Here is a 72,089-nt window from a genome sequence, read left to right on the forward strand (position 1 = left end):
GATATGCTGAATCTGTTCGTCTTCGTGTACCTGGACGATATCCTCATCTTCTCGAGGTCACTGAAGGAGCATGAGGGGCATGTTAGCAGGGTTCTCCAGAGGCTCCTTGACAATCACCTCTACGTTAAGCCTGAGAAGTGGTGAATTTCATGTTTCTCAGACTCAGTTTCTCGGGTTTATTGTCACTCCCGGGCACCTAGAGATGGATCCCAAGAAGGTCAAGGCGGTCCACGATTGGCCCACACCTGCCACGGTCAAGGAGGTTCAACGGTTCATTGGCTTTTCTAACTTCTATCGGAAGTTCATTAAAAATTTCAGCTCGGTGGTAGCCCCTTGACGACGCTTACCAAGGGAGGAGGGACCAAATTCACTGGGGTCGGGCAGCAGGGGCCTTCGAGGATCTCAAGCGCCGCTTCACTTCTGCTCCGATTCTGGTGACCCCTGACCCAGAAAGACCTTTCGTGGTGGAGGTGGACGCCTCAGAGGTGGGGGTGGGAGCCGTCCTGTCACAGAGGGGTGCGGATGGGAGATTACACCCTTGTGCCTTCATGTCTCGCCGCCTGTCTGAGGCCGAGCGCAACTACCACGTGGGGGATCTAGAGTTGCTTGCGGTAAAACTGGCCTTGGAAGAGTGGCGCCATTGGCTTGAGGGGGCTCAGCACCCTTTCCAGGTTCTCACAGACCACAAGAACCTGGAATATCTCCAACAGGCTAAGCGGATGAACCCCCCGGCAAGCACGGTGATCCCTTTTCTTTAATCGATTCCAGTTCCTCCTGACTTACCGGCCTGGCACCAAGAACGTCCAAGCCGGATGCTCTGTCTCGAGTCTATTCTCCCGAGGTACAAGAGAAGCCCTTGGCACGATTATTCCGAGGTCTAGGATCGTCGCACCTCTTCAGTGGGAACTAGAAAGAGGGGTACGAGAAGCTCTTGTCCATGAGCCCGATCCAGGCGGTGGTCCTGCCGGTCGCCTGTCGTTCCTCTCTCTGTTCGGGGCCGCGTCTTTGCAGTGGGGTCATGAGTCGCCCTTGACATGCCATCCAGGCAGTGCTCGCACACTGGAGTTCCTCCGACCGGCGGTTTTGGTGGCCGTCCATCAAGAAGACGTGCAGGTCTATGTTGAGGCCTGCCCTGTGTGCAACCAGGGAAAGTCGACACGCCAGCGACCCCAGGAACTGCTCCATCCCTTACCTGTTCCTCGAAGGCCATGGTCACACCTTTCTCTGGACTTTGTTACGGGACTTCCTCTATCCCAGGGCAACACCGTCATCCTAGTGGTGGTAGACCGGTTCTCTAAGGCTGCCCGGGGTTTATTCCCCTGCCCAAGCTGCCCTCGGCTAAGGAGACTGCTGAGCTCCTCATGAACCATGTCTTCCCGGATATTTGGTATTCCCCTGGACGTGGTCTCTGACCGAGGTCCCCAATTCTCGTCCCGGTTTTGGGGGGCCTTCTGCAGGCTTGTTGGGGCCACAGCCAGCCTATCGTCAGGGTTCCATCCAGAGTCTAATGGCCAAACGGAACGGATTAATCAGGATCTGGAGACCACCCTGCGGTGTATGGCGGCCAGTAATCCCAATGCTTGGGCCACCTATATCATTTGGGCTGAATATGCCCACAACACCCTCCAGTCCTCAGCCACCGGATTGTCCCCCTTCGAATGCCAGTTCGGTTACAACCCTCCATTATTTCCAGAGGAGGAGGCGCAAGTTGGTGTTCCCTCGGCCAGCGCTTTGTCCAACGCTGTAGGCGGACCTGAAGAAGGCCAGGCGTGCCCTCCTTCGGACCTCCCAGAGATACCAAAAGTCAGGCTAAGCTCGCCACCCGCGGACGGCCCTAGTTTCCGAGCTGGTCAGAGAGTTTGGTTGGCCACTAAGAACCTGCCCCTCCGGTCGAATCCAAGAAGCTTTCCCAGAGATACATCGGCCCTTTCCGCATTGCTAGAAAGGTTAACCCTGTGTCTTATCGTTTGGTTCTCCCTCGCTCCCTTCGTATTAACCCCACTTTCCATGTTTCACTTATTAAACCTGTCTTGTCTTCTCCCTTTGCCCCCCACGCAGACCCCCCGCCACCTCCCAGGATTATTGACGGCCAGCCAGCCTACACAGTCCGCCGGATACTGGACTCCCGGAGGGTCCAGAACTCTCTGCAGTATCTGGTGGACTGGGAGGGCTACGAGGCCAGAGGAGCGCTCCTGGGTTCCAGCCAGGGACATCCTGGACCCAGGGTTGATCCGAGATTTTCGCACCCTGAGGCCAGGGTGGTCTGGAAGGAACGTCAGGAGTCGATTCCTAGAGGAGGGGGTCCTGTCAGCTTCCTGCTTCTCCTGTTTGTCTCCGGGCCTCTAGAGGTCAGCTGTGTTCCCCCTCTGCCTTAGTTCTTCCTCGTGTGTCCTCATTAGTTTGATCCAGGTCACCTGTGCCTTGTTTTCCCTTTAGTATTTTAGCTGTGTGTTTTCCCCTTGTTTCTCACTTTGGTTATTGCGTCCTGACTATGTGTCTCCTGCTTTGTCCCACCGTGTCTGTCCTAGTAAGTTGTTCGAAGTTATCTTTAGTTTGTTTTTCTCCTCGTGGAGTTGTTTTGTTTTGCCTCCTGTTTTGGAACATTAAATCTACTTGCCTGGAGTATTGCCTTGGGTGTTTCATTTGGGTCCTACAACACCTCCTCTGTGGCTAAGGGGTAGTACCCCCAGCTCTCCACATCTGAGACCGGAGTTCTAGCCCGGCGTGTGACAAGCTGGTATTTGAACAGGGACTGGCTTGAGTACTCGGTGGAAAAGGACTCCGCATTTTGTTATGCATGCAGGAAATTCAAATCTGTATCATCGGACGCGACCTTCTCCATTAAGGGATTTAATGATTGGAAACATGCAATTGGAACAGGCAAGGGCTTAAATAAGCATGCAGCTTCAAAAGAACATTTAGCCTGTGAAGCAATGTGGAGAGATTCAGAAAAACGTAGAGAGACAGGAAAAGAGATTTCCACTCTTTTAAATTCAGAGCAACTGGCTCGCAACAGATACTACATGTCAGCTGTAATTGATATGCTGGAGTTTTTAGTGGTGAATCAATTGCCGTTACGTGGAGATAATACTGGTTTTGCCAGTGTGCTAGATGATAATAGCTCAATGGGGCTGTTTTTGTCTCTCTTTGAGTACACCATGTGCACGTGTTGGTTGTAATCCGTGTTTTATGGATATTCATAACATTGCTTCTATGTAATGTGGTGTAGGCTATAGGCTACCTGGTCATATTGCTGTTGGTTATGTTTAATGTGATGATTACGTGCTGCGCAAATAGAGTATACGATTATTATAAATATACGTACTGTAGGCTAATAATAATTGTGCCCTGCCCTCCCATGCATTTCATATGCCCCCCTTAAGACTGAGGTCTGGCGACGGGTCAGGTTAGGCATACCAATTGAATGTTTGCACTCACCTGTGTGCTTGACAACATAACTCACAAAGGTTGACACAGCACACCTCACAACGTTTCTCTGCGTCCCCGTTGCTGCACAGGTCGCATACCACAGAGTGGTACTGATAGGCTAATTGACATCATTTGAGTCAATTGGAGGTGTACCTGTGGATGTATTTCAAGGCCTACCTTCAAACTCAGTGCCTCTTTGCTTGACATCATGGGAAAATCAAAAGAAATCAGCCAAGACCTCAGAAAATAAATTGTAGACCTCCACAAGTCTGGTTCATCCTTGGGAGCAATTTCCAAAAGCCTGAAGGTACCACGTTCACCTGTACAAACAATAGTATGCAAGTATAAACACCATGGGACCACGCAGCCGTCATACCGCTCAGGAAGGAGACGCGTTCTGTTTCCTACAGATGAACATACTTTGGTGCGAAAAGTGCAAATCAATCCCAGAAAAACAGCAAAGGACCTTGTGAAGATCCTGGAGGAAACAGGTACAAAAGTATCTATATCCACAGTAGTTGTTGGAAAGGTGGCATCCGTTGGAAAGGTGGCATCCGAAGACGGTGCCACGTTGAAAGTAAGGCCATTCTACTGCCAATGTTTGTCTATGGAGATTGCATGGCGGTGTGCTCGATTTTATACACCTGTCAGCAACAGGTGTGGCTGAAATAGCCGAATCCACTAATTTGAAGGGGTGTCCACATACTTTTGTATATGTATGTCGGTATATACAGTGGGGAGAACAAGTATTTGATACGCTGCCGATTTTGCAGGTTTTCCTACTTACAAAGTATGTAGAGGTCTGTAATTTTTATCATAGGTACACTTCAAATGTGAGAAACGGAATCTAAAACAAAAATCCAGAAAATCACATTGTATGATTTTTAAGTAATTCATTTGCATTTTATTGCATGACATAAGTATTTGATCACCTACCAACCAGTAAGAATTCCGGCTCTCACAGACCTGTTAGTTTTTCTTTAAGAAGCCCTCCTGTTCTCCACTCATTACCTGTATTAACTGCACCTGTTTGAACTCTTTACCTGTATAAAAGACACCTGTCCACACACTCAATCAAACAGACTCCATCCTCTCCACAATGGCCAAGACCAGAGAGCTGTGTAAGGACATCAGGGATAAAATTGTAGACCTGCACAAGGCTGGGATGGGCTACAGGACAATAGGCAAGCAGCTTGGTGAGAAGGCAACAACTGTTGGCGCAATTATTAGAAAATGGAAGTTCAAGATGACGGTCAATCACCCTCGGTCTGGGGCTCCATGCAAGATCTCACCTCGTAGGACATCAATGATCATGAGGAAGGTGAGGGATCAGCCCAGAACTACACGGCAGGACCTGGTCAATGACCTGAAGAGAGCTGGGACCACAGTCTCAAAGAAAACCATTAGTAACACACTACGCCGTCAAGGTCCCCCTGCTCAAGCCAGCGCATGTCCAGGCCCGTCTGAAGTTTGCCAATGACCATCTGGATGATCCAGAGGAGGAATGGGAGAAGGTCATGTGGTCTGATGAGACAAAAATAGAGCTTTTTGGTCTAAACTCCACTCGCCATGTTTGGAGGAAGAAGAAGGATGAGTACAACCCCAAGAACACCATCCCAACCGTGAAGCATGGAGGTGGAAACATCATTCTTTGGGGTTGCTTTTCTGCAAAGGGGACAGGACGACTGCACCGTATTGAGGGGAGGATGGATGGGGCCATGTATCGCGAGATCTTGGCCAACAACCTCCCTTCCCTCAGTAAGAGCATTGAAGATGGGTCGTGGCTGGGTCTTCCAGCATGACAACGACCCGAAACACACAGCCAGGGCAACTAAGGAATGGCTCCGTAGAAGCATCTCAAGGTCCTGGAGTGGCCTAGCCAGTCTCCAGACCTGAACCCAATAGAACATCTTTGGAGGGAGCTGAAAGTCCGTATTGCCCAGCGACAGCCCCGAAACCTGAAGGATCTGGAGAAGGTCTGTATGGAGGAGTGGGCAAAAATCCCTGCTGCAGTGTGTGCAAACCTGGTCAAGACCTACAGGAAACGTATGATCTCTGTAATTGCAAAAAAAAGGTTTCTGTACCAAATATTAAGTTCTGCTTTTCTGATGTATCAAATACTTATGTCATGCAATAAAATGCAAATTAATTACTTAAAAATCATACAATGTGATTTTCTGGATTTTTGTTTTAGATTCCGTCTCTCACAGTTGAAGTGTACCAATGATAAAAATTACAGACCTCTACATGCTTTGTAAGTAGGAAACACTGCCGATTCTGCAGGTTATCAAATACTTGTTCTCCCCACTGTATATATATTTGCACTACCAGTCAAAAGTTTGGACACCTACTCATTCAAGGGTTTGTCTTTATTTTTACTATTTTTTACATTGTAGAATAATAGTGAAGACATCAAAACTATGAAATAACACGTATGGAATCATGCAGTAACCAAAAAAGTGTTAAACAAATCAAAATATATTTTATATCGCCACCCTTTGCCTTGATGACAGCTTTGCACACTCTTGGAATTTTCTCAACCAGCTTCATGAGTTAGTCACCTGGAATGTATTTCAATTAACAGGTGTGCCTTCTTAAAAGTGAATGCGTTTGAGCCAATCAGTTGTGTTGTGACAAGATAGTGGGGGTATACAGAAGATAACCCTATTTGGTAAAAGACCAAGTCCATATTATGGCAAGAACAGCTAAAATAAGCAAAAAGAAACAACAGTCCATCATTACTTTAAGACATGAAGGTCAGTCAATACATCAAGCACTATGATGAAACTGGCTCTCATGAGGACCGCCACAGGAATGGAAGACCCAGAGTTACCTCTGCTGCAGAGAATAAGTTCATTAGAGTTAACTGCACCTCAGAAATTGCAGCCCAAAAAAATGCTTCACAGAGTTTAAGTAACAGACACATCTCAACATCAACTGTTCAGAGGAGACTACGTGAATCAGGCCTTCATGGTCGAATTGCTGCAAAGAAACCACTACTAAAGGACACCAATAATAAGAAGAGACTTGCTTGGGCCAAGAAACACGAGCAATGGACATTAGACTGGTGGAAATGTGTCCTTTGGTCTGGAGTCCAAATTTGAGATTTTTGGTTCCAACACCCGTGTCTTTGTGAGACGCGGTGTGAGTGAACGGATGATCTCCACATGTGTATTTCCCACCATAAAGCATGGAGGAGGAGGTGTTATGGTGTGGGGGTGCTTTGCTGGTGACACTGTCTGTGATTTATTTAGAATTCAAGGCATAGTTAACCAGCATGGCTACCACAGCATTCTGCAGTGATACAACATCCCATCATTTGTTTTTCAACAGGACAATGACCCAACACACCTCCAGGCTGTGTAAGGGCTATTCTACCAAAAAGGAGAGTGATGGAGTGCTGCATCAGATGACCTGGCCTCCACAATCCCCTGACCTCAACCCAATTGAGATGGTTTGGGATGAGTCGGACCGCAGAGTGAAGGAAAAGCAGCCAACAAGTGCTCAGCATACGTGGGAACTCTTTCAAGACTGTTGGAAAAGCATTCAAGGCATAGCAGTCATCAAGGCAAAGGGTTGCTATTTGAAGAATCTCAAATATAAAATATATTTTGATTTGTTTAACACTTTTTTGGTTACTAGATGATTCCATATAAGTTATTTCATAGTTTTGATGTCTTCACTATTATTCTACAATGTAGAAAATAGTAAAAATAAAGAAAAACCCTGGAATGAGTAGGTGTGTCCAAACTTTTGACTGGTACTGTGTATATATATAAAGCCATGGTATACCACGGGTATGACAAAACAATTACGTTGGTAACCAGTTTATAATAGCAATAAGGTACCTTGGGGGTTTGTGGTATACAGTGAGCTCCATAATTCATTGGACAGTGACCATTTTGTTGTTATTTTGGTTCTGTACTCTAGCACTTTGAGTTTGAAAGGATACAATGACAATGAGGGTGAAGTGCAGACTGTCAGCTTTAATTTGAGGGTATTTTCATACATATCGGACGAACCGTTTAGAAATTATTGAAGCTTTTGTACATGGTCCCCCCCATTTTCGGGCATCAAAATACATTGGACTGTTTAACATAATGTAGAATAAAGTAATCATTGTTAATATTTGGTCGCATATCCTTTGCATGCAATGACTGCTTGAAGTCTGCGATGCATCGACATCACCAGACGCTGGGTATCTTCCCTGGTGATGCACTGCCAGGCCTGTACTGCAGCCATCTCCAGTTCCTGCTTGTTTCGGGGACGTATTGCCTTCAGTCTCCTCTTCAGCATGTAAAATGCATATTCAATTGGATTCAGATCCGGTGATTGACTCGGCCAGTCAAGGATCTTCCACTTTTTGGCCATCAAAAACCCCTTCGTTGCTCTAGCAGTATGTTTAGGGTCATTGTCTTGTTGCATGATGAAGTGCCATCCAATGAGTTTGGAGGCATTTGGTTTTATCTGAGCAGATAAAACATTTCTGTAGACTTCAGAATTCATTGTTCTACTTCTGTCTGCAGTCACATCATCGATGAAGACAAGTGAGCCTGTTCCACTGGCAGCCATACAGGCCCAAGCCATAACACCCCCTCCACCATGTTTCACGGATGAGGTGGTATACTTTGGATCATGGGCATTTCATTTTTTTCTCCACAATTTCCTCTTTCCATCACTCTGGTACATGTTAATCTTTGTCTCATCTGTCCACAATACTTTTTCCCAGAACTCTTGGGGCTCTTTTAGGTGCTTTTTAGCAAACTGTAATCTCGCCTTTCTGTTCTTCAGGCTTATCAGTGGTTTGCATCTTGTAGTGTACCCTCTGTAGTCCTGCTGGTGTAGTCTTCTACGTATGGTAGACTTTGACACATCTACACCTGCATCCAGGAGAGTGTTTTTGATCTGTTGGGCTGTTGTCAGGGGGGTTTTCTTCACCATAGAGAGTATTCTCCAGTCATCCTACTACAGTGGTCTTCCTCAGTCTACCGGGTCTTTTGACATAATTGAGTTCACCGGTTGTTTTTTTCTTGTTAATGATTAACCAAATTGTTGACTTGGGCATGGCCAGGGTTTTTGCAATGTTCCTGATTGATTGATTTTCATTTCTGAGCCTTATGACGGCCAGCTTCATTTGCATCGACACTGCTGTCTTCCTCATGTTGTCACACCCCAACAACAACCTCCAAAGGCAATAGAAAAGTCTAGAATCAATACTATTCATCAACAGCTCTCCTGCATTCACTAACGACACAAATGAATACACATGCCTAACGACACACATCTGTGAAGCCAATTTAACAAATACTTGTAGTACCTTAAAATGGGGGGACCATGTACAAAAGGTGCTGTCATTTCTAAACGGTTCATCCGATAGGTATGAAAATACCCTCAAATTAAAGCTGACAGTCTGCACTTCACCCTCATTGTCATTCCTTTCAAACTCAAAGTGCTAGAGTACAGAACCAAAATAACAAAAAAATGGTCACTGTCCAATTGTCACGAATTCTGCCGAGACTGCTCCTCCTCCTTGCTCGGGCAGGCTTCGGCGTTCGTCGTCCCCGGAGTACTAGCTGCCACCGTTGAATGTTTCGATGTGCGTTTGGTTTGGTCTGTCTGTCACACCTGTGTCCGTTTGAGTCTGATTATGTGCCCTTTAAGTTTCCTGTGTTGTTTTCGTTAGTGTGTGTGTTATTGTCCGCCTGTCCGTTGGTGTCACCTGTGCAGTACTCTGGACTTTGTTTATTTGTGACGCACTGTGTTGCGTTGTCGCTCGCCTCCTTGTTTGAGGTCCTTTATTTTTTGTACTGGTTATACAGTTAGTAAAGTCTTGTTTGACTCAGCCTATGCGTCCTGCGTCTGACTCATCAACCGCATCCACATCAACACTGACAGAATAACACACCACCATGGAGTCAGCAGGAGCAGCGGCAACACCCAAGTCGCTGGAGGAACGGATCAGCGATCAGGACACCATGATCCGGCAACTTGGGGCCGCCATGAACGAGGTGTCCAACACTCTGCGCCGTTTGGTCACCGGAGAGGTGCCCACACCTTCGCACACCTTACCATCACCATCGGCCAGTCCTCCTCTCCCAGCACCGGAACCCAGTGGCATTCGGCTCTCGCTCCCGAGGGCATATGATGGTACCGCGGCCGGGTGTCAGGGGTTCCCCCTGCAGGTGGAACTCTACCTGGCCACCATCCACCCGGCGCCCTCGGGATACGAGAGCGTCTCCGCCCTCATCTCCTGTCTCTCCGGCAAGGCGTTGGAGTGGGCCAACGCCGAATGGAGGGGAATAGACGCCGCCACCATCACCTACGCGGAGTTCTCCCGCCGCTTCAGGGCAGTGTTCGATCATCCACCTGAGGGGAAGGCGGCGGGGGAGCGTCTGTTCCACCTCCGACAGGGGAAGAGGAGTGCACAGGAGTTCGCCCTGGAGTTCCGGACTCTAGCGGCGGATGCGGGGTGGAATGAGAGGGCCCTCATCGACCACTATCGATGCAGCCTACGAGAGGACGTTCGTCGTGAGCTGGCCTGCAGGGACACCAACCTATCCTTCGACCAGTTGGTGAACATTTCCATCCGTCTCGACACCCTGCTGGCTACCCGCGGACGTCCCGAATGGGGGTCGTCCATTCCATCCTCCAGCACCTCCGAGCCGATTCCCATGGAGCTCGGGGGTGCTGGCGCTAGGGAGAGGAGGAGAGAGAACCCGAGGGGGGCCGTCCCCTGCACCAACTGTGGCCGTGGAGGGCACACTGCGGCTGGGAGAGGGGACAACAGGTCACGCACTGGGGAGTCATTTCAGGTGAGTAGGCGCCCCACTTACCCAGAGCTCTCTGTTGGTCACTTGTGTATACCTGTGAGATTTCCACAGGTGGCACCTCATTCCCAGCATAAGGCGCTAGTAGATTCAGGCGCAGCTGGGAATTTTGTTGATCGTGAATTTTGTTCTAGGTTAGGAATTCCCCTTCGGCCGGTGGAAGCCCCCTTCCCTGTTCATGCCCTAGACAGCCGGCCGCTGGAGTCGGTTGATTAGGGAGGTCACAGCACCACTTAAGATGACTACGCAGGGGGGTCATGAGGAGATCATTCCGTTTTATCTGATCGACTCTCCTGCGTATCCCGTGGTGCTGGGGCTTCCCTGGTTAAGCGCCCATGATCCTACCATTGCGTGGCAACAGAGGGCTCTTATGGAGTGGTCTGCCCAGTGTGTAGGGAGATGTCTAGGTGTTTCCGTAGGGGCGACCTCGGTGGAGAGTCCGAACCAAGTGCCCGCAATGCGCATTCCCCCTGAATATGAGGATTTAGCACTTGTGTTCAGCAAGACTAGGGCAACACGGTTGCCACCTCATAGACAGGGGGACTGTGCGATAGATCTCCAAACAGGAGCGGCACTTCCGCGGAGCCGTGTGTATCCCCTGTCTCAGGAGGAGACAGCGGCTATGGAGACTTACATAGCCGAGTCCTTGGAACAGGGAAACATATGGTCCTCCACTTCCCCGGTTTCCTCAAGTTTCTTCTTTGTGAAGAAGAAGGACGGGGGTTTGCGCCCGTGTATTGATTACCGTAGTCTCAATCAGATCACGGTTAAGTACAGTTATCCTCTTCCTCTGATTGCGACTATGACTGAATCATTACGCGGAGCGCGGTTCTTCACAAAGTTGGATCTCAGGAGCGCGTACAATCTGGTTCGCAGTAGGGAGGGAGATGAATGGAAAACAGCATTTAGCACCACCTCGGGTCATTACGAGTATCTCGTCATGCCATACGGGTTAATGAATGCTCCTTCAGTCTTCCAATCCTTTGTGGACGAGATTTTCCGGGACATGCATGGGCAGGGTGTGGTAGTGTACATCGACGACATCCTAGTGTACTCTTCTACACGAGCCGAGCATGTAGCCCTGGTGCGCCGAGTGTTGAGGAGGCTGTTGGAGCATGACTTGTATGTCAAGGCAGAGAAATGCTTGTTTTTCCAGGAGTCCATCTCCTTTTTGGGTTATCGATTGTCCGCATCTGGTGTGAAGATAGAGGTTGACCGTGTGTCTGCCGTGCGTAATTGGCAAACTCCAACCACTGTAAAAGAGGTGCAGCAGTTTTGGGGTTTTGCTAATTACTACCGGAGGTTTATCCGGGGCTTTGGACAGGTGGCAGCTCCCATTACGTCCCTACTGAAGGGGGGCCCGGTGCGTTTGCAGTGGTCAGCTGAAGCGGACAGGGCATTTGTTAAACTGAAGAACCTGTTCACTTCGGCTCCGGTGCTGGCGCATCCGGACCCCGCTTTACCATTCCAAGTTGAGGTAGACGCGTCAGAGGCCGGTATTGGGGCAGTTCTGTCGCAACGGTCCGGCACGCCACCTAAACTCCGCCCCTGTGCGTTCTATTCTAAGAAGCTCAGCCCGGCAGAGCGTAATTATGACGTATGGGACAGGGAGCTGTTAGCCGTGGTTCAGGCCCTAAAGGTGTGGAGGCATTGGCTTGAGGGGGCTCAATAACCTTTCCTCATTCTGACTGACCACCGTAACCTGGAGTACATCCGGGCAGCTAGGAGATTAAACCCTCGTCAGGCTAGGTGGAACATGTTCCTGACCCGGTTTGTTTTTAAGATCACGTACATCCCAGGGTCCCAGAACGGTAAGGCAGACGCCCTGTCCCGGCGGTATGACACAGAGGAGAGGTCCATTGAGCCTACTCCCATACTGCCAGAGTCTTGTCTGGTGGCTCCGGTGGTGTGGGAGGTCGATGCGGAGATCGAGCGGGCGTTACGTACCGACCCTACTCCCCCCGAGTGTCCTGTGGGGCGGACGTACGTTCCGCTCGAGGTTCGTGATCGCCTTATTTTTTGGGCTCATACATCACCCTCCTCTGGACATCCAGGTATTGGCCGGACAGTGCACTGCCTTAGCGTGAATTACTGGTGGCCAACGTTAGCTAGGGATGTGAGGGTTTACGTCTCCTCCTGCTCGGTGTGCGCCCAGTATAAGGCGCCTAGACACCTGCCCAGGGGGAAGTTACATCCCCTGCCCGTTCCACAACGACCATGGTCCCACCTCTCTGTGGATTTTGTGACCGACCTTCCCCCCTCCCAGGGGAATACCACCATTTTGGTCGTTGTGGATCGGTTTTCCAAGGCCTGTCGTCTCCTCCCAATGCCGGGTCTCCCTACTGCCCTACAGACTGCTGAGGCCCTATTTACCCACGTCTTCCGGCACCATGGGGTTCCCGAGGATATAGTGTCTGACCGAGGTCCCCAGTTCACCTCCAGAGTCTGGGGGGCGTTCAGGGAACGCTTGGGGGTCTCGGTGAGCCTTACCTCGGGTTACCACCCAGAGAGCAATGGGCAGGTAGAACGAGTCAACCGGGATGTGGGTAGGTTTTTGAGGTCCTATTGCCAGGGCCGGCCGGAGGAGTCGTCAAGGTATATCCCCTGGGCAGAGATGGCACAGAACTCTCTCCGCCACTCCTCCACCAATCTAACCCCTTTCCAGTGTGTGTTAGGGTATCAGCCGGTTCTGGCACCATGGCACCAGAGCCAGATCGAGGCTCCTGCGGTGGATGAGTGGATTCGGCGCTCGGAGGAGACGTGGAACGCTGCACATGTCCATCTGCAGCGGGCCATCCGTCGACAGAAGGCGAGCGCCGATCGCCACCGCAGTGAGGGACCGGTGTACGCACCGGAAGATCGAGTCTGGCTCTCGACTCGAAACCTGCCCCTCCGCCTGCCCTGCCGGAAGCTGGGTCGGCGGTTTGTGGGGCCTTTTAAAGTCCTGAGAAGATTGAACGAGGAGTGTTACAGGTTACAACTGCCTATTGATTATAAGAATATTAACCCCTCGTTCCATATGTCTCTTCTCAGGCCGGTGGTAGCTGGTCCACTCCAGGAAGGTGAGATAGAAGAGACCCCTCCGCCCCCACTGGACATCGAGGGAGCTCCGGCGTACACGTTCAGGACCATCTTGGACTCGAGACGCCGGATGGGGGGTCTCCAGTATCTCGTGGAGTGGGAGGGGTACGGCCCGGAGGAACGGTGCTGGGTACCTAGGAGGGATATCCTAGATCCATCCCTCCTGACTGAGTTCCACCGTGGTCATCCCACGCGCCCGGCTCCGCGTCCTCCTGGTCGTCCCCGAGGCCGGGGTCGGCGCACGGCTGGGGCCGCGCGTCAAGGGGGGGGTACTGTCACGAATTCTGCCGAGACTGCTCCTCCTCCTTGCTCGGGCAGGCTTCGGCGTTCGTCGTCCCCGGAGTACTAGCTGCCACCGTTGAATGTTTCGATGTGCATTTGGTTTGGTCTGTCTGTCACACCTGTGTCCGTTTGAGTCTGATTATGTGCCCTATAAGTTTCCTGTGTTGTTTTCGTTAGTGTGTGTGTGTTATTGTCCGCCTGTCCGTTGGTGTCACCTGTGCAGTACTCTGGACTTTGTTTATTTGTGACGCACTGTGTTGCGTTGTCGCTCGCCTCCTTGTTTGAGGTCCTTTATTTTTTGTACTGGTTATACAGTTAGTAAAGTCTTGTTTGACTCAGCCTATGCGTCCTGCGTCTGACTCATCAACCGCATCCACATCAACACTGACACCAATGAATTATGGTGCTCACTGTTTGGCCAATATACAGTGGGGGAAAAAAAAGTATTTAGTCAGCCACCAATTGTGCAAGTTCTCCCACTTAAAAAGATGAGAGAGGCCTGTAATTTTCATCATAGGTACACGTCAACTATGACAGACAAAATGAGGAAAAAAAATCCAGAAAATCACATTGTAGGATTTTAATGAATTTATTTGCAAATTATGGTGGAAAATAAGTATTTGGTATTAATGGCACCTGTTTGAACCATCAGCAAGGGCATTGAAGATGAAACGTGGCTGGGTCTTTCAGCATAACAATGATCCCAAACACACTGCCCGGGCAACAAAGGAGTGGCTTCGTAAGAAGCATTTCAAGGTCCTGGAGTGGCCTAGCCAGTCTCCAGATCTCAACCCCATAGAAAATCTTTGGAGGGAGTTGAAAGTCCGTGTTGCCCAGCGACAGCCCCAAAACATCACTGCTCTAGAGGAGATCTGCATTGAGGAATGGGCCAAAATACCAGCAACAGTGTGTGAAAACCTTGTGAAGACTTACAGAAAACGTTTGACCTGTGTCATTGCCAACAAAGGGTATATAACAAAGTATTGAGAAACTTTTGTTATTGACCAAATACTTATTTTCCACCATAATTTGCAAATAAATTCATTAAAAATCCTACAATGTGATTTTCTGGATTTTTTTTCTCATTTTGTCTGTCATAGTTGACGTGTACCTATGATGAAAATTACAGGCCTCTCTCATCTTTTTAAGTGGGAGAACTTGCACAATTGGTGGCTGACTAAATACTTTTTTCCCCCACTGTACCACGGCTAAGGGCTGTATCCAGGCACTCCACATTGCGTCGTGTATAAGAACTGCCCTTAGCCGTGGTACATTGGCCATATACCACACCCCTCGGGCCTTATTGCTTAAATGAACTGACCTGAAGCAGAGGATGTCCCAGGACCCTCAACTCAGCAGACAGAATACCTTCAGTCCCCATCTACTGGTTTGAAAGATTGCATGGCCCATGTAGGCTTTCACAGAATGAACTTCAACAAGCACCAGCCTTAAACTATTTCAAATAATTGATACATTTTATTGAAAAAAAAAAAAGAACATATAGTCCTATGGATTCACATTTTACACTGATAGCCCAGTAGACTGATTGCCACAGTGAATCCCATAGAAACAAAACATAGTTTATTACGTAGGCTTATTATAGTATTACCTTATGTAACTATAATTTCACCACTTCACCACTGGATAACCTATAGCCACACACACACACATACACAGTTTGTCACCACTTGTTAATCCAACACAAAGTCCATCAAACTCCAGGCAGCCCAATGCTAGTGGATAGTCAACAGACCAGTTCACTTCACCACAGACAGTACTTTTAGTAATCTTGCCTGTAGGCTATGAAGAGTAGTTATTGTGCATGTGTTCATCAGGTTAGTTGGTAGATCCAGAGAAAGACACTGGCTGTAGCTGCTTGGAAGTGCCATTGGGGTTGTAGTATGGGCGGTGCAGCTGCAGTAGGGAAGGAGAAGAAAGTCATCGCTGATATCTCTGTATCTGTAATAAAAAGGAAAGATGCTGACTATACAGTATGCACACTGCCACAAGCAGCGTTGGGGAGTACATGTAATCTGATTACAAAAGAACTGTAACTGTAATCAATTACGTTACCAGCAAAAATATTGTAATCAGATTACAGATCCTTTTGAAAAACTAGATGATTACTTCATGGATTACTTTTCAATCTAGATGATTACTTCTTGGATTACTTTAACATTTGGGAAGGATGTTTGTGAAAAAAATAAACTTTCTGTTTTCTCAATGACATTCAATTCAGCATTGAAAAAAGGTGTATGTTTACATTTTTTCCACTTGAGTGAGTTTGACCACAAGTCAGAGACCACTATTATGACACACCAAATGCGTTTGTTGGATCCTTTTTGTTTTCTTCTAATGCCTCTTAAGGGGAAAGAAATCCAAAAGTAATTGAAAGTAATCGATTACGTTTGGGTAATCCAAACGTTATGTTACTGATTACAATTCGACAGGTAACTAGTAACTGGCCGTGACCGAATACCCATACTAGCGACAAAATAATGTTTTATAGTTTGTGAAATTTAGAAAATAGTGCTCCGAATGCATAATCTGATGCACGATTGTGTTGACCCCCGCCATTTCTTCATTTTGGTACAGTGCGTCAATTTATCTGACGCACTGTTGTCAAACACGTGAGTCGGAAAAGATGAGTGAATTTCACTAAATCAAATTCGGACACGTCCCCTGTAACGGATTACATTTAGAAAGTAACCTACCCAACCCTGGCCACCAGTTACTTTATTTGTCACTTTATTTTTTGTTTAGCTGTCCTGGTTGGCCAGGTTGTCATGGTGATATAGACTGAAGAGACTGTAGGGTTAAATGCCACATCAATTGTCACTTTATTTTTTGTTTAGCTGTCATGGTTGGCCAGGTTGTCATGGTGACACAGACTGAAGAGGATGTAGGTGTCCTCACCTGAGGGAGTGACTTCACTTGTGTAAATGTTTTTAAACTGGGAGAGAGTCGTCTAGCATGCACTTCTCATCCAGGTATTTGTTCAGTATAAAATACTATTTTCTTTGCCCTGAAAGGTGTTTACTGGACCTTTGACTGTTGCCTGGGAGACAGCCTTCACCAGATGGTTTTGGATGATGCAGGTGTAGCTGTCGTACAATGTAATTTGCTGAAGGGAGCTGATGAATCGTGTTATCCCGGCAGAGTTGTTGAAAAAGCTAGTTTCACTCTCGTTTAGGACGTTGTCATTGACATCCAACCAGATGACATTTGGTTTTGGGAACCATCTCTCTGCCTCTGCCGTCAGGGTAGTGTTTACCGACTTCAATTTGGGGGCTGAGAAAGCTGAAATGAAGCATATTTTCAGAGTAAGCTACCTTGTGTGTAGTTCTACAAATATTAATTGTGAAATATTGACAATGCCTAAGAGTTTGCTTCTTACCTGCAGCTCTGAGGTTAACACTGGCAGTCCCCGAGCCACTAGGGGCGTTCACACTGCAGTAGTACACCCCCTCATCTTTCACTTTCACGTTCCTCAGCAACAGAGAGGCATTGCCTCCACCTATGGCGTCTGAGAACAGCTGGGTTCTATCTTTAAACTGGGGGTTCTGATCCGTCAGCTGGACTGCTCCTTTATCGTAATTGTACACCACCTCGCTTAGTCCCTTCTTCCATGTGATTGACACCTGACTGGTCAATTCCCCGCTCTTAGTTGAAGTCTTGAACTTGCAGCTCAGGATAACATCCTCCCCCAGGTTCCCGATGGGCCACTTGTTATTGCTATCCACGGTGCCCTGGGAACCCCTGAAACTCTGACCTAGAGGACAGCACACAGCAAAACAGAACACAACATACAGGAGGTTTGATTAACACAGAGATACTGTGTGCAGTACATAGAGACTATTGTTACCCACATACACTGGTACACATACACACACACAGAGACAGGTACGCACGCACTCTCACATATGCTCAAATACACGTTACATGTTAATAGAGACATGACATGGATATTGACAATGATGATGACACAAGTGAGTACACAGTATATGGGTTTTTCTATAAACTAGCGTACCAGTGAGCATTTCTTGTAGTAGACAACTGTTTGGAGCTGTTACAAAGTCATTAAAAATAATTTCCTTTTTTTTTCTTCATGTGAATACATTAAGATATAAAGGGGGAACATAGATACATTCAATATAATTCACGAGTTGAATCAAATCCTGTTTAAACCCTTTCTCATGCTTGTAGGCTTCACAGATTTGGCAAAAGTCGTGTGACAAAACTACCTTTCTTTCCTTACATTTATGATACTGTTGTTTGTTGTTATATCATATAGTAAGCATTTAACAATTGAAATACACATTGACCTTGATCCTGTGAAATTCCTGGATATTGCTGTCTGGCTCTTTTTTTGTATGGACATCTCGGGAAGTGTACTGTAACCTCGTAACATTTCGTACCTCCCTAATTTATGGTGTGAAGACAGTTTTCATGGGCACACATATCCAATATAATGTACAGTGGGGAGAACAATTATTTGATACACTGCCGATTTTGCAGGTTTTCCTACTTACAAAGCATGTAGAGGTCTGTAATTTTTATCATAGGTACACTCGAACTGTGAGAGACGGAATCTAAAACAAAAATCCAGAAAATCACATTGTATGATTTTTAAGTAATTAATATGCATTTTATTGCATGACATAAGTATTTGATACATCAGAAAAGCAGGACTTAATATTTGGTACAGAAACCTTTGTTTGCAATTACAGAGATCATACGTTTCCTGTAGGTCTTGACCAGGTTTGCACACACTGCAGCAGGAATTTTGGCCCACTCCTCCATACAGACCTTCTCCAGATCCTTCAGGTTTCGGGGCTGTCGCTGGGCAATACGGACTTTCAGCTCCCTCCAAAGATTTTCTATTGGGTTCAGGTCTGGAGACTGGCTAGGCCACTCCAGGACCTTGAGATGCTTCTTACGGAGCCACTCCTTAGTTGCCCTGGCTGTGTGTTTCAGGTCGTTGTCATGCTGGAAGACCCAGCCACGACCCATCTTCAAAGCTCTTACTGAGGGAAGGAGGTTGTTGGCCAATATCTCGCGATACATGGCCCCATCCATCCTCCCCTCAATACGGTGCAGTCGTCCTGTCCCCTTTGCAGAAAAGCATCCCCAAAGAATGATGTTTCCACCTCCATGCTTCACGGTTGGGATGGTGTTCTTGGGGTTGTACTCATCCTTCTTCTTCCTCCAAACACGGCGAGTGGAGTTTAGACCAAAAAGCTATCTTTTTGTCTCATCAGACCACATTACCTTCTCCCATTCCTCCTCTGGATCATCCAGATGGTCATTGGCAAACTTCAGACGGGCCTGGACATGCGCTGGCTTGAGCAGGGGGACCTTGCGTGCGCTGCAGGATTTTAATCCATGACGGCGTAGTGTGTTCCTAATGGTTTTCTTTGAGACTGTGGTCCCAGTTCTCTTCAGGTCATTGACCAGGTCCTGCCGTGTAGTTCTGGGCTGATCCCTCACCTTCCTCATGATCATTGATGCCCCACGAGGTGAGATCTTGCATGGAGCCCCAGACCGAGGATGATTGACCGTCATCTTGAACTTCTTCCATTTTCTAATAATTGCGCCAACAGTTGTTGCCTTCTCACCAAGCTGCTTGCCTATTGTCTTGTAGCCCATCCCAGCCTTGTGCAGATCTACAATTTTATCCCTGATGTCTTTACACAGCTCTCTGGTCTTGGCCATTGTGGAGAGGTTGGAGTCTGTTTGATTGAGTGTGTGGACAGGTGTCTTTTATACAGGTAACAAGTTCAAACAGGTGCAGTTAATACAGGTAATGAGTGGAGAACAGGAGGGCTTCTTAAAGAAAAACTAACAGGTCTGTGAGAGCCGGAATTCTTACTGGTTGGTAGGTGATCAAATACTTATGTCATGCAATAAAATGCAAATTAATTACTTAAAAATCATACAATGTGATTTTCTGGATTTTTGTTTTAGATTCCGTCTCTCACAGTTGAAGTGTACCTATGATAAAAATTACAGACCTCTACATGCTTTGTAAGTAGGAAAACCTGCAAAATCGGCAGTGTATCAAATACTTGTTCTCCCCACTGTATGTGATTGCAAAATCCAATGTTTCAAACAGAGAGTAACTTTAATATGATTAATAAAACAAAAATGTATACTGTTATTAAGAGGGTTCTTCAATAATTATACATAATAGTTATTTGATACACGTTTGATGCCTAGCTGTTTAGTTATGTGGGGACATTATCAAACAACATCAGCTGATGCAGGAAATAATTTTGCTTCCATCTGTCAATTTTCAGATTTTGGGATATTTTGCAACTATAACTTCCATACTTTAATAAAATGTACAAATAAATCGGCAATAATGTATATAAATACTTGATTTGTATCATTTTATCCCAACTCCGTCAACTACACCTACCAAAAATATCGTTCTTGTTAGCACGTTTCATGTAGAACTTCAACCGCTATTTTTAAAACTCTCCATGTTGAATCATATATCATTCAAAAGCTTGTTATCCAGAGCATATTGTTAGCTAGTCCATACATGGCTATATCCTTTGTAGGCGTAGCGCTTCGTGCTAAAAGATTAGTAATTCCCTGACATCCGATTGGGTACTGGCATTTAAAGGCCCTTTCCGGCAACCTGATTGGTTATAATACCTCACGTGCCTCGCAGCACTTCCTTGTTTGAAAATATCTCCCGCGAAGAATCCATGTAAAAAGACAAAATTAGAAAATCTCGAAGAATGTACCTACAGTATGTGAATAAAAATAGGCGATTTCAGTTAGCCAATGCGAGAAAAGCAGTGAATGAAAGAAAAAATTAGCCAGATCAGCCGATCGAGGCAGTGGCAGTACAGGTAGAGGAGGAAAAGGAGGTAGCCGGCAGCAACTCAAATTAGTTGAGATGAAGATGACAGCATGCAGCGATCAACCAGACAGCCAACAGTGGCTTTTAATCCACATGTCACAAATAAACCAACGTGTACATGATTTGATTTGCCCTAAGTGTCTAAACACTGGACTGAAAATCACCATAGACCCCACCAACCAGGGATTCTGTAATTTTGTCATGATAGAATGTGCACACTGTGAAGGTGATCGTGACGCATTTAGGAGGCGTGTTTACACTTCTTCCAGGATGCAGGAGTGATCCAGGGGAGATGTGGCATTTTATATAAATGTGAGGATGGTTCTTCTAGCCCACGAACTTAGACTTGGTTATGCAGCTCTAAAGAAATTAAGCAAAGTCCTAGGGATTCCTTCCTTGCGTCTCATCTCATATCATATCAGAGACATGACAGGAGAGTGACAGGTAAATAAAAAGGGAGAGTAGCCCATTATTGTCAGGTGACTTGCTGTGTATAAATAATATTTATTTCCTTGCTCCAGCAAATGTATTCAAAGTGAATAAAACAGAGTGATAGGAAAACATAACTGTACAATGAGACTGTCACATAGGCCTACAGTGTCATAGGGCTGTAGCCTACTGTGATTACTGAGACATTTGCTTTACATAAAGTAAATACATGCTGATATGCTAATATTTGCATAGGGTAACATGCAGATATTTAGTCCTGCAGTTATGACTGTAATGTCGACAGACATAATAAGTACTTTAGTTGCAGAGATTCAGAGAGGGCTACAGTCAATGGAGAGTGCTGCAAAACTAATTAGAAGAGCATACGCAGATATAGACCCAGACATAGCAGAGTTGCTGAAGGAGTATGAGGATGCCATCATAGACATTCATGTATCCTTTAACGGCACTTGGCACAAAAGAGGATTCACTTCCAACTATGGGATAGGTGTGTGCATTGGTGCTGGTACCAGCGTGCCTTAGAAAATGGTGAAAATCCAACCAGTCACAAAAACCATGGACGCCATACATTTTTTAATGGAGAGGTTGCACAGAAAATGCTACCTGTATATCATAGGATGTCAAATGAATGTCTGAACACTGTACTATGGTCGCGATGCTCCAAAACTGTATTCGTGGGCAAAAACCGCATTGACGCAGCAGCCAGTATGGCAGTAGCCACGTTCAATGAGGGAGCCACTGCTATATCAAATGTGATGGACAAATTGTGGCTTGACAGCACTTTGGTGACACTGGAAGCAATCAGAGAGGAGTTGTGAGAGCTGATGCTGTTTCAACGTAGTGTGCCAAGCGTAGGCGCAGGTCCCATGACCCGTCAAGAAAGTAAAGCGGCACCAGCAACAACTCAAAGAGGGCGGTACATATTTGGCAGGCATAGCTGATTAATGTTCTGCACATTTCAACAGCCGTACAAAATCCTTGTATGTGTCAAACTGAGCAAAGTGATATGAGAATTTTCCCAAAACTGCATATTTGCACAACAGACCAGTATTCAAAGCATATGCTCTATTGCTTGAAACAAATGTATTAGACGTGCTATCTTTATCGGCCATTTTCTCAAAATGACATGTTCCCCGTGCGCCAATTCATTTTTCTCAGTCTTCAACTGACGTACATTCACATTATTCCACACACAGGTTTTTACCGAGGCTTTTTCGATATCTTGTGTCGTTTTGATTTTAAGTGTAATTTTATCTGTACATATATGCAAAATATGCATCCGTCATACATGTGAAGTGTTTTTTTAATAATTCCATGAAATGACAATATTTTTATAAACTGATCTGTAAAAGTCTGACCATTGAGTGTCTTAACACAATAAAATAAAAAATAAAAATTCTGCCTTGAAGCAATGTGTTGAAAAACGGATTCACGTGATATGCAAATTAGCACATATTTAAGGAGGTTTTGCCTCATTTGCATATTTTAATTGTAAATTAAATAAAACTTGTAATACAATAATATCTTGTATTTATGTATACTTTCAACTGGTAAAGTGTCAGTCTGATGCGAGTAAAGGGAGAAAAAATCCCTTTTAGCCTGTGTTATTTAAAACCGAACCGACCTCAAAAAGCACTAATTGCTCAGCAGTATTGAGGTAAGATTACGGTCCGTTTGTTTTCTGAATTAAAACGGAGCAATCGGGAACTTGAAAATTGCATATTTATTTGTTTTTGAATAGAAATTGAAAAATAAAAAAGTTGCTTGTTTTTTCGTTTATGCATATAAAACCCCCAAACAACTTGATATTTCGATGTTCAAATGTGGGTGGGGTTAAATGTGGAATGCCTGGCCAAGTGCACAGCCAACACTTCCTGTCCTTTCAAAGTAGGAGGTCACCCTTCTAACTCCATTCTATGAATCTATGAACATATTATCTATTAATTAATTTATTAATAGCTGCCCATACCGTGCCACAGTGCCAAGACAAGGTAAGATTTCTAAATTTCTGCATTAGATTTAGTGTGCATTGACTTATTAATGAACTGCTGTTACTGTAAATAGTTAGCTGACTGATATATCCTAGCTACCTAGCTAACCATTGGTAATCTTATTAAATGATGCTATACAGCCAAAACAACAGTATCCATTGCTAGACTAGAGATCTACCCGAGCTATAGTTAGTCAGTGGTTGCACATCTAACTAACTGTAATGAAACAAATAGTAGACATGTAAATATATCATTTCACTGTTTACAGCAGGTCTCCAGCTACCCAGTGGAACTAAACATCCAACCAATGCCTCAAGTGTCGTGTTGTAGGTCCACCACAGACCCGAAGGGTTCTGGGGTCCTGTCCAGAAACAACCCCTAGCTCCTACCCCTAGACATTTGTGGAGATCTGAGAGAATTGGACAGGTGTAAGCAATACTGCCAAAATTCCACCAAGCCTATCAGAGGGTAAGGTGGAGGTCTCACCATGTCACCACCCATCAATCCCACTCAGATCTCCACAAGTGTCTAGACTCTGGGCAGTAGGGACTAGGGGTGGTTTCTGGACAGGCCATGGGTATTATGGTAGCTCAGTCAGTCAGTCTGGCACTGTCAAAAAAACATTTAATAGCTGTCAAATACTTGCTTCCTCTGTCCTTGGGAGAATCTCAATTGCATTTACCTGATTCGTTGCATCCTCTCTCCTCGTCTCCTTCTCAAAACCCATTGGATGAGAAGGTCAGAGGTCCTTCCCCTCTCACCTTATCCAATGGGTATTGAGAAAGAGGCAAGGAGAGAGGACGTGAGGAATGAAGTAAATGCAATTGAGGTTCTCCCCTTGTTTCATCCATTCCTCACCTCCAACTCAAAGCACATTGGGAGAGAGGAGGGAAGGGTCCTCCCCTCGGGCTCCAATGCACTTTCAAGGAGAGGCAAGGAATGGTGGAAGCAAGAAAGTGATGTCTAGTTTTCACACAAACACACACACACACACAGCTAGAAGAGTTGACTGATTATGATGATTTCATTATTAGTTATTGTCTATGATTTTGTTGACAGAACCCATCGTATTATATTATTGAATTCAATTATTATATAAACTAAAAAAAGATATAGAAATGCTGTTATTTATCTTTTTAATTATTCTGGAATGTTTAGCATGGCTGTAAATTAGAGAGAAGTTGACTAAAGCACCAACAGACCTACTAGGCATGACAAAGAAACATGCAATCTCCATGTTTCATGTGACATTTTGAATGACATGTAGATGTTTTGTTGTTGCTAGGAGTTATGGTCTCATTTTCCCTATATAGACTCTTATTCCTGTAACTACACATGTGAAGCTGCTAGAAATCATTTAAATGTATATCAAACCATTTAGAAATGTTGACCCTGATGTCACACATTGGGCCTTTAATTTATAGAAAGACCCATATGCTCACGACTTACCTGCAAATGACACAGACAAGATGAGGATGATGAGTCCAGCGGCTACGAAGATCATGACTATCATCCTGGAAATGTAGATGAAAACAATCTAGCAAGAACCTTCAAAGTCAATTGAACATCACAATATCCAATATCCAAAGTTCAACTGACTATGCACTTGTTGGTGATAAGAAGGAAAGCTGTTGCTGGCCTTGAATAACAATCACCATATTTTTAGAAAGACACATTGAATAGAGGCCTCACCCCCAGAAGATGATCTGTCCAAGGGAGGCCATGGCTCCTTGGTAGCTGTGTCTTTATTTGCAGGGTTATGATAGTTCCAGCTGCTCCCTTGACCAGAGTCCACATACAGTACCGTATGATGTGTCGTCTACAGCAGCTACATATGAGATTGACAGAAGCTCCACACCCACTGTATGTCATTCTGCAATATCAAACATTGAACTCTTCTTGAGTCAATATTGTCACTGTTAGTTACTAGTTACTTGTCCAAAATTGTAATCAGTAACATAACTTTTGGATTACCCAAACTCAGTAATGTAATCTGATTACTTTCCCCTTAAGAGGCATTAGAAGACAAAATGGATCCATCAAATGCATTTGGTGTGTCATCATAGTGGTGTCTGACTTGTGTTCAGACTTGCTCAGGTGGAACAAACTTAAACTTGCGCATTTTTTCAATGCTGAATTGAATGTCATTGAGAAAACAGAAAGGTGTCATAATGTATTTATTTTTTCTAACATTAATCCAATAAGTAATCATCTAGTTTTTCAAAAGTATCTGTAATCTGATTACCGTATTTTTGCTGGTAACGTAACTGATTACAGTTCGTTTTTTTGTTATCAGATTACATGTAACTGATTACATGCAATCAGTTATTCCCAAACCCTGGATATATGAATACAATTAGACTTACTCTTGAATTCATAGAAGCGTATGCCTTTGACGAATGTCCTTCATCTCCCTTGGTTTGGGCCGGGCAAGTTTTTCCAGGTTGCACTAGTTTAGGCAGCTCTCTCTCATTTCTGCCTGGACATCTCTCCTCCAAGTGTTTCTGGGTCGACCCCTTTTTCTTTCCCCCTGGATGTTCCATTTCAGGGACTTGTAAGGGTGTTGCAGGCCGATCTTCGTACACTCTAAGAAATTAGGGGTTCAACAAGGGTTCTTCTAAGATCCTCAAATCCTCAATTCAATGGCTCAGACACGAGACGTATGTGGCAGGGTCTACAGACAATCACGGACTACAAAAGGAAAACCAGCCACGTCGCCGACACCGACATCTCGCTTCCAGACAAGCTAAACATCTTCTTCGCCCGCTTTGAGGATAACGCAGTGCCACTGACGAGGCCCACTACCAAGGACTGTGGCCTCTCCTTCTCCGTGGCCGACGTGATTAAGACGTTTAAGCATGTTAACCCCCGCAAGGCTGCCGGCCCAGACGGCATCCCTAGCCACGTCCTCAGAGCATGCGCATACCAGCTGGCTGGTGTGTTTATGGACATATTCAGTCTCTCCCTTTCCCAGTCTGCTGTTCCCACATGCTTCAAGATGGCCACCATTGTTCCTGTACCCAAGAAAGCAAAGGTAACTGAACTAAATGACTATCGCCCTGTAGCACTCACCTCTGTCATCATGAAGTGCTTTGAGAGACTAGTCAAGGATCATATCACCTCTACCTTACCTGTCACCCTAGACCCACTTCAATTTGCGTACCGCCCCAATAGATCCACAGACGATGCAATCGCCATCACACTGCACACTGCCCTATCCCATCTGGACAAGAGGAATACCTATGTAAGAATGTTGTTCATTGACTATAGCTCAGCATTCAACACCATAGTACCCTCCAAGCTCATCATCAAGCTCGAGGCCCTGGGTCTGAACCCCGCCCTGTGCAACTGGGTCCTGAACTTCCTGACGGGCCTCTCCCAGGTGGTGAAGGTAGGAAACAACATCTCCACTTCGCTGATCCTCAACACAGGGGCCCCAAAAGGGTGCGTGCTCAGCCCCATCCTGTACTCCCTGTTCACCCATGACTGCATGGCCAAGCATGCCTCCAACTCAATCATCAAGTTTGCAGACGACACAACAGTAGTAGCCTTGATTACCAACAATGACGAGACCGCCTAAAGGGAGGAGGTGAGCGCTCTGGGAGTGTTGTGCCAGGAAAATAGCCTCTCACTCAACATCAACAAAACAAAGGAGATGATCGTGGACTTCAGGAAACAGCAGAGGGTGCACCCCCCCTATCCACATCGACGGGACCGCAGCGGAGAAGGTGGAAAGCTTCAAGTTCCTTGGCGTACACATCACCAACAAACTGAAATGGTCCACCCACGCTGACAGTGTGTTGAAGAAGGCGCAACAGAGCCTCTTCAACCTCAGGAGGCTGAAGAAATTCAGCTTGGCACCTAAAACCCACACAAACTTTTACAGATGCACAATTGAGAGCATCCTGTCGGGCTGTATCACCACCTGGTACGGCAACTGCACCGCCCACAACCGCAGGGCTCTCCAGAGGGTGGTGCGGTCTGCCGAACGCATTATCGGGGGCAAACTACCCGCCCTCCAAGACACATACAGCACCCGATGTCACAGGAAGGCCAAAAAGATCATCAAGGACATCAACCACCCGAGCCACTGCCTGTTCACCCCGCTATCATCCAGAAGGCGAGGTCAGTACAGGTGCATCAAAGCTGGGACCGAGAGAATGAAAAACAGCTTCTATCTCAAGGCCATCAGACTGTTAAATAGCCATCACTAGCACATTAGAGGCTGCTGCTGCCTATTGAAATCACTAGCCACTTTAAGAAATGGAACACTAGTCACTTTAATAATGTTTACATATCTTGCACTACTCATCTCATATGTATATATCTCTACCAAGATGGCGTAGCAGTGCGGTCGTGTATTCTGTAGTGTGCTCGTGTAAATAACCCGTTTTTTAGTTTTTTGTCTTTTTCGTATATATTTCTCAATCTCACTTTTCATCCTTCAACTAAATATACTTTCCTGCAACCCGCCTCACCCAATGTGGAACGGATTCTATTATTTCTTATACCTTTTTATCTCGAACCAGCTGAAACTAGCCAGCTAACTAGCTACCTACTAGCTACTTGCTATTAGCCCCCGTTAGCGGTTTTCACCATTGTCCGTGGCCTGCACTACCTACCAGCCAGCTCTAGCCTGGACAATTATTGGCCAGTCTGCACAGCGCGCTATCGACCCAGAACATATCGGATTTCTGCTGGAATCACTGAATCACTGGACCTTTAACACCGGATCATCGCAACTAGCTAGCTGCAACCGAATGGATGTTGTTGTTGGCTAATCACCACTGTCCCGAAGCTAGCACCAGTTAGCCTTGAGCTAACCTTGAGCCAGGCCCATCTCCCGGCTATCTACCTCTCTGTCAACCGGACGGGACCTCCAAGTGTCGACACGGAGCCCCGCCGATCCATCACGACTGGTCTGCCGACGTAATCGCCTGATGTGGTTTCAACAGGCTTCCCGTTGCGACGACCACGAAGATCCATCTGCTAGCCCCGGCCCGCTAGCACACGCAATCAACAGCCGTGCCTCCTGCTCGCCTGTGCCGTAGCAGCCATCGAACTGCTCCCGGACTCACCTATTGCTGTTCACTGGACCTTATGATCACTCAGCTACACAGCTGATTCCTGCTGGACTGTTCCTTTACACAGTACCCCATCCTGTTTATCTGTCCTGTTTATCTGTTTAGCCTCAGCCCAAACTTTCTTCGCCATTACCAGTTGTTGTCTTAGCTCTCTCGAATAACACCTGTGATTGCTTTATGCCTCTCTCCCATGTCAATATGCCTTGCCTATTGCTGTTTCGGTTAGTTCTTATTATTCAATTTCACTGTAGAGCCCCCAGTCCCGCTCAACCTGCCTCAGATAGCTCCTTTGTCCCACCCCCCACACACGCGGAGACCGGCTCAATCGGTGCCTCCTGTGATGCTATCTCTTTCATTGTTACCCAACGCTTAGGTTTACCTCCACTGTACTCATATCCTTCCATATCCTTGTCTGTACATAATGCCCTGAATCTATCCTACAACGCCCGGAAATCTGCCCCTTTTATTCTCTGTACTCAACGCACTAGAAGACTAGTTCTTAAAGCCTTTAGCCGTATCCTTATTCTACTCTTCCTCTGTTCCTCTGGTGATGTAGAGGTTAACCCAGGCCCTGTAGCCCCCAGTATCACTCCTACTCCCCAGGCGCTATCATTTGTTGACTTCTGTAACCGTAAAAGCCTTGTTTTCTTGCATGCTAACATCAGAAGCCTCCTCCCTAAGTTTGAGTTATTCACTGCGTTAGCACACTCCACCAACCCTGATGTTCTAGCAGTGTCTGAATCCTGGCTTAGGAAGGCCACCAAAAACTCTGAAATGTCCATCCCCAACTACAACATTTTCCATCTAGACAGAACTGCCAAAGGGGGCGGAGTTGCAATCTACTGTAGAGATAGCCTGCAGAGCTCTATCATACTATCCAGGTCTGGACAGTTTGAGCTTCTACTTCTAAAATTCCACCTTTCCAGAAATAAGTCTCTCACTGTTGCCGCTTGCTACAGACCCCCCTCAGCCCCCAGCTGTGCCCTGGACACCATATGTGAATTGATTGCCCCCATCTATCCTCAGAGTTCGTACTGCTTGGTGACCTAAACTGGGATATGCTTAACACCCCGGCCGTCCTACAATCTAAACTAGATGCCCTCAATCTCACACAAATTATCAAGGAACCTACCAGGTACAACCCTAAATCTGTAAACATGGGCACCCTCATAGATATCATCCTGACTAATTTACCCTCTAAATACACCTCTGCTGTCTTCAACCAGGATCTCAGTGATCACTGCCTCATTGCCTGCGTCCGTAATGGGTCCGCGGTCAAACGACCACCCCTCATCACTGTCAAACACTCCCTAAAACACTTCAGCGAGCAGGTCTTTCTAATTGACCTGGCCCGGGTATCCTGGATGGATATTGACCTCATTCCCTCAGTAGAGGATGCCTGGTTGTTCTTTAAAAGTTCTTTCCTCTCATCTTAAATAAGCATGCCCCATTCAAAAAATGGTTCACCCCAGACTTGACTGCCCTTGACCAGCACAAAAACATCCTGTGGCGTACTGCATTAGCATCGAACAGCCCCCGTGATATGCAACTTTGAGATAAGCCAGTTGAGAACAAGTTCTCATTTACAACTGCGACCTGGCCAAGATAAAGCAAAGCAGTGCGATAAAAACAACAACAACACAGAGTTACATATGGAATAAACAAAACGTACAGTCAATAGCACAATAGAAAATCTATATACAGTGTGTGCAAATGTAGTAAGTTATGGAGGTAAGGTAATAAATAGGCCATAGTGCAAAATAATTACAATTTAGTATTAACACTGGAGTGATAGATGTGCAGAAGATGACGTGCAAATAGAGATACTGGGGTGCAAATGAGCAAAATAAATAACAATGTAAATAACAATATAGGGATGAGGTAGTTGGGTGGGCTAATTACAGATGGGCTGTGTACAGGTGCAGTGATCGGTAAACTGCTCTGACAACTGATGCTTAAAGTTAGTGAGGGAGATAAGTGTCTCCAGCTTCAGAGATTTTTGCAGTTCGTTCCAGTCATTTGCAGCAGAGAACTGGAAGGAATGGCGGCCAAAGGTGTTGGCTTTGGGGATGACCAGTGAGATATACCTGCTGAAACGCATACTACGGGTGGGTGTTGTTATGGTGACCAATGAGCTAAAATAAGGCGGAGACTTGCCTAGAAGTGATGTATAGATGACCTGGAGCCAGTGGGTTTGGCACAAACAAATTCCAATGGAAAACACTGTCTGATTTTTGGTTTAGTTGTCATCTAAATGTGTTATTACTGCGCTTTCAACCATTTAAAAGCACAACAAAGTTCAAATGGGAACAAATGTCAGATATTTTGTATTTATACAATTGAATGTGATATCACTGTGCTTCATCTAATAGCACAACCAAATGACCTGGATTGCAATTGAGATTACATTAAAAGTACATAGTGGCAGGTAGCGTAGCGGTTAAGAGCATTGGGCCAGTAACCAAAAGGTAGCTGGTTTGCATCCCCGAGCTGACTAGGTGAAATATCTGTCTGTGCCATTGAGCAAGGCTCTGGATAAGAGCGTCTAAAATGTAAATGTGGTGCAAGTGATCAATGCTGTTCGAGATTCTGCACAGATTATTATAGCAATTGTGAAGATCTCCACAGACCTGCTATCTCTTTCTATGATTACATAAGAACACATTTATAATTACAGTAGGTTAACCTCAGAATGTGGCCATGGATGTGTTACTCATTTTAAAGGTTAATTAAATACTGTTACATTATTCTGAAAGAGAGCCTTAACTTCAGGCTATTTACTGTATTACTAAAGCAATGTTGAATTGTGTTTGGTTGTCAACGCAACTAAATATCAACATTTAAAGGACCGCATCTGCTTGGATAGTTCATCTGAGCCACTGGCTTAATCCTATTCTTTCGCTTGTATTTTTGGTTTAGTTGAAGTAAATCCAACATAACATTTGTTAACTTGTCAACAAGTTAATAGGCTATTTACTGTATTGCAAAAGTGATATTGAATTGTGTTTGGTTGTCAACGAAACCAGATATTAACATTTGAAGGAGATGTATATTTTGTGCAACTGCCTTCCAGTTAATTCCAGTTTGTCTAAAAATTCATAATTGATATGTTGGATTCACATCTCCATCTCAACGAAGAATCAAAGTTAAAGAACAGGACTACATCAAATCAAGATGTCGAATTGCTGTTCTATGTGGGATTAGCGTATCACGTGGACAGAAAAAGAAAAGGTTCCTGGAGTATCCTTTAGGGGTTTTTCAAATTGAAACTGTGGGGGAACCCCTATACGTTTTTTGAAGAACTCCTTTTATTGGATCCCCTTTGAAGATCCTTTTGGGGTAAAATTTTTAACTACCCCCCCCTCTCCTATTATTATTATTAATAATAATAATAATATGCATAACAATAACACAATATTTTAGTTTTAAATAAAAAAAATAAATAAAAAAAATGAGGTAAACTCCCAGCTGAGCCCCAAGCCCAATGGGTATATCCTCTGGCCTGTTGATGTTAATGTGTTGATGTTCTCCGTATCCATAGCCAGAATGATTTTGCAGTGCATGGTGATTGAACAGGTTTCCTGTTATATTCATCAGAGGTGTAGGGAGGGTGAAGTCTGTGAATCCATACCTTGGATTTTGTGGTAAATGTGAAGGAAAAAAACTGTTTTGATAATGGGTTTCATAAACATACCTTGTCCATAATGTAGAGGCCTGTAGGATATTCATTGAAGAGTTAAGGGAGGAGGATGGTAAATGTGATCTGCAAAACATACCAATACCAATACCTTTGTATGCCTCATCCTCTGGGCCAATTGTGCGCCGCCCTAGGGGACTCCCAATCATGGCCGGTTGTGATACAGCCTGAAATCGAACCAGGGGGTCTGTAGTGACGCCTCGAGCACTGAGATGCAGTGCCTTAGACCGCTGCGTCACTCGGGAGCCTCAGACCTTCATAGAATCAAAAACTGCTATTTTGAATAATTCCTTGTAGAATTGTGACTTTTTTCAGCCACCATGGCAAATTTTCAGTTTTGACTTTCCTCAGAGACTTCTCTCCCTGCTGACCAAAGCTGCAAGTGTTTTAGTTTTCCTGGCTGTCTTCATTCTGCAGTACATATTGAACATTCCGTGCTTCTTCAAGCCTGCATGGGACAGCGTATAACCCATAGGCCCTCATGGCATACTGTAGATGCTGTGTCCACCCATTATAATAACTTGTGTTATCATGCTAATTGTTAAGATCTAGCAGAAGACGTTTTGCCGCAAGAGATGCAGAGTGTGTTTCAGGAATTACAGCTGCTGCAATTGCTTCTGTTCATCTACCAAACTTGTGATCACATTTCTAACTTTAGTACTCAACTGGATAGGTGCTCTCATAAACTGAGACTGGTATGTGTGCTATAAGACCAACAACCACACGTGGGACTTCCCTGTAGAACAAACCTGACCTATGAGGAGAGACTTGTCATCACTGAAAACAAGACTGACTCAGTTGTAAGTAACAGTTTGTAAGTTTTTTTTATTTTTATATATATAATGCAAAAAGACTCAATGCTTGTCAAATGTTCAATGGTAACTGACAAATGTATCACACATTAGATACATATTTAAAGGCCATGTTGCAAGTAAGTAACATTTTCCAATAAAAATGTGCCCCCCCAAAAAAGATCATTTTTCCCCCCCCTGGGCTGCTAGACAAAAACATGTGTGAAGCATGTATGCTAATAAACAATGCCCCCTCAAGTGTGTGACACAGCCTATGATTTTGCCTGTGATGTTCGTTCAGGTGAAGACTCTGGAACATCTGAAGAAGAAGCCATTTCTACAAACAAGTAGCTATTACTTCTCTGCCTTAATACTAATATATCCAACATGTGAATATGTCTAACACCTATTTAAAATATAATGATTATGTAAATATTTAGACTGCCCAGGGATGGATGAATAGTGGCTTTATAGCCAACTGTCACTTTAAAAACTTTTTGATTTGGATCAGATCTTTTCACTGACAAATATATGACAATCTACTTTCTTTCCCAGGTCATTGGCTTGCCTCTGATTGGTGGGGGCTTTATTATCTGGCACAAATTCTGTCAAAAGAAGTGAACAATCATTTGAAGACAGAACTGGAGAAAATAGCTGAAGAGTAGGCCAAGAGGATCTTCCTCCGACACCTTCAGGTCATCAGGGGTCAGAAGTGACAGAAGGACAACAGGAAGGGGGACTGACAGTGATGTGGATGTCGTGGAATCATGGCAAGCTATTTCAGATTCTGATTGGTTTTTTTTGTCAGAAGAATATGAGAGTTATGGAGAGTTTCAGCAGCTAGTGGATCCAGAACACCCAGAGGGCTTATTCAACCAGCTGTTCTGTAGTATGTAGTAAATGAAGACATTACTCAGTAATAGAGTCCAGGCTGAAAGGTAAGACGAACGTGGCTTTACTGTATGGTGTAGGCATCCATTGTATTCTTCACCCAGTGTGCATCGCTTTACATCTTTATTAATACAGTCATTAACCTTTGCCTTTCTTATAGCGACACCTTGTGGTGAACCTGGTAAGTGAACACAACACTAGCAAGTCAGGTTCTTTTGGATTTGACTTTCATGCTGTAACACACACTGATTCAAGCTGACTATGTTTATATAGCATGAAACAGAGACACTTTAATCAATACATTCTTTAAGAAAGGCTTCAAGGTTTGTGTGAAAAGGATTGAATAGTGACCAATAGCATGACCACATTATCCCTGCTGCTCTGCTTATCCACCACAGATGATTATTTCAGTCAGACACAGAAAACGGGAAGAAAGTTAGAGGAAGGTCTTATTAGTATGACTGAATCACACAATGACAGCTGTATGGATATAGAAAATGACCATAGATTGAGGAGTATCAATACATTTTAGAAATGATCGTTCTTGTATTTTGAGCAAACATAAAATCACACCTTTAAATGCAAAGATTTGGAATTACCCCACAAAGCACATATTTCAATTACAAAACTGATTTGAATAAAAGTGCATCAGTGAAAAGGTTGTCAGTATAGTATAACACCTTAACTGCGTAATAAGCGAAAGAGTAAAAGCAAAAGCTGCAGATATACTGGTCATACACCTTTCTTCTTCTGGAAGTCATTGGGCCCTCACTCCCCCTCTGGTCCTGAGGAGGATAAGGGGAGAGAGGGGGTGTGGGGGGTCGATGCCCAGGAGCTGGCGAGTGGACGACTCCCAGTCCCAGCCAAACTCCAGCCTGCTGCACACACACGGGTACTCCCTGTCTGCCCAACACACCCAGTCCACCGCCCTCCTCACCGCCTCCCAGCGCTCACACCTGGGAGAACACACACAGTAACCATATTTAGTGCATGCAGGCATCGAGAAATGCACCAAACAAAAAAAAAACAGACATGAATTTCCCCTCACACTTTCTAGATTGAACAAAGCTTGGGGTGTTATATGGTGGAGCAGAGAGAGGAGACCTACTGTACCTGGGCTGAGGAGGAGAGTGGTCCAGGTCCAGACGGAACAGGCTGAGCAGCAGCTTCCCCTCCTCCAGCCTCCTCACCCTCATCAGCTGCAGCACCAGCAGACTGGCCACCAGCCTCAGGATGTCAGCATGGGCCCTCACACCTGACACACACATCAAATCAAATTGTATTTGTCACATGCGCCGAATACAACACGTGTAGACCTTACCATGAAATGCTTACTTACAAGCCCTTAACCAACAATGCAGTTAAGAAAATAGAGTTAAACAAATATTTACTAAATAAACTAAAGTAAAAAATGTAATATTAAAATTAATAGTTTAAAAAAGTAACAATAAAATAACAATAGAGGCTATATACAGGTGGTACCGGTAACAAGTCAATGTGCAGGGGTACAGGTTAGTCGAGGTAATTTGTACAGGGGTAAAGTGACTATGCATAGAAAATAAACAGCGAGTAGCAGCAGTGTAAGAACAAAGGGGGTGGGGGTGTCAATGCAAATAGTCCGGGTGGCCATTTGATTAATTGTTCAGCAGTCTTATGGCTTGGGGGTGGAAGCTGTTAAGGAGCCTTTTGGACCTAGACTTGGCGCTTCGGTGCTGCTTGCCGTGCGGTAGCAGAGAGAACAGTCTATGACTTGGGTGACTTGAGGTCTGACAATTTTTTGGCCCTTCCTCTGACACTACCTAGTATATACAGTACCAGTCAAATGTTGGGACACAACTACTCATTCAAGGGTTTTTCTTTATTTTTACATTGTAAAATAATAGTGAAGACATCAAAACTATGAAATAACACATATGGAATCATGTAGTAACCAAAAATGATTTAAACAAATCAAAATATATTTTATATTTGAGATTCTTCAAATAGCCACCCTTTGCCTTGATGACAGCTTTGCACACTCTTTGCATTCTCTCAACCAGCTTCACCTGGAATGCTTTTCCAACAGTCTTGAAGGAGTTCCCGCATATGCTTAGCACTTGTTGGCTGCTTATCCTTCACTCTGCCGTCCGACTCATCCCAAACCATCTCAATTGGGTTGAGGTCGGGGGATTGTGGAGGCCAGGTAATCTGATGCAGCACTCCATCACTCACACAGAATGCTGTGGTAGCCATGCTGGTTAAGTGTGCCTTGAATTCTAAATAAATCAACGACAGTGTCACCAGCAAAGCACCCCCACACCATAACACCTCCATGCTTTATGGTGGGAACTACACATTTGGAAATAATCCGTTCACCCACACCGCGTCTCACAAAGACACAGCGGTTTGAACCAAAAATCTCCAATTTGGACTCCAGACCAAAGGACACATTTCGACAGATCTAATGTCCATTGCTTGTGTTCTTGGCCCAAGCAGGTCTCTTATTATTATTGGCCTGATTCACACAGTCCCCTCTGAACAGTTGATGTTGAGATGTGTCTGTGACTTGAACTCTGAAGCATTTATTTGGGCTGCAATTTCTGAGGCTGGTAACGCTAATGAATGAACTTATCCTCTGCAGCAGAGAACTCTGGGTCTTCCATTCCTGTGGCGGTCCTCATGAGAGCCAGTTTCATCATAGCGCTTGATGGTTTTTGCGAACTGCATTTGAAGAAACTTTAAAAGTTCTTGACATTTTCAGTATTTTCTCTTTGCTTATTTGAGCTGTTCTTGCCATAATATGGACTTGGTATTTTACCAAATAGGGCTATCTTCTGTATACCCCCCTACCTTGTCACAACACAACTGATTGTCTCAAACGCATTAAGAAGGAAAGAAATTCCACAAATTAACTTTTAAGAAGGCACACCTGTTAATTGAAATGCATTCCAGGTGACTGACTACCTCATGAAGCTGGTACAAAGCTGTCATCAAGGCAAAGGGTGGCTATTTGAAGAATCTCAAATATAAAATATATTTGGATTTGTTTAACTCTTTTTTGGTTCCTACATGATTCCATATGTGTTATTTCATAGTTTTGATGTCTTCACTATTATTCTACAATGTAAAAAATTGTAAAAAATAAAGAAAAACCTTTGAATGAGTAGGTGTGTCCAAACTTTTGACTGGTAGTGTATGTCCTGGATGGCAGGATGCTTGGCCCCAGTGATATACTGTGCTGTACGCAGTACCCTCTGTAGCGCCTCTGTAAACCTAGAGTATCAGTCTGTAGTGTAGCCTACCTAGAGAGTATCAGTCTGTAGTGTAGCCTACCTAGAGAGTATCAGTCTGTAGTGTAGCCTACCTAGAGAGTATCAGTCTGTAGTGTAGCCTACCTAGAGAGTATCAGTCTGTAGTGTAGCCTACCTAGAGAGTATCAGTCTGTAGTGTAGCCTACCTAGAGAGTATCAGTCTGTAGTGTAGCCTACCTAGAGAGTATCAGTCTGTAGTGTAGCCTACCTAGAGAGTATCAGTCTATTAGTGTAGCCTACCTAGAGAGTATCAGTCTGTAGTGTAGCCTACCTAGAGAGTATCAGTCTATTAGTGTAGCCTACCTATAGAGTATCAGTCTATTAGTGTAGCCTACCTATAGAGTATCAGTCTATTAGTGTAGCCTACCTAGAGAGTATCAGTCTGTAGTGTAGCCTACCTAGAGAGTATCAGTCTATTAGTGTAGCCTACCTAGAGAGTATCAGTCTGTAGTGTAGCCTACCTAGAGAGTATCAGTCTGTAGTGTAGCCTACCTAGAGAGTATCAGTCTGTAGTGTAGCCTACCTAGAGAGTATCAGTCTGTAGTGTAGCCTACCTAGAGAGTATCAGTCTGTAGTGTAGCCTACCTAGAGAGCTGATGCCTTTCTTCTTCAGGAAGACGTTTGCAAAGTAGTCCACATCCACACAGAGGAGGGAACCCAGGCTGGCAGAACACTCCCAATAACCTTCCTGGAACAAACAAACAGAAAATCATACCTCTTCATGGTGATAGCCTTTTGGCACAAAATGGCTGCCATTGCTCATTGGTGAATAGTGCCACACATTGGAAGTGGATGAAGTGAGTTTCCCTCCCCATAACATGTACAGTGCTTTGAGTGTCTGGAAAATCTGTTTCTGAATTCAATCCATGCACTATCAAACAATATAAAAAAATATCTCTGTATATCCGTTCTATCAATAATAGTATTTTCCTATGCAGATGAGACAGGCCTTGAGAAAAGGGAAAATTTACTGTACTTACAGAGTGCTGGAGGGCAAAAATCTCTGTCCATTTTACTACATCAAGAGTATTCTCTGTGAATTCAAGACTACCCCTCCTGAAATCAAAACCCACCTCATTAGGATACCACAGAGATACACGTAACAATACACCTCTCCAATAGAGTACATACACAGACAGACAAACTGACAGACAAACTGATGGACTGACACATACCTTAGTCCTTTTTTCTTTACGCCGCGATGTTTTTGTGCTTGTGGTAGTACATGATGTTGTTGTAGTGTACTGAGAGAGCTACCAAACAGAGAGGATCCAGGTGGCCCTGTGGCCTCAGAACTGGACCTTGTAGAACCATGTAAGGCCCCTAACGGACGGGTCAGATGGGCGCCATTAGTGGTGGGTAAAAGGGAGATGCCAGAGCCTTGAGGTGGTCCGCCAGTAGGTGATGCCCTAAAACTGAACCCCGTTGGTGGGGCTGAGCCTCCAGGAGGAGGGAGTGGGGGGATGGCCTTCATTCCCGCAAGAGATCCAAATGAGACACCAGGGGCTGCTAAACCTGTAGTCATAGAACTGGTTGAAGGGGAGCCAAACAGCGAGCCTTGAGGTGGTCCGCCTGCAGTTGCAGCCCCAAAATGTAACTTTGCTGATGGTGCAAGGCTAAGGGAAGGTGGAGGCCACTTTCCACCAACAGAAATGGCTGCTCCTGCTGAAGAAACCCCAAATAAACCACCAGGCGGCATCAAACCTGGAACTGAACTTGTACTGGCTGTGGCCCCGTGCAAAGAGCCGTGAAGTTTGCTGATTGGAAACCTTGCTTTGAGAACCTGGGAGACAGCCCCAACTCCAGGTCTGGGATGAACCCCCATCTGGTATCTAATTGCGTGATACTCATTGGAGACAAGAGCAGAGGGAGGAGGAAGAGAATCTGAAACTGCGGCAGAGAGAGACTGTAGTCGAGATGGAGGAGGACCAGGAGAACAGAGGACAGAAGCAGGGGGTGGAGGAGGAAGAGCATCAGCAACAAGGAGAGACTTGGGCTGAGGATGAGGAACAGGGGGAGGAGGAGGAAGAGCATCAGCAACAAGGAGAGACTTGCGCTGAGGATGAGGAACAGAGGGAGGAGGAGGAAGAGCATCAGCAACAAGGAGAGACTTGCGCTGAGGATGAGGAACAGAGGGAGGAGGAGGAAGAGCATCAGCAACAAGGAGAGACTTGGGCTGAGGATGAGGAACAGAGGGAGGAGGAGGAAGAGCATCAGCAACAAGGAGAGACTTGCGCTGAGGATGAGGAACAGAGGGAGGAGGAAGAGCATCAGCAACAAGGAGAGACTTGGGCTGAGGATGAGGAACAGAGGGAGGAGGAGGAAGAGCATCAGCAACAAGGAGAGACTTGCGCTGAGGATGAGGAACAGAGGGAGGAGGAAGAGCATCAGCAACAAGGAGAGACTTGGGCTGAGGATGAGGAACAGAGGGAGGAGGAGGAAGAGCATCAGCAACAAGGAGAGACTTGCGCTGAGGATGAGGAACAGAGGGAGGAGGAGGAAGAGCATCAGCAACAAGGAGAGACTTGCGCTGAGGATGAGGAACAGAGGGAGGAGGAAGAGCATCAGCAACAAGGAGAGACTTGCGCTGAGGATGAGGAACAGAGGGAGGAGGAAGAGCATCAGCAACAAGGAGAGAAATGGGCTGAGGATGAGGAACAGAGGGAGGAGGAAGAGCATCAGCAACAAGGAGAGACCTGCGCTGAGGACGAGGAACAGAGGGAGGAGGACGAAGAGCATCAGCAACAGAGAGAGACTTAATCTGGGGCTCTACTGGGTCAAAGGCCGGATCGGCACAAACCTTCCTGTGTCCACCCACCCGTCCAAAGACAGCACGTCCAAAGCCTGCCCCTCCACCCTTTGCCGACCTCACTCTCTCTGGGAGAGACTGGAAGGTCTCAGACAGCTCAGGGGTTAACGCCGTCTCCACAGTTGTCTCCACAGTCATATCCAGCTGTTTGGAAGCAGCGTATGCGTTGATTGACGAAACGAATGACGTTCTTATATAGGGTTGAATTGTGTGGCGAGTTGGAGAGGTTGGGGAGTAAGAAGGGGACAGAGCATGCATGAATACTGAGCCACCAAGGGGGTCTTCAGAGTCCTGTAAACCAAAGTCCTGTAAAACAAAGACAACAGTTCAGTGATTTAAACCATTAATTGACGGGAATCATTTTCTTTATAGGTAACAGCAAGAAAGAGGCAGATCACTACCATGTCATCATAGCACTCCATCTCTTCATCCATCATGATTCTCTCCATCACAACTCCTTCAGTCATATCCGGTGGTTCGGTAGCAGCAGACGCGATCACTGGCCTGGCTGAGACTACAGAGCTCTTGAATTGACAGGAATCATGTCTCCTACCAAGAGACACCTCATCCGTAGCACTCTGAGAGAGGAATTTGGTACGTAAGTTCCTATTCACAGATCCTTTCCATGGCTCGTCATCCACCTGGAGTTGAACCATCGATCCAAGCTCCTCCAACTCCTCCTCCACCCCCCTCTCCTGACAGATATTTTTGCAGAAAACACGCACCGGCCAATCATCCTTCGAGTTTGACATTGAGTCTGATCCCGAGTCCATCCCATCTCCCTCATATTCCTCCTCCTGCCAGCGAAGGTAAGGTAAGAAGTCGACGTCCTCGTCTGAGATGAGTTTGGGAACATCTGTGAAGCCCACGTCAGGCTGCTCTGAGTCCTGGGAGAGAAAGAACACATCAGAACATTGTATTCTTCTACATTTGTATTGAAGTATTGTCGTGTGTGCGCACACACACTCGTGTTTGGCAGACGTACCCTCTCCTCGATGGCAACAAAGCTGGTGAACTGAGACAGGATGGAGAACTCTTTGCTCAGCTCAATGATGAAGGACTTCATCACCGATTTCTTCCCCTGAGAGAATTGATACTATATATATATATATATAAAACAAAACTTTCCGTACACACAGAACAGCACAGGTACAGTGTACACACTCCATACCCAGTATCGCAATACTAGGAAGGAAGGAAAGGAAACAAAACATGAAGCAGCCTTAATTTCCTGAGGAAAACAGTCCTAATGTTGGTAAAAAACAGCCTTATGTTGTCACCCAGAGTCACATTTGTTTTCCAAGCTACAGCACACAATATTTTACATAAAGTAGGTTTTTAAAGGACCATTAGTCTGCTTTGTTTTCTTTTTTGGCAAGAAAGATCTGGTGTTGTAGTATCGCGATACTGCTTGTGACAACACTACTCCATACACAATCTAATGTTCACACACCTCATGTTCGGCCTCGTTGGTGTGAAGACTGCCATCCTCATAGTCTCTGATAACGGCTCTCGCTGTGAGCTTATGAAGGAACTGAAACACACGTGTCCACACAGAGGTGTTTTACAGGTGTGACTGAGACAGTGTAAACAGTAAGGTGAGGTGAGTGTGGTGGTCTCACCGTGCCCCTGGTCTTCTGTAGCTCAGTGGTGGACACCATGGTCTCAATGTTCTGACCACTCAGGTTTCCAAGAAGAGTGGCCTACAGCACCCGACACATGGACAAATTAGTCTCACAGCACTTTGTGATCTGTGCATGTCATGTCCACGCACACACAAACACTCACACACCTCTGTGACAGTATACCTGTGTACAGTGTGGCACGAAGCCATAGACCAGGGTGTGGCAATCAGTGAAGAGTGCGTGGAGCTGAGAGGGGGCCTGGACAGGAGGGGGAGCTGAGGGGTTAAACTGCTGCCACTTCACAGACACAGAGCTGCAGCCTGGAGACACCATACGCTTTACCTGACACGCCATCTGAGACACACACACACAGAAAAACATCTGTTTAAAAGGGATAGTTCACCCAAATTGACCTCATGTTATGTGGTTGTGTTGGAACCAAAGATAATATATAGACATCTAAAGACATAGGAGAGGTCGCTGTAAAAGTGTGCTGGTACCTTCTCTCGCCAGGTGTGCTTTATCTTTGTGTCAAAGAACTCATAGGCCCCTCCCCCTGCCTGGGCCAGGGCCCGCAACATGTGCCGATTAGCTGTTGGGCTGAGGCCACAGGTGAAGAGGCGGCTGTGCTGGACATGCTGTCTGACCAGCTGCAGGGTCAGGGTTTGGTTCTGGATGTGGCCGTCTGATAGTAGCAGCAGGTTCCTCACGCCCCGCGACGGAGGCAACAGACTCAGGCTGCGCAGGGGCCTCCACAGCTCAGTGCTGCCCCCAACAGGTGGGGAGGACTAACATCAACAACAGGGGAAAGGATAATACAGAAAATGAGAATATGATCAAGGACAACATTTACAGTAGCTTGCGAAAGTATTCACCCCCCTTGGCATTTTTTCCTATTTTGTTACCTTACAACCTGGAATTAAAATGGATTTTTGGGGTGTTTGTATCATTTGATTTACACAACATGCCAACCACTTTAAAGATGCAAAATATATTTTATTGTGAAACAAACAAGAAATAAGACAAAAAAACAGAACACTTGAGCGTGCATAACTATTCACCCCCCCAAAGTCAATACTTTGTAGAGACAACTTTTGCAGCAATTACTGCTGCAAGTCTCTTGGGGTATGTCTCTATAAGCTTGGCACATCTAGCCACTGGGATTTTTGCCCATTCTTCAAGGCAAAACTGCTCCAGCTCCTTCAAGTTGGATGGGTTCCGCTGGTGTACAGCAATCTTTAAGTCATACCACAGATTCTCAATTGGATTGAGGTCTGGGCTTTGACTAGGCCATTCCAAGACATTTAAATGTTTCCCCTTAAACCACTCAAGTGTTGCTTTAGCAGTATGCTTAGGGTCATTGTCCTGCTGGAAGGTGAACCTCCGTCCCAGTCTCAAATTTCTGGAAGACTGAAACAGGTTTTCCCTCAAGAATTTCCCTGTATTTAGCACCATCCATCATTCCTTCAATTCTGACGAGTTTCCCAGTCCCTGCTGATGAAAAACATCCCCACAGCATGATGCTGCCACCACCATGCTTCACTGTGGGGAAGGTGTTCTCGGGGAGATGAGAGGTGTTGGATTTGCGCCAGACATAGCTTTTTCCTTGCTGGCCAAAAAGCTCAATTTTAGTCTCATCTGACCAGAGTACCTTCTTCCATTTGTTTGGGGAGTCTCCCACATGCCTTTTTGGCGAATACCAAACGTGTTTGCTTATTTTTTTCTTCAAGCAATGGCTTTTTTCAGGCCACTCTTCCGTAAAGCCCAGCTCTGTGGAGTGTACGGCTTAAAGTGGTCCTATGGACAGATACTCCAATCTCTGCTGTGGAGCTTTGCAGCTCCTTCAGGGTTATCTTTGGTCTCTTTGTTGCCTCTGATTAATACCCTCCTTGTCTGGTCCGTGGGTTTTGGTGGGCGGCCCTCACTTGGCAAGTTTGTTGTGGTGCCATATTTCTTTCAATTTTTTAATAATGGATTTAATGGTGCTCCGTGGGATGTTCAAAGTTTCTGATATTTTTTTATAACCCAACCCTGATCTGTACTTTTCCACAACTTTGTCCCTGACCTGTTTGGAGAGCTCCTTGGTCTTCATGGTGCCGCTTGCTTGGTGGTGCCCCTTGCTTAGTGGTGTTGCAGACTCTGCGGCGTTTCAGAACAGGTGTATATACAGTGAGGGGAAAAAAGTATTTGATCCCCTGCTGATTTTGTACGTTTGCCCACTGACAAAGACATGATCAGTCTATAATTTTAATGGTAGGTTTATTTGAACAGTGAGACAGAATAACAACAACAAAATATGTCAAAAATGATATAAATTGATTTGCATTTTAATGAGGGAAATAAGTATTTGACCCCCTCTCAATCAGAAAGATTTCTGGCTCCCAGGTGTCTTTTATACAGGTAACGAGCTGAGATTAGGAGCACACTCTTAAAGGGAGTGCTCCTAATCACAGCTTGTTACCTGTATAAAAGACACCTGTCCACAGAAGCAATCAATCTATCAGATTCCAAACTCTCCACCATGGCCAAGACCAAAGAGCTCTCCAAGGATGTCAGGGACAAGATTGTAGACCTACACAAGGCTGGAATGGGCTACAAGACCATCGCCAAGCAGTTTGGTGAGAAGGTGACAACAGTTGGTGCGATGATTCGCAAATGGAAGAAACACAAAAGAACTGTCAATCTCCCTTGGCCTGGGGCTCCATGCAAAATCTCACCTCGTGGAGTTGCAATGATCATCAGAACGGTGAGGAATCAACCCAGAACTACACGGGAGGATCTTGTCAATGATCAAGGCAGCTGGGACCATAGTCACCAAGAAAACAAGTGGTAACACACTACGCCGTGAAGGACTGAAATCCTGCAGCGCCCGCAAGGTCCCCCTGCTCAAGAAAGCACATATACATGCCCATCTGAAGTTTGCCAATGAACATCTGAATGATTCAGAGGAAAACTGGGTGAAAGTGTTGTGGTCAGATGAGACCAAAATGGAGCTCTTTGCCATCAACTCAACTCACCGTGTTTGGAGGAGGAGGAATGCCTATGACCCCAAGAACACCATCCCCACCGTCAAACATGGAGGTGGAAACATTATGCTTTGGGGGTGTTTTTCTGCTAAGGGGACAGGACAACTTCACCGCATCAAAGGGACGATGGACGGGGCCATGTACCATCAAATCTTGGGTGAGAACCTCCTTCCCTCAGCCAGGGCATTGAAAATGGGTTGTGGATGGGTATTCCAGCATGACAATGACCCAAAACACATGGCCAAGGCAACAAAGGAGTGGCTCAAGAAGAAGCACATTAAGGTCCTGGAGTGGCCTAGCCAGTCTCCAGACCTTAATCCCATAGAAAATCTGTAGAGGGAGCTGAAGGTTCGAGTTGCCAAATGTCAGGCTCGAAACCTTAATGACTTGGAGAAGATCTGCAAAGAGGAGTGGGACAAAATCCCTCCTGAGATGTGTGCAAACCTGGTGGCCAACTACAAGAAACGTCTGACCTCTGTGATTGCCAACAAGGGTTTTGCCACCGAGTACTTAGTCATGTTTTGCAGAGGGGTCAAATACTTATTTCCCTCATTAAAATGCAAATCTGTAGCTCAGCTGGTAGAGCACGGCGCTTGTAACGCCAAGGTAGTGGGTTCGATCCCCGGGACCACCCATACACAAAAAAAATGTATGCACGCATGACTGTAAGTCGCTTTGGATAAAAGCGTCTGCTAAATGGCATATTATTATTATTATTATAACATTTTTGACATGCGTTTTTCAGGATTTTTTTGTTGTTATTCTGTCTCTCACTGTTCAAATAAACCTACCATTAAAATTATAGACTGATCATGTCTTTGTCAGTGGGCAAACGTACAAAATCAGCAGGGGATCAAATACTATTTTCCCCTCACTGTATACTGAGATCATGTGACAGATCATGTGACACTTAAATAAAGTCCACCTGTATGCAATCTCACTCATTATGTGACTTCTGAAGGTAATTGGTTGCACCAGATCTTATTTAGGGGCTTCATAGCAAAGGGGGTGAATACATATGCACGCACCACTTTTCCGTTATACATTTTTTTGAATTTCTTGAAACAAGTTATTTTTTTCATTTCCCTTCACCAATTTGGACTATTTTGTGTATGTCCATTACATGAAATCCAAATAAAAATCCATTTAAATTACAGGTTGTAATGCAACAAAATAGGAAAAACGCCAAGGGGGATGAATACTTTTGCAAGGCACTATAATCAAATTATTGTGAATATTCCATTAAAATATGTTTTTTATATGCTCAGAAAAATTATAATATTCCTAATATTCTAGAGACTAATGATAAAGGATTGCGATTGGCCCCTTGGCCTTTCTGTCAGCACTCACCATGATGAACTCCTTGGCTGGTTGGAGGGCCTCGACTAGAGGGTTGGCAGAGAGGAATGCCTCCTTCTGGTCTATGAGACAAAACCACAGTCAGACAGATGAGTATGGGGAAAAAGTTACAGCCTCTTACTGTCAAACTCTTCAGTCTGAAGTAAGCAACAACAAAAAATCCCCCACTAACAAAGCGAATGCAAATGACATGATACATGAGATCGATTTAGAAGTTGATTTAGCTCAGTTTGGAGACTGGTTGAATAGGAGCCCACCTGAGCCAAAGGAGATGACATTGACTCGAACGCTGTGGTGGTCCAGGGTGTTAAGGAGCTGCAGGGCGATTCTCCTGGCGTTCTGGAGAGCTTCTCCTCTCATGGACTCAGACGAGTCCAACAGCAGGATCACCTCACTGGAGGTGGACATGGGGCTGGAGCTGGGGCTGGGCTCAAAGTCTGGGTAAAACACCAACATACAGGCCTGGAAGGAGGGGACATGTAAAGAGATGGATATGACTAGACAGTGAGAGGGAAGGAAAGATGGAGAGATAGAGGTATACAGACCAGGCTGTATTTAAGAGAGACAGATGTACAGTATAGAGAGACAGAGGGAGAGATAGAGAGATACTGACCTGGCTGTCTTTGTCTGGGTGTTTCTCCACCCACATCCTGGGCAGGTGGATCTGAGCCAGACTGAAGCAGAGCAGGAACCCATCTGGACCCAGAGTCTCACCTGGACATGTCCTCACCACAGCCTTACAGTCTGTCCTCTGGGGTTAACGCAACACACACACTGTTACACACACGCACATACATGGAAGCACACACACACACACACACGGAAGCAAGCACATACACTGCTCGGTCTGCTGTGTTACCTTGATCTTGACTTTGTGTGTGAGACAGTGCAGGTTGATGATCTCATTGGGCATCTCAATGGACATGTCCAGACTGAACTGCCTAAGGGGAGACAGACACTACAGGTCAGTATGAGGAGAGACAGACCCTACAGGTCAGTATGAGGAGAGACAGACCCTACAGGTCAGTATGAGGAGAGACAGACCCTACAGGACAGTATGAGGACAAGGGATTATTAGGGAATATCAGAAGTAATGATAACGATACAGGAAAGGTGTCCCCACCCATCTACAGAGCTGGTTAAGAGGAACACTCACCCTTGGGAATCCAGGCTGGTCACACACACCTTTTCCAAAGTCACCTAGAGACACACACAACGGCACACACATGACGCAAACCTAAACGCATCATTAATAACATGTAAATCAATCAATAAATCAATCAACCAATCAATCTAGTCCCTCCTACCTGAGTCCTTTGGTTGAGCGCTGAGCTCTGTTGCCATGGTGCCACACTACCGGGCAACGAGAAGTTGATCAAGCCCTCCATGACGACCAGCTCGGTGACGAAGGTAACCTTGATAAGGACGGTGGCACCGGCAGGCAGGTTCCCAACGCTGATGGTAAAAACATCCTGAGGGTGCAAAGATTACATCACCGTCATGACGCAAGACATGATATGACTGAAACCAGAGATTATTTCAACCATAGGATCATCATTATCTGATTTAAAAGAATGATCTGAGAGCTCAGCATATGGCACACTGTACTAAAGAGAGCATGTTCACGTTTGACACATTCTATTTCCTGTTCAATGTTTTTATTTTATTTTATTTTTATTTGACCTTTATTTAACCTGGTAAGCCAGTTGAGAACAAGTTCTCATTTACAACTGCGACCTGGCCACGATAAAGCAAAGCAGTGCGATAAAAACAACACAGAGTTACATATGGGGTAAAAAAACAAAGTAAAAAAATACAACAGAAAAGATATATACAGTGTGTGCAAATGTAGCAAGTTATGGAGGTAAGGCAATAAATAGGCTATAGTGCAAAATAATTTCAATTAGTATTAACACTGGAATGCTAGATGTGCAAGAGATTATGTGCAAATAGAGATACTGGGGTGCAAAAGAGCAAAATAAATAACAATATAGGGATGAGGTAGTTGGGTGGGCTAATTTCAGATGGGCTGTGTACAGGTGCAGTGATCGGTAAGGTGCTCTGACAACTGATGCTTAAAGTTAGTGAGGGAGATAAGAGTCTCCAGCTTCAGAGATTTTTGCAATTCGTTCCAGTCATTGGCAGCAGAGAACTGGAAGGAATGGCGGCCAAAGGAGGTGTTGGCTTTGGGGATGACCAGTGAGATATACCTGCTGGAGCGCAGACTACTGGTGGGTGCTGCTATGGTGACCAATGAGCTAAGATAAGGCGGGGATTTGCCTAGCAGTGATTTATAGATGGCCTGGAGCCAGTGGGTTTGACGACGAACATGTAGTGAGGACCAGCCAACAAGAGCGTACAGGTCACAGTGGTGGGTAGTGTATGGGGCTTTGGAGACAAAACGGATGGCACTGTGATAGACTACATCCAATTTGCTTAGTAGAGTGTTGGAGGCTATTTTGTAAATGACATCGCCGAAGTCAAGGATCGGTAGGATAGTCAGTTTTACGAGGGCATGTTTGGCAGCATGAGTGAAGGAGGCTTTGTTGCGAAATAGGAAGCCGATTCTAGATTTAACTTTGGATTGGAGATACTTAATGTGAGTCTGGAAGGAGAGTTTACAGTCTAACCAGACACCTAGGTATTTGTAGTTGTCCACATACTCTAGGTCAGACCCGTCGAGAGTAGTGATTCTAGTCGGGTGGGCGGGTGCCAGCAGCGTTCGATTGAAGAGCATTTAGTTTTACTAGTGTTTAAGAGCAGTTGGAGGCTACTGAAGGAGTGTTGTATGGCATTGAAGCTCGTTTGGAGGTTTGTTAACACAGTGTCCAATGAAGGGCCAGATGTATACAAAATGGTGTCGTCTGCGTAGAGGTGGATCTGAGCGTCACCAGCAGCAAGAGCGACATCATTGATATACACGGAGAAAAGAGTCAGCCCAAGAATTGAACCCTGTGGCACCCCCATAGAGACTGCCAGAGGTCCAGACAACAGGCCCTCCAATTTGACACATTGAACTCTATCTGAGAAGTAGTTGGTGAACCAGGCGAGGCAGTCATTTGAGAAACCAAGGCTATTTAGTCTGCCAATAAGAATGTGGTGATTGACGGAGTCGAAAGCCTTGGCCAGGTCGATGAAGATGGCTGCACAGTACTGTCTTTTATCGATCGTGGTTATAATATTGTTTAGGACCTTGAGCGTGGCTGAGGCTCGTAAACCAGATTGCATAGCGGAGAAGGTACGGTGGGATTCGAAATGGTCGGTGATCTGTTTGTTAACTTGGCTTTCAAATACTTTCGAAAGGCAGGGCAGGATGGATATAGGTCTGTAACAGTTTGGATCTAGAGTGTCACCCCCTTTGAAGAGGGGGATGACCGCGGCAGCTTTCCAATCTCTGGGGATCTCAGACGTTACGAAAGAGAGGTTGAACAGGCTAGTAATAGGGGTTGCGACAATTTCGGCGGCTAGTTTAAGAAAGAAAGGGTCCAGATTGTCTAGCCCAGCTGATTTGTAGGGGTCCAGATTTTGCAGCTCTTTCAGAACATCAGCTGTCTGAATTTGTGTGAAGGAGAAGCGGGGGGGCATGGGCAAGTTGCAGCGGAGGGTGCAGAGTTGGTGGCCGGGGTAGTGGTAGCCAGGTGGAAAGCATGGCCAGCCGTAGCAAAATGCTTGTTGAAATTAGATTATTGTAGATTTATCGGTGGTGATAGTGTTTCCTAGCCTCAGTGCAGTGGGCAGCTGGGAGGAAGTGCTCTTATTCTCCATGGACTTTACAGTGTCCCAAAACTTTTTAGAGTTAGTGCTGGATGCAAATTTCTGTTTGAAAAAGTTAGCCTTTGCTTTCCTGACTGCTTGTGTATATTGGTTCCTAACTCCCCTGAAAAGTTGCATATCGCGGGGGCTATTTGATGCTAATGCAGTACGCCACAGGATGTTTTTGTACTGGTCAAGGGCAGTCAAGTCTGAGGAGAACCAGGGGCTATATCTGTTCTTAGTTCTGTATTTTTTGAATGGGGCATGTTTATTTAAGATTGAGAGGAAATTACTTTTAAAGATGTAAAGTGACAAAGTGTGTCTGCAGAGGTAAGGAGTTAGGGAGAGACGTACAGGTGCATCCTGGTCCATTAGGTAAGCTCCATGGCCTCTCTCTATGGCCTGTTTATACTCTTTACGCGCCTGCTGCTTCTCCTTCACCTGGGACAGAGAGACATAACAGCTCACAACACAATACTACACATGCAGAACTGATCACTGTGTGCTACTGAGAGGGTGGGGGTGAATTACCTGTCCCACTACATGTTTCCCATTGATGAAGGCCTCAAAGCCACACACAGCAGCAGAATCATCCAATGGGAAGACGTACTTGGCTTCGATGGGGGCGGTGCTCTGATTGGTGTAGGTCTGGAAGATGATGACCTGGTAGCCAATAGGAGAGAGGCCTGTTACTTAGGGACTGATGTCCAGTCCAGACAAGTATAGTCAAGTAAAACTCAGTGACATTTGTTCCAGTCGAGTCCAGCCAAGTATAGTCCAGTCAAGTATAGTCCAGTCCAGTGGTACCTGGGAGAGCAGATCCATCAGCCTGGCCCTGACATGAACAGCCTGTAGGGGGAGTGGTTGTCCAGAGCAGTCCAACAGGCCTGCAGTCATCTCCTCCAGAGGGTTCTTACAGCTCCCAACATCCTCCTCAGCCTCATCACGGGACACTACATACAGACAGACAGGTCGTCAATAACAGCCTCAGAATAAGCAAATGTACTTATTGTAAATCTATATTTTTGCACTTTAAAAAAGGGGCAATCTGCAGTTGCTACATCCATTTTTAGACTTTATATGTATAACCTCAAAACATGGTTAAAACTATAATTTTGATATCATGGATGGTCAGTCCTTGAATGCATAGCTCGGTCTATGAATTTGAGAGGGTTACATTTCTCCAGCCCAATCCCTCAGCTTTTTACCGAAACAGGGGTGGAGAGAATGCTTTGTTACTGTTTCTATTGGGTCAGCTTTAAATACGGCCTCGAGTTTGGTTGTACGTTTACAATAAATATTTATTTAATTGAATTGAGTTCTTACAGAGGTCAGACAGAGAGACAGGAAGTGGCAGCTCGGTAGAGGAAGTATCTATGGTGGGCTGGAAGTCCTTCAGCTGGTCCTCCTCCAGTCTGAACTGTACCACATACTGCAGCCTCACCTGCTCCGGGCTGTACACCACGTACTCATCATCCTGGAATACACACACATATATCAGAAACACAAACACGCAGGGACACGCACGCACGGAAGCACGCACACGATCTGAACAATGTCAGCATTAGCACTGAACAAATGAAGGTACAGAATATAAAAAAGGGTTACCTCAAACTCAGAGGGTGTGTTGGGGTTGCGGCGAACCCCATGTACGCTGTGGTACCCCTCAGGGGCATGAGTCAGGCTGCTGTCCCTCTTCGGGAGGTCCGTACAGCGCCCCAATGCCACGTCACACACCAGCAGCAGCCGACAGCCGTCCGTCACACTGGGCTTAGAGAACTTCAAACTGGTACTGAGGATACACACAGATAGTATATTGACAATACTTCACACTGCTGCTGATAAACAGAGAATATATTACATCATTTCAAACTAGTGCTGTTCATATGCAAACAGAATATATTTGCATTGTCGCAATAGAATTTATTTGGCATATAATGTTGTCGACTGACCTCATAGAATCACTGAAGTAGATGCCACCGCCCAAGTTCCCAATGTCTGTTCTCTCAATCCCATGATGCTCCACTCCAACCCTGGGCAGCAACAGACCACTAGAGACAGAGAATTGGCAACATATCACGTCAGTCATGTACGATATGTAAATCATTGGTGTGCGTGTGTGCGCGTGTGTGTGCTCACCGAGACAGGATCCCCACAAAGCTGCTGGGGCTGGAGGAGTGGAGGAGGGGCTTAACATTCCCAAGCTCCTCCCTAAACATCTGTAGCTCCACCCCTCTGTTTACTCTCAGCACCTGTAAAATCTGCACCTGTCTGTAGGAGAGCAATGGAGAGTTAAACACACAAGCACACACATGCACACACACGCACACTGGAGTGCAGGGCATAAAATTAACACCCGTCACCAATGGGTAGATTTAGGTATTGGCGTGTAACAATGTCTATTTCACCAGCCACGTTGGAGGGTGGTCAATTTGCAGGGCTCTACAGTCCGAGCATTACATTCGCAAATATAAAGTCAAGTATGAGCACATGTGCGAGTTGGGTTTGAAAAATGCTGCAGTAGCTGTTTGCAAAGTATTTCTGCGTTTTGGTTCCATAGCTGCTAATTGCACAAAGAAATAGGAATCCTATATTCCACCTCGCGCAGCAAAACTGCCTGGCAGGGGAGCTGTGTGCACGGAGTGAAGTGCTGTTAGATACATTTTTGGAGGCGCTGCGCACAGGCAAAAAAGTTGGTCTAATTTACTCGAAAGTCTACAAAGTTAAGACACACACACACACCACAGGAGTCCTGTGGCCCTGTTACCACGGTAACCTCCCGGCCTTAAAGGGGCAGCTGAACATTTTGTCTCAGGTCACAAGAAATGTAATGAAATTGAGCAATACACCACATTACTTCTTACCAATACATGTATTATTTTAGAAACATTACAAAGCATGGTCATCTGTTTTATTTTTTATATGTAGTTATGGCTGAGTGGCTGGTAGATTTTTTTCATCTACCTACCACAGTGGCTGGTGGACCAAAAGGTTGATTTTAGGCCCTGCTGGAGTGGGTCAGTACCTGTCCTGTAGAAGTTCGGTGACATACAGAAACTCAGGACCAGCGGGAACTCTTTCAATGCTGCACCTTAGGGCGCGGTACTTCCCCAGACAGGAAGGGAAGGGGCTTCTCAGTGTGGCCTCGCTCACATTCAGCACGTCTCTGATCAACTACAACAAAGATTCATATTAGATAGATAAGATAGATAAGATAGATAAGATAGATAAGATAGATAAGATAGATAAGATAGATAGATAGATAGATAGATAGATAGATAGATAGATAGATAGATAGATAGATAGATAGATGGATGTTGGTGTGGGATTTGATCCCATGTCACTTAAGCTGTGTTCATTCTGCTAAAAAATAACATAGTGTGTGTTACCTGGCAGAGGTCCAGTCGCGATGAGATGAGTTTAGTGTGGAGAGGAAGGTGGGACAGATCAGTTTTGTGTGGAAGGAGGGTGTAGACCTCCTCCATCAGAGAGGCCACCTCAGGGTCTGGCCCCTCCCCCTGTCTCTCCCTCAGCCTCCTCTGGACCTGTAGCAGCAGCCCCTCAGCCCTGCTCACCTACACACAACAACAACAATACAGCTTTTGTGAACACAAGTACTCAGAGACCAACAGACAGACAGACAGACAAACAGACAGGTTAATACAGTATGCATCATAAACACCGCGAGCCAACCACAGCTCACTTACATCGTTGAGACTGAGGCTGGTGATTGGAACCTTGAGGACATTGTCCAGACAACCAAGGGCCTCTGCCCACAGCAGCTCCACGAACACGCCCACTTCCTGTGATAGGCTGCTGCAGCTCAGCTTCTCCTCCAGCAGCAGCTGTCAATCACACAACACATGTCAATCAACCACCCCTGACTGCCACCCACGGCATTGATTACTGTATTGCTGTACAGAATCACATAGAATCCAAATCTTACAGTGGAGTGCCAACATCTATTAAGGTATTTCTCAGGTGATGGGTAAAAAAGGGCAAATCTGATATAATATGTTGTGTCTGTCTGTATTTTAAGAAACTATACATCTATACATAAGGGGGAGTGTCTGACCTGCTGCAGGCTGGCAGAGCCCAGGTCCGGAGCCTCTGGAGGGAGGGTGGTCCTCAGTGTGAGTCCTCTGACCTGCAGCTCCTTCCTGAGAGTCTGGTAGACCTCCACAGCCTCCTCTGACACAGAGAGGAACACCTGCTTGTCCTGCACAGCTGCTGACTGACAGACAGACAGGCAGAAAGACAAGGGAGAAACAGCAGACCAAACAGGTAGTAGGGATAGTCCACCCAAATAGGGATAGTAGGGATAGTTCAACCTAATGACAACCTATGTACATCATATAACTAGCCAAGAATCCATGGATCCTGTGAATCAGTGACCAAAGACATGAGCTCACCTTAGCACCATGGTCCTCTCTCCAGTACCTCACCACACGGTACTGCTGCTGCCCCCCCTCTCCGCTGCTACTCTGCAGCTCCAACACCGACCATGTGCTGCTGTTAGCCTGGAAAACACAGGTACACACACTGTATAGTATGATACACATATACACACACACACACACACACACACACACTAAACAACCAAAGTAAAGACCGCTATGTCATGGAACAGGATCAACAAGTAAAGCTGACGTGAGCTAAATAAACTGTACTCCCTATGGGTGGGGCTTACCTTTTCAAAAATTGAGTATTTGGCCACAAGGAAAATTGTTGGATATGTTGGAAGATCATTGTCACTTTCAGTATACACTCTAAAAGATAATAAAATAAAACCACAAACGAGTCATGTAGCTTGTTACTACATTATTGCAGGGCAATTACATAGGTTGCATACAACAACTACATAACCTAGGTTATTCAACTGGTTAGTACTCTGGTATAAGGCCTGTGTAATCGAATGTGCAGCCATGACCAGGTTATAGTCAGGAAGGAAAGGTATGACATATAGTCAGGCAATGATTGACAGGTAAGTAGGTACACACCTGAATTTACTCAGGTAAGTTCCAGTTCTCTTCTGATTCCCCACCTTCTTGGCTTGAACTTCAGACTTCTGTTCTGCAACCGGCTGGCTCGTCACCTTCAACACTAACACACACAAACACACCCTATGTCAAAGTTCAATTCTATTCAAAACGTCCATAAATTACACACACACCCCTTCGTCAAAAGAGCATCGTTCTTCAAACAAAGAAAAGATTGCGATGAAACACACCCATAGAGAGCACACAGAGCCTTTGTCAGTTAAAGACACAACTGTGGGCAGAAAATAGCCTCCTGACTAACTCAAAAGACCGCTCTGGGTGAAGGAGTCAACATGCTGGGAACAGAGAGAGACACCCATTGTGATTGTGTCAGAGGAGAATGCTCAAAGATGACAGTGATGAAGAAGCTGAGTTGTATTATTACTTAGGGATTACTTATAGATAAAGCATTGATAAGAAAGATATAGCATCTATTCATTCCTGAGTCTATTTACCTGCCTTAGTGACAACTGTTTGGGCAACATTGTTGTGTAACGTTGTATATTTTATCACCAATAAAGCATATTTAAATTTGGGAAAGTGGCAAGATTGTACTTGACTGAACGGGGAAAGGTTTGGTTTGTACCTGACTGAGAGGGCAAGGGAGAGGCAGGCCTGGGTGGGAAAAGAGAGGGAGAGGTAGGGGGGGGCAGGCAGTAGTCCTCTACAGGCAGCAGGACTCCCTTCTCCAGGCAGCGGGACACATACTCCACCCCTACTACTGGAGTCTGGTGCTTCTTCATGCTCCGCACCCGACTGGAGCTCAGACTGGACACACTGCTCGTCACTATGAGAGTACACTGTGGGGAAGACAGAAAGAAAGAAATAATGAATCATTACCTCCAACATGTTTGAATCTAACCAATGAAGGTGAGACATTCAAATGTTTGTGTCACTGTGCACCAGACCTGCTTATTGATCACATAGGAAATGCTGCCCCCATTCTCTGTTATTGCCAGCTTCAGCCTCATCTTCTCCTTATAAGGCAAATTCTTCAGCTCCAAAACCACAACACAGTTGTCAAACAGAGCCATTGCTGTTGAAGGAGAGGAAAACCTTTATGACATGGTCTTATCAAACACACCATCCTGGTCTCAGAGCATTTCGTATGATTCTGTACGTAAATCCGAGACACTCCATTAAGCATGATATGTTATGTTTGGTATTGTTACATAAGACAGATGGTTACTTCAAAAGTAGGGTGGTTGGTCAGGGTGGATGGGTGGGAGTATAACGCGAACGTCTAGCAACCCAAAGTTTGCGAGTTCAAATGTCATCATGGACAACTTTAGCATTTTAGCAACTTTTCAACTACCTACTACTTTTTAGCTACTTTGCAACTACTTAGCATTGTTAATTAACCCTTCCCCTAACCCTAACCCTAACCTTTAACCTTTTAGCTAACCCTTCCCCTAAGAAACAATTATGACACTAGCTTGCAAAAAAATATATATAGATTACATTGATTTTAGCGTTGGCAAATGGGAATGACGCTCAAATTGGCTTAGTCTCATAGTGAGGAGCCTATAAAATGTAGCTAGATTTATAAACATATTTTGGGGTAAATCTGAAATGTTTTGGAATAAATGACCAAACTATAAAACTAGCTAGCCAGCTATGGGTAACTGTAGCTAGCTACCTGACAGGAGTGCTAGCTAGCTAGGTACATTAATAGTTTTAGGTTGGTTGTTTTTAAGCTCAAATTCAAGATTTCCACCAAGGACGTTGCCTCTCAGATCATCACTCTCCCTCGCTTGGGCAAGGGACGTTTAAGGTACACTCGGATGTGACGACGTAAAACGTAATTCAAGGGCTGAGGGTTTAGGGCCGAGGGCTGTCTACTTTGCGTTTGGACTGCAACTAGGTCTTGGTACTGTAAGTCTTGATACTGTAAGTCTTGATCAGTTACAGATGCGGAAGTGCGAGGGTAACAACAGTTATTTTAGCTTTTTGTCAGGTTGAAAATGTATGTTATAGTTACCTGGACAAATAATGGTAATACATGTAGGCTATCAATCAAATGTATATAACTACATGGATGTGAGCACATAAAACGGAACAACAGTCATAAGCTCCTGTCGTATACAGCTATGCAACTAGCTAACCAAACTCCACTCCATGGTGAAGGACGTTTTTGATGAATTTGGTTGGTGGAGTTCAGTCAGCTACTGCACAACCTGAAATTAAAATCAGTGCAGAACCAGTTGCGTAAGTAGCCCACTTGTCGACAGTAGGTACAGTAAAATCAGTATCTTTGGAAAAATGCTATACATTAAAACCTGTAAAGAAAATATGTAATAGTTTTACCGTAAGTAGGCGTCCGTTACTATGGCTTGCTTGCAGTGAAGAACTTTATATTATATGTTACAGGTGGCTGTAACTGTACGCACACGTATTTTGCCACTGTAGGACAATCTTTACCAGCAACTGTAAACTTCCTTGTATAGAAGAATAACACGACGACACGCCCAATTAACACGCCACGCCCTTATACAATGTGTTGCCCTCTAGTGGCTTAAAAAATAAATGCCACAGCACAAGACTTTCGACTGCAAACAGAGATCTGACGAGATGCTGATGTCTACACCCTAACAATGGGAGTCGTCCCAAGGGCGGGAAGGCAGGCGACAAGCTTAGGTCCAAATAAGCCCATAGAAACGCCCATACGGAAAAGTACTATATGGCAATATATCAGTGGAGGCTGCTGAGGGGAGGACGGCTCATAATAATGGCTGGAACGGAGCTAATGGGATGGCATCAAACACATGGAAACATACAGTATATGCCCATATATCTATCCACACATATAAATACATATACAGTACCAGTCAAAAGTTTGGACACACCAACTCATTCAAGGGTTTTTCTTTATTTTTTACTATTTTCTACATTGTAGAATAATAGTGAAGACATAAACTATGAAATAACACATATGGAATCATGAAGTAACCAAAAAAGTGTTAAACAAATCAAAATATATTTTATATTTGAGATTCTTCAAAGTAGCCACCCTTTGCCTTGATGACAGCTTTTGACACTCTTGGCATTCTCTCAACCAGCTTCATGAGGCAGTCACCTGGAATGCATTTCAATTAACAGGTGTGCCTTGTTAAAAGTTAATTTGTGGAATTTATTTCCTTCTTAATGCATTTGAGCCAATCAGCTGTGTTGTGACAAGGGAGGGGTGGTATACAGAATATAGCCCTATTTGGTAAAAGTCCATATTATGGCAAGAACAGCTCAAATAAGCAAAGAGAAAACGACAATCCATCATCACTTTAAGACATGATTGTCAGTCAATCCGGAAAATTTCAAGAACTTTGAAAGTTTCTTCAAGTGCAGTCGCAAAAACCATCAAGCACTACGATGAAACTGGCTCTCATGAGAATCGCTACAGGAAAGGAAGATCCAGAGTTACCTCCGCTGCAGAGGATAAGTTCATTAGAGTTACCAGCCTCAGAAATTGCAGCCCAAATAAATGCTTCACAGAGTTCAAGTAACAGACACATCTCAACATCAACTGTTCAGAGGAGACTGCATGAATCAGGCCTTCATGGTCGAATTGCTGCAAAGAAACCGTTACTAAAGGACACCAATAATAAGAAGATACTTGCTTGGACCAAGAAACTCGAGCAATGGACATTAGACCGGTGGAAATCTGTCCTTTGGTCTGGAGTCCAAATTTGAAATGTTTGGTTCCAACCGCTGTGTCTTTGTGAGATGCAGAGTAGGTTTTCAGCTGTGTTAACATAATTGCAAAAGGGTTTTCTAATGATCAATTAGCCTTTTAAAATGATAAACTTGGATTAGCAAACACAATGTGCCATTGGAACACAGGACTGATGGTTGCTGATAATGTGCCACTGTACGCCTATGTAGATATTCCATTTAAAAATCAGCCGTTTCCAGCTACAATAGCCATTTACAACATTAACAATGTCTATACTGTATTTCTGATCAATTTGATGTTATTTTAATGGACAAAAAAATTGCTTTTCTTTAGAAAACAAGGACATTTCTAAGTGACCCCAAACTTTTGAACGGTAGTGTGTATTTCTCCATTATATTCACATATATATGTGCATATACACTACCAGTCAAAAGTTTGGACACACCTACTCATTCAAGGGTTTTTCTTTATTTTTACATTGTAGAATAATAGTGAAGACATCAAAACTATGAAATAACACATGGAATCATGTAGTAACCAAAAAAGTGTTAAACAAATCAAAATACATTTTATATTTGAGATTCTTCAAATAGCCACCCTTTGCCTTGATGACAGCTTTGCACACTCTTGGCATTCTCTCAACCAGCTTCACCTGGAATGCTTTTCCATAAGTCTTGAAGGAGTTCCCACATATGCTGAGCACTTGTTGGCTGCTTTTCCTTCAATTTGCGGTCCAACTCATCCCAAACCATCTCAATTGGGTTGAGGTCAGGGGATTGTGGAGGCCAGGTCATCTGATGCAGCACTCCATCACTCTCCTTCATGGTCAAATAGCCCTTACACAGCCTGGAGGTGTGTTGGGTCATTGTCCTGCTGAAAAATAAATGATAGTCCCACTAAGCGCAAACCAGATGGGATGGCGTATCGCTATAGAATGCTGTGGTAGCCATGCTGGTTAAGTGTGCCTTGAATTCTAAATGAATCACTGACAGTGTCACCAGCAAAGCACCCACACACCTCCTCCTCCATGCTTCACAGTGGGAACCACACATGCGGAGATCATCCGTTCATCTACACTGCGTCTCACAAAGATACAGTGGTTGGAACCAAAAATCTCAAATTTGGACTCATCAGACCAAAGGACAGATTTCCACCGGTCTAATGTCCATTGCTCATGTTTCTTGGCCCAAGCAAGTCTCTTCTTCTTATTGGTGTCCTTTAGTAGTGGTTTCTTTTCAGAAATTCGACCATGAAGGCCTGATTCACGCAGTCTCCTCTGAACAGTTGATGTTGAGATGTGTCTGTTACTTGAACTCTGTGAAGCATTTATTTGGGCTGCAATCTGAGGTGCAGTTAACTCTAATGAACTTATCCTTGGCGAATGCCAAGAGTGTGCAAAGCTGTCATCAAGGCAAAGGGTGGCTACTTTGAAGAATCTCAAATATATATAAAATCTGGTTTGTACATGATTCCATATGTGTTATTTCATAGTTTTGATGTCTTCACTATTATTCTACAAAATAGAAAATAGTAAAAATAAATAAAAACTCTGGAATGAGTGTGTGTGTCCAAATTTTTGACTGGTACTGTATATAAAAACTAGGGCTGTAAAATGAGAAAAAAATGAATAATCAAGTTAAATCGCAGGATTTGTTGTGATTAATTGTGATTAATCACAAATTCAGAATTTGCTCAAATTGAGCTGTAATTTAAGATGTTTTATACAAAAAGCCTTACAAGAATATTGAGGTCTTGATTCTGTCCAAAGTAGTGGGAAGCAAAATCAGGTAAATTGATAAAGCACACTTTCTTTAACCTCAATGTCAACTTGTTTTGATATCGCAATGTTGTTTTTAGCTGAATAGATTATGTATTTTGGATGTTTTCGTGTTTTTTGAACGCTTTCAGACAATGCGATTAATTAAAATGTCAAAGAGTTAACTTGAGTGAACTGATTAACTCTGACAGCCCTAAATAAAACACAAACATTTGAGTGTACAGGGGGTGGTTGACATCACCTTGGTGCTCTTGTGGGTGTCCTCGCAGAGATCAGTGGAGAATCTGCTCCCTTTGAGTACACGGTGGCTTTGGGGTCGGGGCCCAAGGGATCGAAGGAGAGGCACAGGACGTTGAGCTGCTCCTCCAGGGAGAGGGTGATCCCATCCCCCCGTAGCTCTGACTGATCCAGGGTCTTTGAAGAAGAGACAAAGAGAACAGCAGGTTAAGACAGATACAACTGACCCAGAGTCTGTGGAGCAAGACACACAGAAGGAAGAGCAGCAGGTAAAAACAGATAAACACTGTCTGTTCCATAGAGCCCAGAGATCAAAGAGAGGAGCACAGGTAGAAGTGTGTGTGTGTGTGTGTGTGTGTGTGTACCTTCTTCAATAGAGACAGGTGTTAACAGGACTGTGAGTCGGAGCAGTAGAGACAGGATGTGAACAGTGCTGGTGGAGTTCTGGGAGGAGAACACAGGAAGAGAGAGAGACGCGTGCACACATAAAATAGAATAAGAGCGCACATTGGTATCCGGTCCAAATTCACATGCCTCTAGAGAAAGAGACAACTAACTGAAATATAATATTTTTTAACAGAAAGATAGTTGACCTCTCTTACCCTTGTCGAAGGGATTGGAGTTGTCTCCCTTTTTACCGTTGTCTCCCTCATGTCTCTTCAGATTGTTCTACAGAGTGGACCTAAGAGAAAAGGTTTAAATAATCAGTCATCCAGGTGTCATAAGCTGTAGTGCAATGACCAAAGAACCCAGAGAGAGAAGTTTCAGATACCAATCAGACATAGTTGTTACCTGGACTGTGCAAACACCACATCGTAAGCAGACTGCTCCTCTTCAGACATCTTCAGGCGATGCTCCTCCTATCAGATCAGAGAGATTAATAGACAAGGAATAACTGACTGCTGTTGGGTAGACAGGTTCGAGTTGAGTTGTTAGTCCTGCTGAGGTGGTATTTTAGCTTGGACACAGTGTGACAGTCTTTTAGGTGACAAGTGTGTGTGTTAGTGTGTCTTACACTTTGGCGTTCTTCTGGCGGTTGGGCCCATGGTAGAGGTAGTTGATAGAGGATTTATGATTATGACTAAAATTGTTCACCCCAATACTGATGATGACTGTGTGAACTGTGTTAGGGTTATCATTATAAACCCACTAACAGAGGGGGTGAGTTAGAAACTGCTGAGACAAACATTCCAGGATGAAGGGGACTGAGAAACTGGTTAAAGGCCGCCTAAAGGTGGGCGGAGCAAAGTTTCTTTGTGTGAAGCATATATAAAGGCTGGTTATGTGTTTTGGCGGGAGAGCTCTCCATGATTAAACATACAGATAATTCTTGCTGGTTGTGGACCTTGAATTATTCATGATTAAAACCAGAGCCTTACAACCGCTGGTAATGATTCAAGCTTAGGTTTAATTAGAGATACAAATTCTCGTGACAAATGGTACTTCGAGCCGGATCTCAAAAATACGTCTTTATTGTTCTGAGGACACCGAAAACCGTGCACGGGCGGATGATAACATCCGTATAGAATAGACCTGGCCTTTGACGTTAAGGTTATAAACAGGACGGTGATGAACCTTATGAACGATAAAGACGTTGACGAGATCTGAAAAAGCATTTAAATTCCAACTGCAAGGAGGAGGTCAGTAATTTTTATTCATGGAATTTGGTGAAATGATTTGAACTTGTATAAGAATAGTAATTCTTGTGAAGCGCAGAGAATAATTACCAAAATCTCATAAGACTTGCCATATTCTAGAGTGGTATAGCACAGTAACTTAAAGGAAGGAAGGGGGTCTGAAATGACTCAAAGTAATAGGCCAATACCAAAATAAACTAGTTAATATTGAGATTGTACAAGATACAGTCTTTACAATATAAACAGGAAGGGAGATAGATACATTTAAACAAGTCAAGAGTCATAAACAACTGGGGATTTGCTCTAACTCTGTCTGTTTCATGAAACTAGAGCTTTACGACCTCTGGGTTACGGATAGTGTTAGCAAAAAATCATATAAGGTTGTATACGTGTGAGACCTAATGATCCATCGAAATACGCGAAATACGCGAGAAAAAGTGGTTGTCCCATCCGTTTCATGAAACTGGGGTCTTAAAACACTCTGGGTTACGGGTTGAATAATTTAAATGGTTGATTACAAAAGCTGATCATAACATTTGCTCAAAAGTCGCACCTAATAATAAGTCCCAAGGAAAATAATTATTGATTGAATTATTACTAAATGATAAGGGAAACGGGGGGATTTCTTCTTTTTCTACCATGGGAAATAAATATTCTAAAGAGGTCCGAGAATTAATGGGGGATGAAAGATATATGTTAGGAAGGGATCAAAGAAATATGTATTATGGCTCCATTTGGGAGAAGAGGTATGGATTTATTGGGCATCTCGATGTAGAGAAATTAGAGGCTATGATTAGGCAGATGCATGTAAATTGCGGAACGGATTTGAAGAAACAGCGAGGGGAGGGGCTAGACACAGCGAGAGTATGGCTTTTGGAGGCTCGGAAGAGAGTAAGGAAAGACTAGAGAATTTAAACACAGAGAGTTGAAGAGATTAGAGAGCTATAATAAGTCAGGGAGGCAGAATAGGGGAGGAGATAAGAGGAAGTGCTTTAACTGTAACAAGGAAGGTCATTTTGCAAGAGAGTGTGAGGCCCCGTGTAAATAATGTAACAAAACAGGTCATAACCATCACGACTGCAGAGATAAAGGAAAGGGCAGTGTCCGGGAAATGACAGTCTATTGTTTTGGTTCCGCTGGTAAAAAGTTGAAGAAGTGATTTGTGTCGATTAAAAATTGGCTAAAAACACCACAAGGGATTATTTGGGTGGTTCATATAAATTTCTAACGATATATACGTATGAACTTGCTCACCCAAACGTAGACGTACGTCATGGGTGAGAAAGTAGAGAATATGAGTTTAAGGTTGTACCGTTGTTGGATCATGTGATAAGGTTTAATGGGTAATCGGACCATAACTAATGTGGTTATAGAAGTAATGTATAATATAGTAGAAAGCCAATATAGGGTTCCATTGAACTATTATGGTTTATTGGGCATTTCAATGGCATAAGGTGAAATCTGTACGTATGAGTGGAATTCAACGGCTGGTATGGGTGGTAACCGAATACTACTGAGTATTTGGTTTGGTGATGTTGAATGGAAGATTTGTAGCGTGGTTTGGGTTCAATAGAAAGACTCACTTATTCAACAGGAATAGGTGCGGGGAGAGATAGTTTTTGTGTTGCTGAATGAGGTGAGAGCTAGTGCGGTTTTCATTTGGTGACGTCACTTGCTCTATGAACTGGAAGTAGTTGCTTTGAAAGGATCGCAGATTTTGTGGAGTGACTGGCAATGTATGTAGAGGGTGGTGAGAGACAGTACATAGTTCAAATGACAGGAATATAATTAAATGTATGCTTATCAACGATAGCAAGTATTTGTTTTATTAATTAGGGCCTAATCAGAGAGAACAGTTAAAGAAATTGAATAGCAAACTGAAAATTGCTATAGAGTTGGGACAATGATTTGAATTGAGAACAAAGGAAAATAATTTATGGTTCTAGTTCGTGGGTAAAAGAGTTGTACTTGCTTGACTATATCGAGCAGAAGTTTGAATAGTTGAATGAAAAGCATTTCTTTGACAAATTCTAATGGTTTTTACTTTATTGTATAGGTTGGGTAACACCAGTGGTGTATGAAAATAATTGGTGATTTCTAAAACTATAATCTGTTTATGGTACGTTGAACAATGGGATATAGTTGTGACTATTAGGATGATGAATTGAATAAACATTGGTTATAAGTATGAAGTTATTAAACAATAGGTTTATATTTTAAAAACATCAATGCAACAGGTTGCGATGATTAAATTAATAGAAAGGGGTTATAGGTTTATATTAGAAGGTGTAGTAAACTTAATGAAACGTGGTATTATATAGTGTCTTCCAGGATTGATGGAAGTCTCCTATAGCATTATGTTAAGGGGATGCCTGGGATAAAATATAATGTCTTACTTACACGGAGTATGTGATTGTATTGGCTAATGAATGAAATATGACATTTACAGGGGCGACAGGAACAATAGAAGGGGAGACAGATTTTCCTATGGTGTTGATCAAATAATTGATAATGGATCATTTGAGATGAGATCACATGGAGCAGATTTAGGGGTTCAATAATCATTGTGAGATTTAAAGAGGATATAATCTGAAGGGTAATCAATTAAACATAATCATTGTATACTCTAGGAATTTTGAGTGGTTTTATGGATTAGTTATGAGGAATTAGATTGATACAAACAATTATTGATGAGTTAGGACTGGGGATATCTGTATCATGTTTTGTGTGTACTTACCATCTTTAGATTACTGATGGTAATTGAAGGTTAACAAAATGTATAATTTCTCTTCCTGGAGAAAGAGATTCGCTGATCTCATTGGAATGTTGCCCAGGGCTAGGGGGAGTAGTTTAGTGGAGTTAGGCAGTATTTAGGTCGTAAAAGTGAGCTACCAAATTAAGTGTCATGAGGACTTAATGAACACTTGGGATAAGTAACATTTATGAAATATTTAGAATGATGGTAATGTTTACTATACTGGGATGGAACAGTTCGTTGAATGATTTAAATGGCCTCTGAACTTTGTTTTGACTTTCTGGTGTTAATTAATCATCCACACTGGTAATTCTAAAGGCATGAGAGGAGGACTTTAAGATAGTTTATTTGATCAAGTTGAGGGTAATTTATAATACTGTGAAAAGTGTGAAGAAGATTATAATTTGGTAATAATATATATGATTTTAACCATAAAATAACAGAAGAGAGAGAGAGCTTTCCCTGAATGAGGGATACCTGTTGCTAGTCAATTGTACTAATCTTGGATTACTTTACGGGATAGAAGTAAGTTGAGGTATTATCAAATGTTGTCATTTTAATTTCATTTTTATTATGGTTTAAAAAACAATGTTGGTATTTTGTTTTTGAAAGCATGAGTGACGTTGTGACTCGTGTTCAGAAAAGGGGGTAGTAATGATGGTAAGATAATTTATTGGTACATTTGCAGATTGTAGCAAGAGAATGAGCAGTAGTAATTAATGTGTTATGGGTTAGATTAAATGTTTTAGAGGTGTGTAAGTGAAGTGGGAATCCATGGCTGTCCTACGGCTGTCCTACGTTATCAGTGAATGAAAGCAGAAGGGAGCCTTTTGCTTCTCTCCTCAAATAGAGAGGAAAAAGCTGCCAGGGTTGAGCAGAGTTCAGGCTAAAACCTTTGTCTCTCCTTTGCTATCTTCTTGATTGATTACAGCATGAAGGGGGGTTTGTGTATGGTGGAAAGATTAGAGTAGGGACCTATCATGTCCAACAATCAGTCTTCAGGTCAAGTCCGGGAGAGCCGGGGTAGAACAGAGTTTGAACTAAACATGAGTGTTTTTACAAGATAAGGGATTGATTGATTGGATTACTATTGATTCTGAACTGAATGAAAGTCGAATTTAGCCGCCATAATAGACAAAGGAAGTGGGAGGAGCAATAAAGAAGCAAGGGACAGTCTCAAAAATAAATAAGGGATGGCAATTGGATGATAAATTACCAATATTACCTAAGTGATTGTTTAGGTAGGTGGTAATATTGACACATGGGCATGTGTCAAGAGGGGGGATGATAGTAGATGGTAGGATTAAATAATAAATATACGAAGGAGAGGACAAAATACTTAAAAAAACATTTTTTTAGATACATGTCACGATCGTCTAAGGAAGCGGACCAAGGCGCAGCGTGTTGAGCGAACATGTTGACTTTATTAAATTAAAGCAACCACGAAACAACAAAACAAATGACGATACGTGAAGTCCTCTGTGACACTGACAGAACATGGAACAAAAACCCACAACCCCAAGGTGAAAACACACAGTTTAAATATGGCTCCCAATCAGAGATAACGAGCCGACAGCTGACACTGCGTTACCCCTGATTGGGAGTCACACGAACAACCAAGACAACACACCCAAAGACAACCAACCAAAACACAACAAAACGAACACACCCTGGCTCAACATACAAAGTCCCGGAGCCAGAGCGTGACAGTACCCCCTAAAGGCGCGGACTGCGACCGCGCCTCAAAACCCCAAACAGGGGAGGGCTGGGTGGGTGTTGCTCCTCGGAGGCGGCTCCGGCTCCGGGCTTGACCACCACCCTTCCTCAATCCCCCGTAGCGCCCCCGGTCCGATCCGACCCAGCTGGTAGGATCTGGACTGACGACGCGCACCCCTGGCTTGGCGCGTGAGGCAGAAACGGACCGGACCTGGCTGACGATACGCACCATAGGCTTGATGCGTGGGCCGAACGGGCCTCACCAGGCTGACGACTCGCATCCCTGGCTTGGTGCGAGTAGCAGGAATGGGCTGGATCAGGCTGACGGCTCGCACCCTTGGCTTGGTGCGAGTAGCAGGGACGAGCTGAACCAGGCTGACGACTCGCACCCTTGGCTTGGTGCGAGTAGCAGGAACGGGCTGGACCAGGCCGACGACTCGTACCCCTGGCTTGGGTGCGAGTAGCAGGAACGGGCTGGACCAGGCTGACGACTCGCACCCTTGGCTTGGTGCGAGTGGCAGGAACAGGCCGGGTCGGGCTGGCGACCGCGCACCGTAGACTTGGTGCGGGTGGCAGGAACAGGCCGGACCGGGCTGGCGACGCGCACCGTAGGTTTGGTGCGAGGAGCAGGAACAGGCCGGGCAGGGCTGTCGACGCACACCGTAGACTTGGTGCGTAGAGCAGGAACAGGCCGGGCAGGGCTGTCGACGCACACCGTAGACTTGATGCGTAGAGCAGGAACAGGCCGGGCAGGGCTGTCGACGCACACCGTAGACTTGGTGCGTAGAGCAGGAACAGGCCGGGCAGGGCTGTCGACGCACACCGTAGACTTGGTGCGTAGAGCAGGAACAGGCCGGGCAGGGCTGTCGACGCACACCGTAGACTTGGTGCGTAGAGCAGGAACAGGCCGGGCAGGGCTGTCGACGCACACCGTAGACTTGGTGCGTAGAGCAGGAACAGGCCGGGCAGGGCTGTCGACGCACACCGTAGACTTGGTGCGTAGAGCAGGAACAGGCCGGGCAGGGCTGTCGACGTACACCGTAGACTTGGTGCGTAGAGCAGGAACAGGCCGGGCAGGGCTGTCGACGCACACCGTAGACTTGATGCGTAGAGCAGGAACAGGCCGGACCGTACTGGGAACACACACCACTGGCTTTAAACGGGGATCAGGAACGGGCCGGACCGGACTGGTAACACACATCAGTCTCTCACGCCGTGCCACAACAACTTCCCTCCCTCTACTCGCCAATGGCTCCCGTAATCCGGTAGCCTTCTCTCCACGTCTCCCTGTGGCAGCCTCCTGCTGCCCAGCCGCGCCATGTGCCCCCCAAAAAACTTTTTGGGGTTGCCTCTCGTCCATCCGACGATGGCCCTGCTGACACCGTTGCTCCTCTCCTGCCAGGTTCTCCCCCTTCATCGCCCTCCGGTACCGGACGGCCTCCTCCTGCGTAATATGTCCCCAGCCGAGGAGGACATCCACCAGCGTTCTCTCCTGCGGGTGTTCCTGTATACGCTGCTTGGTCCTTTTGTGGTGGGTTTTTCTGTCACGATCGTCTAAGGAAGCGGACCAAGGCGCAGCGTGTTGAGCGAACATGTTGACTTTATTAAATTAAAGCAACCACGAAACAACAAAACAAATGACGATACGTGAAGTCCTCTGTGACACTGACAGAACATGGAACAAAAACCCACAACCCCAAGGTGAAAACACACAGTTTAAATATGGCTCCCAATCAGAGATAACGAGCCGACAGCTGACACTCGTTACCACTGATTGGGAGTCACACGAACAACCAAGACAACACACCCAAAGACAACCAACCAAAACACAACAAAACGAACACACCCTGGCTCAACATACAAAGTCCCGGAGCCAGAGCGTGACAATACAGTCTAGAAAGAGAATACTGATGTGAACGGTATGATTAGAGAGGGGTTAAGGAAAACACACAGGAGAGCAGGAAGAAATGGGGTACAAGGTCTACCGATAGTATTAATGACGATCAGGAGAACTCCAGATAAAGAAGGGTTATTGCCATTGGAGAAGGGATTTGGTAGACCATACAGAATACCCGAGTTAGGAGGACCGGAGCAGGCAGAAATAGAAATTGAGAGCACCCTAGCAGAACACATGAGAAGGTAGTTTATTAACCACACACGTATGTCAGAGGTTTTGTGCCCCACAGGTGAACTAAAGGAGAAGGTGACCCACTCTATCTAACCAGGTGACTGGTGAGGATCCAGTCCCTAAAGAAGAAAGACTGGAAGCAGGCCTGTTGGGAAGGGCCTTATCAGGTTATATTGGTCACTGCCTTTGCCATTAGAATAGCAGAAAGAGCAACCTGGGTCCACGTTACCCACTGCAAAAAGGTAAGAACACATACAAGCACCACTGAACACACGCAGAGTTAGAGAGAAGAACTTGACCAATAGGGTCTGGGGATCACCTCTGTTAACGAAGATATCCTACCCCGACCTATCATCACTGTAGTGTGTTCTCAGGGTGTGAGTATGGGGTAGTACCAAGCAGAAAGACTGAGGACAGGAGAGGGTTGGCGGTTTTTGGGAATATGGGTGACTTGAGCTGCATCATAGTCTCTGCAATGGTCTTGATATGTCAAGATCCACCACCAATTACGCTATGCCCTTACCATTGTTAAGAAGTAAAAGAGAAGAGAAGCGACCCGACATACTGACCGTCAAGGACGAGTGGCCTACAAAATGGGAGTCAGAGAAGGGCAGACTGTAGGATTCAAAATAAGGGTTAGGGACGTAGCCAACGGGTGGGGTACATGTCAATAAGCAACTTGGGATTATAAAATCCCATTATATTCGTGTTCGGCCCCACGGCGGATTGTTCCTAGACTCAAGTGTTTAAACACACTTGGGGACAGGGATATGAGACCGGGCGGAACATCTAGATGGGGGGTAAAGAGAAACAAAGACATCACCAATTATCAATTGGTAGTACAAGTAGTAATGTGACTGACTTAAGTTCAGAAGCACAGGAGAGAATTCTGAACCTTACAGCCCCTGTAACCGATGTGTGATGTGCGTGTGCCAGTAAAGGCAGTATAAGGCAGAGAATTCCAAAAGGGTGGCTAGATACGTGCGCCCTGGTTCTACTGATTCAGCTAGTTAGAATTAGTCACCAGGAACCAAGGAAAGGGTTAAACAGACGTAGGAGGAGTTTTAAGAAGAAGGAGAATAGCCCTATTTAGATGGATGCGATTGGGATACCAAGGGGGGTATCGGATGGATACCAAGCTATGAAACAATTAGGGGAAGGGTTTACAAACACGTTCTTTTGGTGGGTGACAATAAACAAAATTGTGGATTGGATTAATTATATCTATTACGACCAACAACGATTTATTGGCCAGACTAGGGATGCAGTAAAAGGGATCTCTGAACAATTATCCGCCATCTCACTCATGACTTAGGAAAAGAGGTTGGCTCTAGATCAGGCAGAAAGGTGCGGTGTCTATAGAATGGTGGGCCATTGTTGCACATTTATCCCTAACAACACCGCACCGGATGGGACGGTCACCAGAGCTCTTGCAGAATTAACTGCTCTAAGTGAAGAATGGGCTGAGAACTCAGGAGTTAGTACATCTTGGATAGGGTGGTTTGATGAAATGTTTGGTAAATGGAAAAACCATAGCAGCCACCATCTTGGGGGCAGCCAGCGTTTATATGGGTATTCTTGTATTATGTGGTTGTTGTCTTGTTCCCTGTGTCCGAGGGTTGGTGAGTAAGGCATTGGAGAATGCAGTGTCTCAACCAATGGTGAGATATGGAGGGAATCCGGACTCTGACCAGTGGAATGTGAAAAAACGATCCTCCAGGCTTGGTGGATGACGAGGACTTTGACCCTGAAAGACGGCAATTGGATGAAACGTTTATTAGTTCTGACGTATGAAGATCAGATTGATCATGCTTGTAAATACATTTATCCTAAGGGTGAAAAAATGTAGTCAAAGGGTGGATTGATAGAGGATTTATGATTATAACTAAAATTGTTCACCCCAATACTGATGATGACTGTGTGAACTGTGTTAGGGTTATCATTATAAACCCACTAACAGAGGGGGTGAGTTAGAAACTGCTGAGACAAACATTCCAGGATGAAGGGGACTGAGAAACTGGTTAAAGGCCGCCTAAAGGTGGGCGGAGCAAAGTTCCTTTGTGTGAAGCATATATAAAGGCTGGTTATGTGTTTTGGCGGGAGAGCTCTCCATGATTAAACATACAGATCATTCTTGCTGGTTGTGGACCTTGAATTATTCATGATTAAAACCAGAGCCTTACAACCGCTGGTAATGATTCAAGCTTAGGTTTAATTTGAGATTCAAATTCTCGTGACAGTAGTGTCTCTCGATATCCTTCTTCTAGTGACGCACCAAAGGGGCAGGGCAGATGATCAGAGTGCCCTGAGATACCACCAGGCTAGAGTCTGCAACACAATACAGCATTCAACAAAAATGTAACTACCGTAAAACTTTAATTAAATGCTGTCTCAAATAGCCGCCTGACCCTTTTAATTAATAGCCGGGCAACGGCACACAATTCAGCAAATAAACGGCTGTTTCAAATAAACGCCGGGTCTAAATGAATTGTTTACAATTTTGTTGCCATGAATGACCATTAATTGTTTACGAGTTTTAATGTTTGATTAAAAAAATAATAATAATCAGTAATGACTCCAAAAAATTATGCCAATCATTCATTTTTTTATCGGCAATTTTAAAATGCTAGCCTTTGGTAACTGCTAGCCAACTGGAAAGCACAAAAACAGCAACTTTGGGAGTACAGACCCCCAGAAAGTGCCTGATCGCCCTCTAGTGGTGAAAATAAGAACTGCCATAAAAGCACAGTCAAAGAGAATAAGAATTATTCTGTCAAGGAAAAGTAGTTTTTTTCCTAAATACTAAGACAAAAGAAACATGACAGTGTGTAAATGATAACACAGTGCAGGAAATTAAGAAATGGATTAAAATGCTGGAAGTGAATGCTGGAATTAAACAATTAACTATGCAAATGAGCGAAACCTGTGTGCATTAAGGAAATCGACGCCTGGCTCAAATAAAAGCCTGTCTCTAATAAGCGCATGTGTTCAGTGATTAGAATAAACACCTGGGCTATTAATTGAAGTTTTACAGTAATTAGTTTGTGGTTGATTTGTGTTGAATTACATACTGGCATACAGCATCTTTCTCTTCCCCCGCCTCCTCCTTTTTCTTCTTCTTCTGGGCCAGAATAAGAGCAATCATAGTAAGGGTCTTCCCCAGGCCCATGTCATCTGCTGAGGAGAGAAATGTTGATAGTGTTTTTTGAACTCCTTATAAAACCCCTGGGGCTACTGCAATCTAAGCAACTACACAGAGAGGCTGGTTGACCTTACCCAGGATTCCTCCACAGGGTTTCTGGGTCTCTCTCCACAGCAGCCAGGCCAGGGCTTGTCTCTGATGGGCCAATAGAGGCACCTGACCAACCACAACATCGCATTAGATTAGGGTACCATACCCATAGACAGCAGTGTGTACAATATGAGGTTTAGAAAGGTTGAGGCATTGAGTAGTGTACAAGGAGGTATTGTCTTGATGCCTTTGGGGTCCATAGTCTCAGCATCAGGGTTGGGGCAGGACTCCAGGGAGCTGTGGAGGTGGTCGATGGCCTCAGAGGTGGCTTTCTTCACCATTAGCAGATGGTTCTCTGTCATCCTGCCTCCATAGAACGCCTGGTTTGGGGATTCACTGGACAGATAGGGACAGGCAGAAGATTAACTGACGAAGAATGGAGATCTGACTATATCTGACTACTGAAGGGATTCATGAGACACTTCCCAAATGAGAAATTGTGTCTTCCAGGGACCCAAGTTTATAAAATAGTTAAACTGTTAGCTCAATGAGAAATGCAAAATATGACTGGAAAGGGGAGAGACATATGCTAGAACAGGGTTCTTCAATTCCGGTCCTGGAGGGCCGAAACACTTCTGT

General features: G+C 44.8%; 2 protein-coding genes across 3 annotated transcripts; both read right to left on the reverse strand.

The window, feature by feature from the left end:
- Positions 1-15,082: 15,082 nt before the first annotated feature.
- Positions 15,083-24,746, reverse strand: LOC121572825 (V-set domain-containing T-cell activation inhibitor 1-like). Of its 2 annotated transcripts, none has more exons than XM_041884855.2 (5): positions 24,627-24,746; positions 24,384-24,448; positions 17,017-17,391; positions 16,665-16,919; positions 15,083-15,533 (listed from the first exon to the last, which is right to left on the reverse strand). In XM_041884855.2, the coding sequence occupies exons 1-5, from the start codon at positions 24,656-24,658 to the stop codon at positions 15,451-15,453; spliced, it is 810 nt and encodes a 269-aa protein (XP_041740789.1). In that variant the 5' UTR covers positions 24,659-24,746; the 3' UTR covers positions 15,083-15,450. The 2 variants fall into 2 exon arrangements, with proteins under 2 accessions (XP_041740789.1, XP_041740788.1); XM_041884854.2 differs by having other exon boundaries at positions 15,083-15,578.
- Positions 24,747-33,445: 8,699 nt separating this feature from the next.
- LOC121571677 (protein mono-ADP-ribosyltransferase PARP4) lies at positions 33,446-56,748 on the reverse strand. Its single transcript, XM_041883279.2, has 34 exons — positions 56,606-56,748; positions 55,207-55,334; positions 54,885-55,098; positions 54,260-54,362; positions 53,950-54,028; positions 53,672-53,779; positions 53,335-53,493; positions 52,967-53,104; positions 52,649-52,834; positions 52,285-52,433; positions 51,399-51,530; positions 51,212-51,310; positions 50,868-51,051; positions 50,586-50,736; positions 50,067-50,212; positions 49,791-49,922; positions 49,614-49,700; positions 46,814-46,978; positions 46,663-46,706; positions 46,366-46,447; positions 46,120-46,257; positions 45,764-45,968; positions 45,498-45,568; positions 41,622-41,909; positions 41,305-41,475; positions 41,119-41,199; positions 40,950-41,030; positions 40,482-40,577; positions 39,898-40,383; positions 37,863-39,802; positions 37,668-37,743; positions 37,273-37,375; positions 34,511-34,652; positions 33,446-34,353 (listed from the first exon to the last, which is right to left on the reverse strand). Exons 2-34 carry the CDS (start codon positions 55,330-55,332, stop codon positions 34,155-34,157), a joined length of 6,561 nt encoding a protein of 2,186 aa, XP_041739213.2. The 5' UTR covers positions 55,333-55,334; positions 56,606-56,748; the 3' UTR covers positions 33,446-34,154.
- Positions 56,749-72,089: the final 15,341 nt, after the last annotated feature.

The sequence above is a fragment of the Coregonus clupeaformis genome, chromosome 40 (assembly GCF_020615455.1).
Source record: "Coregonus clupeaformis isolate EN_2021a chromosome 40, ASM2061545v1, whole genome shotgun sequence".
Classification (NCBI taxonomy): Eukaryota; Metazoa; Chordata; class Actinopteri; order Salmoniformes; family Salmonidae; genus Coregonus; species Coregonus clupeaformis.

Excerpts from the sequence above, each read along its gene's own strand:
- LOC121572825 (XM_041884854.2), bottom strand. The coding sequence starts at position 24,658 with ATGGCCTCCCTTGGACAGATCATCTTCTGGGG. Across the intron at positions 24,449-24,626 it reads GGACAGATCATCTTCTGGGG|GATGATAGTCATGATCTTCG; the intron begins GTGAGGCCTCTA and ends CTACATTTCCAG. Across the intron at positions 17,392-24,383 it reads CTTGTCTGTGTCATTTGCAG|GTCAGAGTTTCAGGGGTTCC; the intron begins GTAAGTCGTGAG and ends GCTGTCCTCTAG.
- LOC121571677 (XM_041883279.2), bottom strand. The coding sequence starts at position 55,332 with ATGGCTCTGTTTGACAACTGTGTTGTGGTTTTGGAGCTGAAGAATTTG. Across the intron at positions 45,969-46,119 it reads ACCCAGACAAAGACAGCCAG|GCCTGTATGTTGGTGTTTTA; the intron begins GTCAGTATCTCT and ends CCCTCCTTCCAG. Across the intron at positions 34,653-37,272 it reads GAAAGGCATCAGCTCTCTAG|GTGTGAGGGCCCATGCTGAC; the intron begins GTAGGCTACACT and ends TGTGTGTGTCAG.